Source organism: Lagopus muta, chromosome 2 (assembly GCF_023343835.1).
Source record: "Lagopus muta isolate bLagMut1 chromosome 2, bLagMut1 primary, whole genome shotgun sequence".
Lineage (NCBI taxonomy): Eukaryota > Metazoa > Chordata > Aves > Galliformes > Phasianidae > Lagopus > Lagopus muta.
Genome location: NC_064434.1, coordinates 41712033 through 41784121, shown reverse-complemented (window position 1 = coordinate 41784121; position 72089 = coordinate 41712033). Strand labels below are relative to the sequence as shown.

General features: G+C 37.7%; 1 protein-coding gene across 3 annotated transcripts; it reads left to right on the top strand.

Annotated features, from left to right (window-relative positions):
- Positions 1–15008: 15008 nt before the first annotated feature.
- Positions 15009–63171, top strand: HACE1 (HECT domain and ankyrin repeat containing E3 ubiquitin protein ligase 1). 3 transcript variants are annotated; one of them, XM_048936105.1, is made up of 24 exons: positions 15009–15202; positions 18598–18652; positions 20160–20249; positions 22099–22203; positions 23239–23314; positions 23585–23716; positions 24851–24933; positions 26009–26105; positions 29172–29273; positions 31117–31223; positions 34995–35145; positions 39465–39802; positions 42895–42963; positions 43626–43713; positions 44575–44686; positions 44765–44862; positions 45052–45139; positions 46787–46936; positions 50365–50561; positions 54843–54974; positions 55700–55798; positions 56080–56150; positions 61706–61819; positions 62275–63171. In XM_048936105.1, the coding sequence occupies exons 1-24, from the start codon at positions 15127–15129 to the stop codon at positions 62375–62377; spliced, it is 2733 nt and encodes a 910-aa protein (XP_048792062.1). In that variant the 5' UTR covers positions 15009–15126; the 3' UTR covers positions 62378–63171. The 3 variants fall into 3 exon arrangements, with proteins under 3 accessions (XP_048792062.1, XP_048792061.1, XP_048792063.1); XM_048936104.1 differs by having other exon boundaries at positions 34995–35241; XM_048936106.1 differs by lacking the exons at positions 15009–15202; positions 18598–18652 and having other exon boundaries at positions 20206–20317; positions 34995–35241.
- The last annotated feature ends 8918 nt before the right edge of the window (positions 63172–72089 follow it).

Sequence of the window (72089 nt, the reverse complement as noted above, 5' to 3'; positions counted from 1 at the left end):
TTAAAATGAACTGCAAGATTAAGAAACAGCTAGTGGAAAGTAATTATATAATAAGCAATGCAAATAATGGGCTGGCACTAATTAACAATGTTAGCTCTGTTGGAAAATAGAAAATAAGAATGATCTTATTGATAGAATGTAAAGTCTATCCAGCTGAATAACCTGGTCTCCAGCAATAGCCAGGGTGATTCATGACAGCATATAAAAGCATACAGTATGATCCCAGTATCTTCTCCTGGTTTTGTCCACTGATGTTTTAGAGTAAGACTTGTTTTCACGACTTTATGCTTCACTGTTCTGGATGAATTTTTTTCCAGGAACTTCTCTAGCAGCTTTTTGAACCCAGATATACCCTGGACTACTACAGTGTTCTATGACAATTAGATCCAGTTTCCTATCTTCCGTATGAAATAATCCTTCCTTTTATTCCTATTCAGCTTGCTGCCTGGAAATTTCACTTGATGCCTATTACTACCTTGTGTACACCTTTCCTCTGTTCTTCCTGACTGTGCAGAATTGTGTCTTCCTCCTCACCTCCAGCTTTATCTTTGGCTATTTAGAAACCCCTCACATGGTAGCCAGTAAAATAAAACACATTGCCTTCAGGTTTTGCTGATAGAGGGTCAGGAGCTAATGTGTCATGGGCACAGCTACTGTCCCTGGGGTGTGAGGCATGGTTGGGACAAACATGAATCCTGCAGCATGAGCAGAATGCAAGTGTGGACTCTAGGTCCTATGAAGCAAGCCTGTGGATTCTTGTGAAACCCATTAAACCACCCCTCCAAGCAGGCAGAGGTGTCCTGCAGCTCCTGTGCCCTGCTTGCCAACTCTGTGCAGACACCTAAAGTGGGTGCAACTGCATGAGGTGGTGGTGCATGGGCACCTACTAGCTCCTGCTGTGCTAAGCTGTTTATTAGCAAACCAGTAACTGCCTTGTGTTGACAAAACAGCTGGTATTGGTCCTTCCTTCCAAACCAGTACAGCTGCATGCAAGCTCCTTGTTGGGAGTGGCTCAAGACCTCAGCTAATTCCGAAGCTAACATTGGGAGTTACACAAGAAGAGCCTCCCTAGGATTGCTTTGGTGACTCAACCATGCAGACCCAGTGGTTCCAGCACCCAGCCCCAGCTGGCCTTATTTATTGGCATGGACCAAGAGGTCCTCAGAGGTCCTCATAACCTCAGAGGTATGCCAGCATGCTGAGAGGGCACAGCCCCCTGAGGCCTGTCCTGTTCTGCTCTTGCATTAGTGTGGCCACACATCAAGTGCTGTGTGCAGATTTGGATGCCACAAGAGAAGTCCTTGTGGTGGTTGCAGCTCCTCATAGAGAGCAGAAGGACAGCACTGAGCTCTGCTCTTTGGTGGCAGCAACGGGGCCTGAGGGAATGGCATGGAGGGAGAGGGGCAGCTGGGGGTTAGGGAAAGGTTCTGCACCAGAGGTCGGTGGGCATGGAATGGGATGCACAGTGCGGTGAGCATGGCCCCAAGTGCCATAGCTCAAGGAGTGTTTGAACACTCAGATATAAGGTTTGGTTTTGGGTAGTGCTGTGTGGAGCAAGGGGCTAGGCTTCTTGTGGGTCCCTTCCAGTTTGGGGTATTCTGTGATGCTTTGGTTCTCTGCTTTGCTTCCTTCAAGTGATGTGTTCTGTGTTTGGAACAGGAGAAAAGCATTCAGAATTTGGATGATTTCAAATTTTTTTTTTTTTTTTTTTTTTTTCCTAGAGTTTATCTAGAGAAATAACAGCATGAGAATAATGCTTAGGACTGAGGTAATGAAAGATAGGCTCTATTTATATAGAGTATATATTTAAAGAAGATGATTCATGTTCATGAACAATTAGGTATTTATAAGGTAATCCAGGAATCAAGATCAGGTGATGGCAGAGGGGAGGAAAGGATTTTCTCTGATTTAAGATTAGGAATAATCAGGATTAGGGACCTTCAACCATTGCAGTACATGAGTCCTGCAGAATTATCATATCCAGAAATATTTAACATACACATCCATATAGAAAACTGATCTGGTATAGGACAGATATCTCCCTAACTCTTTTTTCACATAAGGGCATAATTTGTATGTAAACAGACAGACATTAATTATGGCTGGGTGCCCTTACAATGAAGAATATTCTGCTAATTCATGATGAGGATCTTGCTATAAATAAAAAACTGACAAAAAATATTATTCAACTTGTGTTCCAGTTATACTGAGAAGACTTGTTAACAGACAGAAGCAATAGCACAACATCTTTCTTTTGTGTCTATCTGGCTGCAAGTACCTTTGCAAATTTATATATTTTAGGAACAATTTTATTGCTTTATTAATTATTTAGGTGTGGTACAAAAATCAAAGTTTTAGATTAAAATAACTTCTGTCTGCTTTTACAAATGGTCGGAAATCAGGTCATTGCAGGAACCAAAAAAAATCTCAGTGCTGTGTCACAGATCTGTCGTATTTCCTATTTTTCTGTGTCAGTATACAGTGAACTGTGAGTGTGTGATTTGATGTGCCATATTTTGGTTGTGACAGCTGTGAAACTTCTATTGGGAACATGGGAAGAGAACTGAAGCCAGGCACAGCCTGTGGGTCCTGGGGGTGCTGGGCTGCCACAGCATATTTCCCATGGCAGTTCAGCAGGTTCCTGTCCTCCAGACGGCACATTACATGCATTCCACTCCTGTGCAGCATGCATCTCCCCGCAATAGCTGCTGCTGCCTGCTGCATTCCTGCCCTACATCTAGGATGAGCTGCTAGTACTTAGCTTCATAGCTTACATAGCTTCATGTACTGTGAGTTAATCTTTTTATAAATCTTTTGTCTTCAGTAGATCTGGCCTATAAGTATGTTTTTTTTTTTTTCCCCCAAGTATAGATTACTCATCTCACACTCCTTCCTCCCTTCCCATGACCCACAACACCTCCTTGCTCTGAGGAGGCTCGTGAGATGGTGATATAATCATGAGTGACAAGAGTGGGTATTCCATACAGCTGTTTTTCCCAAGCATATCTTTTTTTTTTTTTTTTTTCTGGATGATTAACTCCTGATTTATGAAATTGTTTTTGATCATGAAGTTAAATTCTGTGGCATATTTCCCACAAAAAAGCCTCTCTGAATAACAATAGACATTATAAGAAATAAAAGAAAGAAGAAAGAAGAAATAATAAGGTTTTCATTTATTATTATTATTATTGTTTGTGTTGTAGTGCTCAGGGTTTATTAGACATTCAGAAAGTAACAGAGAATAAGTAAACTTTCCTCTCCAACCTAGATGTGTCAAATCATCTTTTATACATGATGTTCAACCAATCTACCCTTTCCCATGGTCCCACGCCATAGGACCAAACGACAACAGGCCTTCAGGACATTCCCAACCTGACTTGCATCCTTCTTCTGGCTTGAGGACTCCATGCTCTGGATGCAAGGCCACCTAGCCTAATGCACATAGCCAGGAGGATGAGGAGGCCCTGGCCTGGGGAGTGTCAGGTCCTGCAGGACGTGCTGGGAGATCTCTGGCTGCAGCTCAGCACTTCTGTGAAGCCCCTTCAAGCTGCTGCTTCAAGGAGGGAGTAAGCCACAGGAATGCGTCACACATCCAGATTCAGGAACAGAACAGCAGGTGACAAAGATGGTGAGGGGTCTGAAAACATCAGAAGCTGAATATGGACTATGTGTGGTACAGGAGAACAACAAAAAAAGAATTCTGCATAGAAAGTGTTTCACAACTGTTGGAAAGCTGAAGCCAGAATCATTCCAGGAATCCTATCCTTCTGTGGTCTCAAAAAGTGCACATACCTTCAAATGTATATCCTCCTGGGTCCCTGGCTAGCTCTTGAGAGCACGCTAATGAGCCACATCCTGACCTCTGGGAAGTACACTAGTGCATGGAGGAAAACGAGTCTGCAACAGAAAACTGTAAGTCCATGTGTCTTACTGGACTTGGATTTGTTTGCTTTCTGCCTGTAAATGCATGTTCTGAAAGCTTGAGGTGATACAGGAAGTGATATATAGGAGAAGGATGAGGGCAATGGTTGCGGGAAGGCATGTTTTAAAGGAAAAATAAAACGGTCGAGTAGGAAGGTAAAGAATGTGATGGGTGAGCTTAGGAATGCAGGGCAGGAAATGGGCTGGGAATTACTGTCCTAACCATTGGGGAAGGTATATCCCATCCATCATCATCACTGTCAATGGTTAAAACTGATCTTCTGAGCAACACTGACCTATAAATTTGTCTTAAAATGTTAAAGACAGAAAATCATATACTGAGAACAAGGGGACAAGTGAATAACACAGAAGTCAAATAGGCATCCGGCAAAGAAAGAGAATGCTTCTTAGTGGAACACAGTAACTCTACTATCTATGTTAAGTGAAACTTGAGCTGGGATTGTCCTGACTGATGTAAAGGTACCCATGAAACCAAGGACTCGAGGAGTTTCTGGTCTGAGAACCAGGTTGGCTACAGTAATCAATTTTGTGATGTGAATTTGCCTCTTAAAGGGCAAATTCTAATAGAATGCAATTAAAAATGTAGAGAAATATAAATACGATGAACTGACTGGTCTGAAAATTTGATTTCTGTACGTTGGAAGCATTGGGTTTTCTGCAGAATGTATCTATGTCAGATCTATTTTTAGATAGGTCCTGCTATTTCACTGTCTTGCTGACATTTCGTATTTCTTCAGCGGTACCAATTACAAAGTAATTGATGAGTACTAAATCGATGTGTGCTAACTCCTGAGTCTATGGTTCTATATCCCTGGTGACGGCAGCAGCAGTCAATATGTCTAGCTGCTTCTCAGGGAAGAAAGCAGGCAGAGAGGAAGTGATTTTGTAACGAAAAGGAGACAGCTTCCAGACAAATTACAAGATAGAAGCTGAGAGAACTGAGAAACACCATCCTTTTATTCTTTACCTTTATGATTTTGCTTTGCTATTTACAAGGGATTAGCATAAGTAAAAGATATTGTTACAGAAAGTGATGTATCAGAACATTTTCCAATAAAGTGGGTGGATCAAGAAGAGGCACGAATACCCTACAACATTTTCCATGTATGTCTGTCCCAAGTGTGTGGGCAGCATCGGGAAGCTGCAGGGTGCTGGATCTGCTCTCCACCACATCTTTACTCCTGGAAAGCCCAGAACCAAGGCTGCTGTGTCTAATTGCAAATCACAGTGCTCGCTCTTGTAAGCAAATATAAAAATAAGAGTATAAAGGGAGACTGATAACCATCAAACAAAGTCTCGTGAAACTCAAAGAAATGGCAGGGGAATTAAATTTTAAGGCCAAAGTAACTCTAGTAAAAGAGTTGGCAATGGAGCTAAGGATGGGACAGGGCTTAACTTCCTGGCAAGCTTCGGGGTGCCTTAGGGCATTTCAGCTGAGCTCTCAAGTTGATGTGTAACAATTTTAATGCTGTCCTGGGCAATTTACCTGTAGTGGCTGAGGGGCAGTGCTGCAGCTGGGCTCTGTATCTTGCAGCAAAGGAACTAAAGCACACCTGGATCATAGTATCTTTGAGTATTTTTTCTCTTTTTTTTTTTTTTTTTTCCAAAGCATGAGTGAGATCCCACTGGGAAATCTGCCCACTGCAGATTCTGGGTATCGCTTGAACTTTTTAAGCACAATTGAAAGTCTGTGTAGGCTGCAGAAAGGAGGAGCTGGGCAGAGGCACAGAAGCAGCCAGCAGCTCTGCTGTCAGGACAGAGCTGAGTGAAGAAGCTGCAGCAGGAACAACAGCAGGAGGCTGTGACCAGTGGCAGTGGCTAATGATAAATCTGGCTAATGTGTATTGCTGGTGGCAAACACAAGAGCACTGCTTGTGTAAGTGGCTAGAAGTAAGAAGAGCAACTGTTCTAAAAAGCCAAGGAGAGCAGAACTACTCAGTCAGCGTAAGAGGCGAGCTGAGGGGAGCAGATTGCAGAGCATTCCAGGAACAGCGATCAATGGAGCTGTCACTGAACGTCTCCAGAGCTGCACTGGAAATTGGAACTTTCTCATTATCTCACAGGAATTCAGAACTGCAGGACAGGATTGTGGCCAAGAATATTAAGAGAGTAAAAATAACTGTATAAGATGAAGGCAGAAGTCCATCTGCTTTGATACCTCTGGCAGCTCTGACAGCTGATGGTTGCTGCAGGGTGACAAATTCCTGTTCTGTCCTCCCTGTGAGCCTCCAGCAGGAGCACTACGACTTCAGTGCCTTTCTGGTAGAAACAACCACGCAGAGGGACTCTATTTGGAGTTGGTCAGTCTTTTTCTGAATGTGTGTATGACTAGCAATATTATTCTTAAATCATTTTCTTCACAAAGCCTCCAACATGATAAATACAGTTATTTCCTACCTAGTTACTTAACCAGGATGAAGCTGAGCGGAGCAACCTGCAGTAACTCATTAAGGCTGACATCTTGTGGTTGCTTCTTGTATGCTGCCTTCTGCTTACATTTCTTACGAAAGACTGAATTCTTTCCTTGGCTTAAGCAGCTGTTGTATGTGTTCTCACTGTCACCCATGGCACACTACCTACACGATTCTGAGAATTTTTCAGTATCCTCATTTGGCAGCTGAGAAAAGAAGTAGTGCTGCTATCAAAACTTATTTCCATTTGTCTTCAGAGATTTATGTTTTTGAATTGCCAGTGTAGCAAAGCCTTTCTACTCCTGGAGTCACAGCCCACCTTGACATGTCTCTTTTAACATGTGGACATTTAACAGCTTAAATATTTAAAATTTTTAGCAATCTTACTCTGGTACACCAAACAAACTTAAAGGAATTGGTCAAACTTAAAGGAATACATGGTATTTTTGGGTGATAATATATGCTATTCATTTATTTGTTTGCTTGTGAAAGGAATGGAGATTGCCTTCCTTTGAACTTCTCTGAATGACAGAACTGAATGGCAGTAACTAAAATCAGCCCAGTTTTAATTTATGTCCAGGAAGAAAATCAGGTGATGAGGAAAATGAATCCTTCAAAATGAAATAAATTCTAGAATGATAGAAAATAGTACAAACCTGAAGGTAATTTTTGCAGTTGCTGAATGCCTGAAAAAGAGATAGATAATGAAAATCTCAGTATACTGGAAGCTCTACATTTGTAGCAAATCTAACCAATTCATTTCACATTCATTTAAAACATTTAAGGTATTGTTCAGGATGTAATGTAGCATTTCAACATTGTTCACCTTGCAGGTTTTTTTATTGTGACCTCTGCTGAGTATAGAGATCATTAATTATCATTGAAGAGCTGCAAATCTGCATGTTCTTGAAAAAAAGAGAGTATAAAAAATTGCTATAATTATCTGGAGGAAGAAAATGTCACATCTGTAGACAGCTGCAGCTGCACAGAATAAAGACAGGAACAGAACTACCGAGGAAGGGGCAGGGAAAACAGGTCATTTGGCACAGCAGACTGCAAGATTGCATCACTTGGATGGTATGACTGAAGTCTGACAGACAAAGACTGAATAATTACACACTCGTATTGCCCAGGCATATATTTAAACGGGCTCTTAGCTGATTCCAGTCCTTGAGCTCTGCTGATTTTTGCCAAGGTGCAGTAAAACTTCCTTCCTATTAATTCCCAAATTAATAAAGGGAAATATGGTAGAGCTGGCAGAGTTGTTTCAGACCAGAAGCATGGATGTATTAGACAGAAAGAATTAAAAACATATCACTGACTCTAGGCTCTTCATTACTGAGAAATTTCAGCAACTCAGCCTTGAGGAAATGTAGGTAGAAGTCAAGTAGAAGTAACTGCTCCACAGAGAGCAGAAATGGATGCTGAGCAATTTGCAATTGATGGTCCTTTTGTTTAGAGATGTTGTTCAGGCTCAGCATAAATCACATGGGTCATCAAAATACAAAGCATTTTTTAACCCAAACTGTTCAAGTTAAAATTCAAACAAATCAAGAAAGATCTGTATGTATTTTCAAGAGCTGCTGTAAGTCTCAGAAAGGGAAACCACAAGTAAGGAAAGTTTGTATAGCACAATAGAAAAAAAAAAACGACAGAAAGAAAGAATTCAACAGATCAACAATGCAGCTAGGTAAAATAAAAACAAAAATGTGAGCAGGGTTTTGTTTGATGCCCTGACTCACGGCCGCTTGGCAGAACCAAAGCAACTGCAGTGCTTTCCTAACCTTCTTGGAGCAGGTTTGCACTTCTGGATGAAATCCCTTCACAGTAACATGAAACAAATTCCATTATATGTAAGATCTGTACTTTTTTAGAATGTGGATTTCAGTGTTATTTGGGGAACTTAGTTAATCCACTGAAAGAGAATATTAGAAGGGGTTTAAGCAATCTCATTATGTGAAATATAAAAACTTTTTATTTTTTGTAGGACAATATTCCTGAAAAAACAAGAAAAAATATCAAAATAACGTATTTTATTTTGTGGGATATGTAACATACTGTTCTTATTGTTATTATTATTATTACAGCTTTTGTTAATATTGCTTTGCCCCCTAAAACAGAAACAATGAGGCTCAGAACTCACATCTGAACACAGCCAAGTTCTTGTTTCATTTGGCAGCAGCCATAAATGTGCACAAAATACTTACTATTATTACTTTCTTATAAATCCCACTGACAACAAAATAAGGTTGCATTGATTGTTTTTAAGGTGGATATGCAAATGAAACAATTGATTTCCATTCAGGGTAACAGACAGGGGTGAAACAGCTCAATGCTGCATTTTCTTATCTTCAATACTATTGACAACAAAGTTAATAAAGATTTTTTGTGATAGAAGAGCATTTGGAAAAATGGAGGTCCATGTATATATGCATGAAGCCTCTCTATCCCATGATAAATGGCTGTTAGATTCTGCAAAGTCTAACTGCAGCCATATTTTAAATGGTCAGTTATACTAAAATACATCAGTATGAACTTGTGTACAGTACAGACACAGAGCTGCTTTAGCAGTGACATTTGCAGAGGTCCATATTGATTATTTGCCACCATTTTCACTGGGGTTTGGCACGGGTCTGTGTCTGAAGTGGATCAAGCTCATTTCCTCAGTCCTGACAGCATCTCTCCAGCAACGAGAACAGTGTTCTGGGGAGCACAGGGAAAGTGGCTACGGACTCATTTCACATGCATGTCTTATGGCAGCACCACTGGCCAGCAGGGACAGGGAGGTGATTGTCCCCTTTTGCTCAGCTCTTGTGAGGCCCCATCTACAGTACTGTGTCCAGGACTGGGGCCCCCAGCACAGGAAGGACGTGGAGCTCTTGGAGCGGGTCTAGAGTTGGGCCACTAAGATGATCAGAAGGCTGGAGCACCTGTACTACGAGGAAAGGTTGAGGGAACTGGGATTGTTTAGGTTGGAGAAGAGAAGGCTCCAGGAAGACCTCATTGCAACCTTCCAGTATTTGAAGGGAGCATATAAACAGGAGGGGGAATGGCTGTTTACAAGGGTGGATTGTGATAGGACAAGGGGGAATGGTTTTAAACTGAGACAAGAGACTTAGGTTGGATATTAGGAGGAAGTTTTTGACACAGAGGGTGGTGATGCACTGGAACAGGTTGCCCAAGGAAGGTTGTGGATGCCCCATCCCTGGAGGCATTCAAGGCCAGGCTGAATGTGGCTCTGGGCAGCCTGGTCTGGTGGTTGGTGACCCTGCACATAGCAGGGGGTTGGAACCAGAAGATCATTGTGGTCCTTTTCAACCCAGGCCATTCTATGATTCTATGATAGGAATGAAGAAGGTAAGGTAGCTTGTGTGGGTCCTTGAGTGAAGCCAGCTTCTTCTGCCACTCTGTGAATTCCCTGCTTGTGCACTCTTGTCTTTAACAGAAGACATGGTGGTTTCCATGTCTGCAATGAGTGGCTGCTGGGAGAAATGACTCCACACCATGCATGGAAGATGTGCTGACTGCCATCACTGCAGTGCAGAGGGAGGAGAATCCCTGTTGGCAGAGCTGGAAGCAAGTAAAAGTCAGTGCAGCTGCAGGGGGGGAGCACACCCAATTGTGCTTCTGTATTTGGAGTATCCCATAGAAATACCATACTCTTTTAGTTTATTCTTTGATGAAAAATGTGCAACCACACCATCTGCTCCTTCACAATGAGTAGTGGACAAACAATAAATCCAACTCTTTTACCTATTTATACATATTTAATGATATTTTTTCTCACTAACAAGTTCTGAGATTTCTCTCAAGTAGCCCTGCCTCATAGTTTGCCAAAATGTGAAAGGCATAAAATGAAGAATCTCCCCCCTTTATTTTTCTTTAAAAGAAGACAACAGAATATAACTGAAACACATTTTCCCACACATTAAATTTGCTCTAATGCTTTGTCATCCAGTGATGCCCAAAGGGTCTAATTTAGGCCTCAGTTCTTGGGCTTAGCATTGTGTGGAGAAGCAATGGTGTAAGGACCTGAGAACCCAGTGACAAGTCAGATGCAATAAAAAGGAGATGCAGAGTTCACATCAAAGTCACTGTGCCACAGATTGATTTGGGGATTTAAAACAAGAAGCATCAATAGCGTTTTCTCTCTTTCTTCTATGCTGTTGGCTAACCAGCTTAAAGATTTCATAACTTGGTATGGCTGTGTGAAGAATGGGCAGGGGAATTACAGACCTCTGAAGAGCTGAAGGTTTTTAAATTTATTTAGTTTTGCATTTTCTTTCTGACAACAATCCAGAAAAAAAAAAAAAAAAAAAGAAAAAAAAAAAGAACCAAATATCTGAAGAAATGTTTGTCAAGATAAATGCCATAACTTTCACAGTTTTAATTGTTTTGATGCTAGTATCTTTTGGAAAAGAAACAGTCCAGTTCTGCTTTCCCCAGGGAATGCTCAAGGCAATCAGCTTCCTGTAAAATCCAGAGACACTCCTTCTCTCACAGGAGGAATAATTGAATTGATTTAATTAACTGTGAAAGACAAATTTCTCCGACTGCTTTTATGCTTGAATGTGGCATTTTTGGATATGTGAGTGTAGTGGGCTGATAGGTTCATGCCTGTCATCTGGGTATTGATGGGAAGGAACTCTGCTGACTGTGTTCAGGGAGCAAGTGACCCAAAGGTTTTCTGCAAGTTGGGAATCTTAGTCTTTCTTTGGGAAGGCATATTTTCCTTAACAAGGAAGTTAATAAAATTGAGAAGAATTATAAGTTACATTTGTCACAAAGTAACAAATTTTAGCTATTTTTACTTCTTTTAGCTAATTTCAGCCAGTTAAAAGTTTTCAGTTTGGGACCTAGGCATATTCAAGACATAGACTCACACACCCTCAGAAGATGCTTCCTCCATATATAATACCAATTTCTAAAGCAGATGGAATTAATTGCCACTTGGAGATGCCTAATTGTGCCTTTCCAGGACAGTCAACATAGGCTGAATAGCAGGAATACCACTGGAAAAGCACACTGTTCAAATATCTACATCCCAGGATACACTAACAACTCACAGGGTTAAGCTGGGTTTCTTCTACTAAAGCAGTTCATTAATAAAAATAAATAAATAAAATAATAATAATAATAATAATAATAGAAAGGCCTCAGCTGAGGCCATTTATGCACCCTTCAAAGTACCTGGATGAATCTAGAATTTAAGACAGCCTCTGAAGGTGATACTGACACTTGTGATCACTGATGCTGAGCACTGAGATCATGTTACTGCTATCTGCTTTGCTCTGGATTTTCCTTCCTTGAGTTTTCATACAGTTCACAGCCAAAGCAGATGTTAACCGTCAGGGGATGCTTTTTCTTTTAGACTTCCTCCTGCTATGGTGTAAAAAGTAAGGCTTCAAAGCTGCAAATACCCATCAACATGTCCTCTATCGGTCTGGTAATGTGCTGGTAAGTAGAGTTTCCACAGGAAAACCTGAAAGAGGGACAAAAAATACAACAACAAAATTAAAGTCAGGGGGACTTGGCTGGCTAGGGAAAGAGGAATATTTTTCCTACCCTGATGAGGTCCAAGTTGTCTGGCTTGATAGCAAGTCTCACCAGATAGATAGTGGAAAACCTTGTGTTTAGGTTGAGAAAGATTAAATACAACAGTATTTAACAGTTGTTAAATACAACAGTATTTAAGTTGGGAGATTGTGGAACTTATTGCTAGGGAAATAAGACAGGGAGTGAATATCCTTCTCTCTCTTGAGCACTTTGTGATAATATGGAAGATAAAAATCATCAGTCCTAACTAGTCTGTGTCTCAAGAATAACTGAAAAATATCTTCAAATATTATGTTGCTAGCTCTTTGTTGTCTACCTGTCCTCTAGTACTCTTTCTGCCCTACTGCCTCCAGATCACAGCGCATCTAGTGTGTGACTGTAAAATATTCTCCATTTAAAACAAAATCCACTAATGGTTTTGCACAACTGCTGTAACAATCGTTTAATTTTGGAGACTTTGCATTTAGCACTGCACTAAAAGCTAGGAATTTCTAGCATAAACCTCTAACAGCCCATATTGATTGCACATCCTTAATGCTCTGGTTTTGTTACAGCCATTTTTGATGAACTTAAAGTATGCTTCTAAATGTGTTCTATTATAAATATGGTGGTGGTGCAGCCTTAAAACATCACTGTAGCCAATGAGGGTCTCATAAAAGGATCTTATATTTAGAAATTTTCAAGTTTCTTTGCTTCAGTTCCTAGAAGAGCAATGATTGTTCACACATGTTGTAGTTCTGTAATTAGGTGTATCCACAATCACATACACACACAAGGAACCCTCACATTTTCACAGCCTTGAGCCCTGGAGTTTTACTGTATCTTATATAAGAAAGCATTACTATCTTATTGTGTAAATGTAGACAAAGTTAATTCTTTAATTCTTATTTTTTATATTTTGACAGCATTCCATTATTCTTAGCTCCAACATTAAAACTCATTAGATAATTTCATTCCTCCTTGACAACTTTGGATTTTCGTTTGGATTTTTGTTTTGTATTATTTAAATTGATTATTTTTGTAACATGATTTTGGGATTCTTGTTCAAAATGCATTGATTTTGCTATGATAAAGTAATGGATATTGAGTATTTATTGCCTTCATCAACAAAAAAAGTACATTATGACAATATTCCAGACTACAAAGACAGGTTGAGTACATCAGAAAACCATACATTATCCGTCAAGAATGCAAGAATCAGTGATGAAAAGAGATTTGTATGCATGCATGCTAGCAACAGAATATGATATTCCAAGGAGCAAGCAATAGTCAAAGTCTTCAGTAAGTAATCTCGTTGTTACTACTATTAGCATTCCTCAGTCTCTGAATCTTCAACTAAGGAACCTTTTGTTTAAGAAAAGATTAAAGCCCAGAAAATAAGCTTGGCTGAATACATTACTAGTAATAAATATCTAATATTTTCCACGGAACTTTAGGAAGGGACCCCAGGGTAGTTGTCCAGTCATCTCTTTATCCCTAAGAAAAATCAATGGATGGTCAGGCCTTGACACAGGCTCCCAAGGGCAGTGCTCATGGCCCTAAGTTGCCAGAGTTCAAGAAGAATTTGGACAGTGTTCTCAGATATGTGGCTTGAATTTTGCGTGGTCCTGTGCGGAGAATTAGACTTGATGATCATTGTGGGTCTGTTCTGGATTGGCATATTCCATGATTCTATTATATGCTCCCTTCACAAAATATCTAATTGTATGCCTCCTTAAACATTTTCTACTAGTAGTATGGCTATTAGGCAATACTCTGACCTAAAAGCTAAATCTAGGCTTCAAACTTTTTTGGGACTGTTAGGGCCTTCCTGAGCAGGTATGGCTTTTACATATTCAGTTTTCTTTCATTGTTCGTGAACTTCTGAGGAGTCACTACATCAATTTCCAGCAGCCCTCCCTCTGTTTGGCAAGAACTGCAACTGTACTCCCTATTTTTGTTTCCTTTTTCAATTAACAAGCTTCACTCAATGAATGTCCCTTTATCCAACGGTAGAGAAGAGAGAGTGAACAATAGATCCTCATTTCCTTTATCACAGAATCATGGAGTGGCTTGGAAGGGACCTCAGGGATCCATGCTTGGTCATCATTTTTCATCTTCTGTTGTATATTCTCTATTTTTTTATTTTATTTTATTTATATTTTACCCAGACAGCAGAATTCTGCCTCAGTTATCACTATGGAAGCCAATCCATGTCTTTGATTACTACCTCTTCTGAACCTCTTTCAATCAACTGAGGTTTTTTTCTCCAAGGCATGCTTCTAAGTTGGAGCCCCTGGAACATGTAACACATTAATTTTGCTCCACTATCTCAATGAAATGTCATACGTTTCATAGCTGTTGTGTGTGGATCAGATGATGGATCCACGTGGATTCTCACTCACTCGCATTTGGTTGTCATTAACAATGCATGGGTTATGATTTTTCCACCTTTTTTACAAGATGCATGTTAGTTCACTGTATTTTCATGCAACCCAGACTTTCTTTGCTTGTCAAGATAACATTAAGTAGCACCTGAAGTATTACAAAGGACAAAATACACAGCATTTGTTACTTTTTGCCATTTGGCAACAGGTAATTTCCTGCCAGGAATAAAGTACTAACAACGAATGAACAAACATCACCTGCCGGACAAGGGGAAATGGTTGCAGGACAAGGGAAATGTTTTTAAGTTTAGGGAGGGAAGATTTAGGTTGGATTTTAGGGAAAGTTCATTACAGAGAGAGTGGTGAGGTGCTGGAACAGGCTGCCCAGAGAGGTTGTGGATGCCCCATCCCTGAAGGTGTTCAAGGCCAGGTTGGATGGGGCCCTGGGCAGCCTGGTCTAGTATTAAATGGGGAGGTTGGTGTCCCTGCTTGTGGCAGGAGGGTTGGAGATTCATGATCCTTGAGGTCCCTTCCAACCCTGGCCATTCTGTGTGATTCTGTGTTCGTGACATTCATGCTGCCAGCTGTTTCCACGTGGACGTACAGCCACCCGCAAACAGGACCGACACTGCCTCAACCACAGCGCACCACCGCACCCCCATTCCATCTCCACGCCCACTTCACTTCCGGCCGCCGCCCCGCGCATGCGCACTGCCACCCCCGCCGCCGAGCATGCGCACAGCGCCGGGTGCCGACGGCGGCCCGGGCAGCTTCGGCGCCGGTGCCACCGCCATGGGTTGAAGGGTGCTGTGCGAGGGCTGCCAGTGGCTGTCGGGCGGGCTGTCCTGAGGATGGAGAGAGCCATGGAGCAGCTCAACCGCCTCACCAGGTCCCTGCGCCGCGCCCGCACCGTGGAGCTGCCGGACGGTAGGAGCCGAGGGGCGGCCGCGGTCTCGGGAATCGGAGAGCGGGGTTAAGAGGGTTGTGTCGGCTCCCACCGCCCGACCCGGCACCGCCGGGGTAAGCGGGTTCCGCCCTGGGAGGTGACTCGGGGAACGGGAGCCGGCTCCCCTCCCTGCTCCGGGCACTTGTTTTTTCTTCACCCTCTTCCTTTCCCCGGCGTCCAACAGTGCCCGTCTGCCTGTCGGGCAGTGGCGGCTCCCACGCCTGTGACCTCCCTCTGCGTGTGCCGGCGTCCCGCTGCCGGGAGCGCTGCCCGCGGAGCAGCTGCGGGAAACCCGAGGGCTCTAGTGCCGTCAGTCATGCGCTGTCACCGCGCTTCCTTCGGGGAGTTGTTTTTACAGCTGAGCCTGACTGCGTGGCTGCCAGCTCTCGTTTCCTGCGTTGTGGGGAAGGAATAGCTCTCTTTGCTGCATGTTTTTTCTGTTGGGACTTCTATGGGGCTTTCTGCTGCTCCCGGCTCCTTGTCCCCACAAATGGCTTCAGTGCTGCGGTGCGGTTATTGATAATGTCACAGTGGACAGCTGCTTCAGAGGGACTTTCCTACTTCTCAGCAAGCTCTTGAATAGTTGCAGTGAGAATTGATTTGATATTGCCAACACAAGATCAAACTTAGGGGAATAATGAAGTTACACTTCAACCAATCATGATGACAATATCATGGAATCACCAAGGTTGGCAAAGATCTCCAAGATCATCCAATCCAACCATCCACCAATCACCCATATTTCTCACTAAACCATGTTTCTCAGTGCAACGTTTAAACATTTCTTGAACACCTCCAGGGATGGTGATTCCACCACCTCCCTGGGCAGCCTGTTCCACTGCCTCACCATTCATTCAGTTTTCCCTAACATCCAACTTGAATCTCCCCTGGTGCAATTTGAGGCTGTTACCTCTGGTTCTGCCACTGGATACAATGTGAATTATATTCCAAGATAAACTCTGTTCAATGACTGTCTTGCACTGGTACATCTAATGTCTTATCCCTGGACCTGGCCATTCATTGGCCTGCTCAAACTTTTCTTGAGGAGCAGCTCTTGTGTAAGCAGTTTGGGATTTAGTGTTTCACTCCAAACATGTACTGACAGGATCAGCTTAGAATATGCCACTCCCAGTCTGGTATGACATGTGGTTCGATGGCTTCCCAAGTGCCACAAATAGCTTTAATTGTAAAGGTGTGGAGTTCAACTCTGCTCTCCGTCCTTGCTTACCTGGCAGTTACAGTATTCACAGGAAAGAATGAAGGGGTGGGGAGAGTGCACCGTCACAAGAGTACTGCAGCAGAGGGTCTAGAGATGTTCAGGAACATGTAGATGTGGCACTTAGGGACGTGGTTTAGTGGGCAAGGACTTATAAGTTGATGGTTGGACAAGATGATCTTAGGTGTCTTTTCCAACCTTAATGATTCAATGAATCTATGAAATGGCGTGTTTGAACTTCCTGGTGCTGATGAAATTGAATCTACATGTTTGTCTTTCAAACATGAAAGTGACTGAAGGAACTGGGGCTGTTTAGTCTGGGGAAGAAGAGACTGAGGGGAGACCTTATTGCTTTCTTCCAGCATCTGAAAGATGCTTACAGTGACAGCAGGGCTGGTCTCTTCTTACTGGTGACAGGTGACAGGACGAGGGAAATGGCCTCAAGTTGTGCCAGGGTAAGTTTAGGTTGGATATCAGGAAACACTTTTTTACAGAAAGGGTTGTGAAGCACTCTAGGGAGGTGGTTGAGTCACCATCCCTGAATGTGTTTAAAAAACATTTGGTTGTGGTGCTCAGGGACACGATTTAGCGGCGGGTTGTTGGAGTTAGAGTAGTATGGTTAGATTGTGGTTGGACTCAATGATCTTGAGGGTCTTTTTCAACCTGAGCAATTCTATGATTCTCTAAGTGGGCTGTAGCCATTGGGGTACTATATAGGTGCTGCTCATGCTTCATTAAGGTGGTGATCTCTGTTAAATTCAAGCCTGTTAGGAAATAAAATATGTGTATCTTGTCAGATCAAGATTCTGAATGATGAATTTTAAGTGTATTTGTTTGTTTTTGAAGCAAGCATTACTTCTTAAGTCCAGTGCCAGTGAGTACAGTGAACTGGCCTTACCAACACAAAAATATTTGTGTGTGTGTGTGTGTGTGTGTGTGTGTGTGTGTGTGTGTTTGTTTGTTTTAAATCACTATTGAGTAGGCATTTTCTGGGCACGTAAGAGCTCAACACAAATATCTGGATTCTACTCTAAAGGCTCAGTGCCTGAAAGCCAGGCCTTGTAGCCTGAAGCTACAACTTTTAGGCCCTTAATGTTCATGACTTGAAATAGAAGTAAGTTAGATAATGGGGCATATAACTCTTTTCTCCCTTGTATTATGTATTTTTACTTTGAGTCAATAGGAGCTTGTTTATGAATAGGGATAATATTTACAAAAAATAAGAAGAAAAGCTCCTTAGTTAATTAGCTCTGTACAGAAAAATTCGGGTAAAATCTGTGTGTCACACAGTATACATGTCCTTAATGGAATAGGAAAGGGCTCAGGTGAATAACTATGTCATAAACACCCTTTGTGGCCTTGCTACGTTCATATTTAACTACTATTTAGGTTTATTTGATCCTCTCATGTTCTGCTGTTGCTGTTATTTTTAAGCAGACTTTTATCTTCCTTCTAAGAGACGTTCTGAACAGAGCTCAAGCAAGAGGTTTTCTGTATTATTTTCTTTTTGTCGATGTATTTGTGAGATAATCACATACATTTTTCAACAGCTCTTCCCTCAGGGCTGTTTTAGTACATTAAAGTCATTTTTAAGTTTTGTCAAATTAATTTTTTCTTCTTACAATAATACTTCATTCCAGAAAGTCAGTAAGTGATCAGGCAGGCACATCTAAACACACGTAGTTCTAATATGTGAAGTGGTAATACTGACAGAGAATATCATTGCATATCAGGCTATTTTCAGTCGATCATCGATCTGCATCTTTGTGTTGCAGCCTTTTTTTTCAGTGCAGTCAGATATGAAATATGAAACATTACAAATAAAATATACTGTATTCAAGTTTTCAAGTCGGGTTTAAAAGAAATGATTGTAGTGTATCTTTCACTTTCACAAACTCATAGCTGTGAGGATTATAGAATGCTTTGATGTAGCAGTGTTAAAATAAATTGATAGAGAGAAAAAAGCTATGTTGAAGTTTTACCTCTTTGTGAGTGTGGTAGATCTTTCTTTATGATGTAACTCTAGGTACCCATAACCTATGTAATAAGAGTGATCTGTTGAACAGTAGGCACTTTAAAAGGTGAATATCTCCTGCTAGATGAACTTATTTTAGGTAAAATATTACATTTTGATAATGGAGTCATTTAATTTCTTTACAGATAATGAAACTGCTGTTTATACACTAATGCCAATGGTGATGGCTGACCAGCACAGGTGAGAGATTATTTACATTTCCTATTTTTATTTTAAGGTCATAAAAAGCAGCATGTTTGCCGTGACTACAGATGCTAGTGTGTTCTCAATAGTTCCAGTGCTGAATTGAGATTTCTTCAATAGCTGAAGTTAGTAGTTGACTGTGACTGGCTGAGAGATCTGATTCATTTTGTACTTTAAACTGGAACTGCATCATTCCCTTGGTGCACAGAGAGGAATTTGCTCTAGAGTAAGGAAAACATAGTTTTATAACCGGGTTGTAGCTCTAAGTGTGTATTTTTTATGACATAAAAGCCGTTAGTCTTACGTAGATGTCTTCAAAAAAACATAGAATGAGTGCTGGACAATGAGACTGACACTTCTGTGATTCCTCAGATAAGCAGCTGTTTCCTCTTACTCAGTTGCCCTCAGTATGTTTGTGCTTGGGACTTGTGAGCTGTACAGTGCCAACAACGCAGTGCTGCCTTCCACTAAGTTCTGTAGGCATGCAGGTAGTAGCTCCTGCTGAAAATAGAAATTGCTTATCTAATCAGTATAAACATGTTACATGTAATATCTTGTTGATACTGTGTGCGAAGGTTTTACATTACATGATCAGCTCATTACTGGAGGTTGAAATGACCAGTTCACTTGTAGTCTGACCTACTTTGAGATATCATATCTTAATCAGTTCGTTAGAACTCAAAGGGTTGTATTTAAGTTTGTCTTACTATTGTGGTATGTCTTCCTACGTAGCGGTCTCCTGTACTAGTCTTCTTTCTGATCTTTGTTTATATTTAGGAAAGCTGGTAGATATCTCAGCATAGACTATTCTAGTTGAGGAAAATAAGAGTGTGTAGTTTTCTCAAACGTAAGCTAATGATATACTTGTTTTTTGTCTGTAAAGATGTCATTTGGCCATCTGGTCTAATGCCAACTAATGCACATCAGTGGCCCGCTGTCACAGTTCCTTTTCATGTTGTAATGCTATAATAATGTGATGGAAAACACAGCAATGACAGTGAGGTAGCAGAGTCCCAGGCTGCAGCAAGTGATGATAAGCCCAAGTGCAGCAGCTGCATATGCAGAAACAAAGGAAAAGAGCTGCTTACCTTCAGAAGGCCCTCAGATAGGCAGGGACCTCAAGTAAGATACCCTCCCCTCATTGCCAACCCTTAAATGAGGTCTGGGAAGGGGTGGATTCTGGCTCCACCCCTTCTGGTCACTCATATGCACCTGCATGCACCTGAGCTCCCCTGGGTTGGCCCTGTCTTCCTACCAGGTGCTCAATCACTGATTCAGGACATGACTTAGCATTTCCACTGCATATGTGTAAGTCGGAATGAAAGAACGGAAGTAGGTGTTAATATACAGATGCTTGAATATTGTTGGAACTCTTGTTCAGAAGTTGGTTGTGGGGGAAAAAAGTTGTGATCAAGTAAGAAATAGAGTACTTTTGTACTAGTTATGGTATATACTTGGATATTGTCAGCTATTTTTTGTTAACATCTGGTATTTCTGTTTGAAGGTCTGTCTCAGAGCTGCTGTCAAATTCAAAATTTGATGTGAATTATGCGTTTGGACGTGTGAAGAGAAGTTTGCTTCATATTGCAGCAAAGTAAGACTTATTTGAGTCCGGTCCAGAAGTTAACAATGAAAATAATACCACAAATCTAAGGCATCAATGTAAGCTGGAAAACTCTGTAGTATCAGTTACATTTGTTTTCATACTTCCTCTGTATTTTGTTTGCTTTTTTTTTTTTTTTTAAATCAATGTGCCTGTCTCTCTATTGAGTGACAGGTGTTATATGTGGTGTCAAATAGTTTTCCAAGTTCTGGTGAATTCTAGTATCTTGGTGGATACTTTTTCTCCTTTCTGGGAAGAAAATTAGCCATTATGTATTTCCTTAATAAGTGGGCAACCCTTGCCTCTAGATTCAGAGAAGTATCTGCCTGTTGTGTGTAGGTGCTGCTTGCTTTTTTTGAAACAGTGAGAATCATTTGGGTGCTCTTTGGGAAGCAGCTATTTGAGCTTCTTTGTGATCATAATGGAAGGGGTCATTCACTTCTGATTTGTTTTTAAATAATAAATGTCTGTCCTGGATAAAACACTTGCATGCAAATTTCAGATTTGTGACCTAGATTTTTTATTTATGTTGCTTTTCTGTGGGATAAATCTGCATTGCCCAAGAACAATCAGATTCATTTCCTTACCGAAATGAACCAGATAGTTTTTGCAACAGCCTTTTAGGAAACTAAGCTTTAAATTAATAAAAGAATGGGGTGCCTTCTTAAATATCTTGGAAGTTCTTACATTTAAACCAGATGGAAAAAAAAAGTAGTAATACTGTACATGAATACCAGATGCATATAGATAACTACACATAAGCAGCAGATATTTGGACACAACAAAGGTAGAAGATTCAGCTTTCTGAGTGGATGGCTTAAGTAATGTGTTACATGAGCATTGCATGTCTGGATTGTATGCTTCTTATATGAAGTTTGCCTAAGGAAGTACTTAAAAAATGCAAGCAAATTTTTGCATTTGTCTTAGAAGCTTCTTTGAAATGCTAGATTTTTTTATTGCAGCACACAAGCAATTATGTTGCAGAGTTTGTGGATTCTGTTTTAACTTGGCTATTTGTTGGATCCTTAAGAGGTCATCAAGGTGCCATTTTTACAACTTACTTATTGAACAGCTAAGCTTCAGTTTCTTTGGGTTGTTGTATAGTAGTTTTGTCATTGAGAACACTGGTAATAAAAGGTAAACTAGTCAGGATGAATACAAAAATACTGTTTTTTTTTTTTTTTTTTTTTTTCCCCCTTCCTTCAAATCAGTGCTTTCTGGAGAGTTCAGAAGCAGAATAAGCGTTTATTACAAAGTATCTTGGTGACATCAATTACTCTAATGAGCTGCCCTATTATGAAAAGTAAAGAGGACTTCCAGACTGAAACCAAATAGCAAAGAAGCATTTGCACGAGTTCTAGCATTTTCCTAACATTTTATATTTTTTCTGATGTTAGAACTTCTAAATGTAACTTCCAGACTCTGAAGTACAAAGAAAGAATCATATTGGAATTAGGGAAAATTCAGTCCTGCGAATAGATGAAAGATGAGGTGAGAGGAAATAATAAACAAAGCACTGAAAGGGAAAAGCACATTATAGATGGTTTATGCTTTAAACCATTGGCTGTCTTAAAGATTTACTGTTGGGTTTTAAAGTCACTAAAATCGTATGCAAGCCTGGCATCTATTTATTAGTACAAGCTATGATCAGTCATTTCTCATCATATTTAAGTGTTCTTCCTTTTAGCTGTATGTGACTTGAAATATAAAGATGTAAAAGCTATTTAGTTTTAAAAGTTTATGTTAACTGCAATCTGCACATAGTACTGCTGTTGTCTTTATGTCAGTGTGAATTTGGTTTGTAAATATCCTTGTTACAGTTTTTCCCTTTTCTTCTTAGCTGTGGATCAGTTGAATGCCTTGTTCTATTATTAAAAAAAGGAGCAAATCCAAACTATCAGGACATCTCAGGATGCACACCTCTCCATTTAGCAGCAAGGAATGGGTAAGAAAAATGTTATAAAAACTTTAAGAGGTGTTGCACGTAATGCACTTCAGCTGCCGTGATGTTGGAGCATGCCTTCTAGTTGCTGTTTGAGAAAATGTCAGGTCTTATGTTGGCCTTTGAAAGATTTTCTCCTTCCTTGTAGAAAAATAACTTTAGCCTGAATAGTCTGTGTCTCCCAGTTATGTAGTTGTTATTTTGAAGGTAAAGCTTTGCAGTGCTAAAGATAAAGCTGTTCCAACTCTGATGCTAATGTTGGCTTTCTCTCTTCAGTTGTTACTGACATTTCTGAAAGTCTGCTTTAGGTAGCACATGCCGTTCTTTTTCAGTAAAACTTCTCAAACTTACCAAGCTTTTAAAGTATTTCTTAATCTTTTATTGTCTTATTTCTCAAACTGTATCACATGAAAGCACACAGCTGATTATGGTAATAGTTTTTTTTAAGAAAGAGAAACGTGAGAAAAGGTGCAAGAAGTACTAAATAAAAAGAAATGAGAATAAACGGTTGTGGCTAAAGCACTTAGAGTATTAGAGAGCAGTAAAAGACCAGCAAAACATGAAGGAGGAAAAACACTCCTGCTTTGATTAAGGCTTTTTTTTTTTTGTACTTGCAAAAAATGCATGCGGTGTTACAATGAGCATCTTATTAAATAATGATTTAAAGTGATTTACTATAAATATGTTCACTGAAGTGTACAGATGATGACTGGCTTTATGGATTTCCATTAGCTCCAGCATCTTGTCTTGAGAATGTAATTCGTGCTGAATGGAAGCTGTTAGAGTGATAGTTATTTGTAGCTTTCCGACAAAAACATTCAGCTACACAGTTGCTTTTTGTCCCTTGTTGCCGTGTCACACTTACTATGTGAATCTCTGGTGCTGTTAATGATGATTTCTCTCTTTCAGGTGCTCAGTACCGTACTCTTTGTGAATTAAAACTTTCTGCTATTGTTTTTTAAATTGTTAACTAGAGTGAGTGGAGCTTAAGAAGATGACTTTGCCCTGCTTAATTTTAATGTATTGTCTTGTTTATAGCCAGAAAAAATGCATGAGCAAGCTGCTGGAATACAGCGCAGATGTCAACATTTGTAATAACGAAGGTTTGACTGCAGTAAGTGCTGTTAATTCTCATGGTGAACTTAAAATAAATGCAGACTTTGAAGATCCTGATTTCTTATGCTTCTGCCATCTAACTTGTAACTAGATTAAACCGCTGTGTCCAGTGCTCTTAAAAATCAAAGATGTAACTGAAATACTGAAGTATTTGATATTCAGAGCTTCTTCTGTGAAAATGTTGTCAATTATGCAGTTAGATTTAAAATTTTACTTATCAAATATTCACATAGTTGCTTAAGGAAATCTATCATTGTTTTGTACTTAGATTCATTGGTTGGCTGTCAATGGGCGGACAGAATTGCTTCATGATCTTGTGCAGCATGTCAGTAACGTAGATGTTGAAGATGCAATGGGACAGACAGCCCTTCATGTAGCTTGTCAAAATGGGCACAAGACAGTAAGTTTTTAAACTTCAGTAAGTTGTTACAGGCATGAAGAATTGCATAATGCTGAAGTGTTATTGCATGTTTTTTTTTTTTTTTTTTTAAGCTTCAGGCCAGTCGTGCATGAAATGATGGTGAAATGTGACAAACTCTCTGGTTTGTCTTAATATTGACTCCATGCTCTTCTCATAGAGATATCTGGTGTTGCTGTTTTTGAGATTTCAAGTGACTTCCTCTATATACTCACTTATGTTCTGTATTATTGTTGCCCTGTTGATAGCAGGTTTTGATGTGATTTTAAAACAAGGAAGGTGTTCTTTCTTGTTACTTTGTAACAATTCATAATTGTATCAGCTAATGGCTATTAAAAACTTTTGACATCTGAAATGGTCTTAATTTACCCTGAATAAAACGTGCATGAAGTTGAATCAGATATATGTTTAAAATTAGGAGTAAGCATTTATGGACTCTTCATATGTTGACCTACATGAATGTAATTTTAGGCATGGTCTTGCATTACGTCTGAATATGTGCTCTTAGAGTACAAGTCTACATGCTGTTTGTGCTTGAAGTGCATCACAGTAGTAGTAGAGGAGTGATCTTGAGTTATGCAGATAGTCTTCAAGACTACTTATGGTTTGAAAAATTATCTTCCTACGCAGCTCCTTCCTGTTGTCATTGTCAGATCTTGACTTTGGAGATGAAATTTTGCAGAACTAGTATCTATGGATTTGTTTACTCACGTGAACAGAATACAGTAAAAGTTGTTTGAATATCAACTCAGTATCTTAACATTTTAAATTATGCCTACATATATACATTTACTTTTGTGTGTGCTTAAAACTTAACCTTGTGATAAGCAGTCCTCAAATTGAGGTTTGCTTCTGTATTAAAACAAGCCCAAAAACATCTGTTTGTAATTCCAGGGGTCTGAAGTTCAGTAAGAAGTGTTGTTATTAAATCAGGAAGATCTATGACTTCCGACAAGCATGGTTCTCTATCTAGTATTCAGAAATTTTGTTTTTGAGATTCATTACTGGAAATTAAATCCTTCAGTGTAATTAGATATGTATGATGCTGACTAGTTCTAAGCCATTAGACTTCTCTGCTGCTGTCTCTCTAATGTTGGTATTTTTTTTCTGTTACAGACAGTACAGTGTTTGCTGGACAGTGGTGCAGATATAAATAGGCCCAATGTGTCAGGGGCAACTCCGCTCTATTTTGCTTGCAGGTATATATTCCTATGGTTTAAACATCATGCTAAAAGGTTTTTTTTTTTTTCTTTTTTTTTTTTTTTTTTTTTCCCTCTAATCAGTAACAGTGATGGGAAGGCACAAAAATTAGGAAACATAAAAGCTGACTTACATTTAATCTTTCCTCATGTTTGAATGTAGTTTGGTGTCTTATCTAAATGTTTGCCCTAGTTCTTCAGACTTTTATACCTCTTTGTAACAGACATATTAAACAAATAGTTGTGCATGTTACGGTGAGAATCAATGACTTATGAAGACATCCATCAACATAGTTTATTTTGATGAATATTTTTCTCTTTCCTGTGACTATTTAAAATGTCTGTATTTTATTCTTATAATTCCAGTAGCTTTTTGTACTGGGTCAGTATTCTGTGCTTCTGGCTCTTGTGGATAGCTAAGATGGTGTGCAAGATGGCTAGTTTGTGACCTGAAACTTCATTGGACAACCTGTATATGTAGCCTTAGTTACTACATCTTTTGTTATGGTCATTAAATACTTCTGTATAACATTTTTGTCAGTATATGCACTGGATATTCTTGAAGGCAGCTGTCAGTTGGGCTTCCAGTGTTTTTAATTAAGTCAGCATGTAATCACTGGTACTCAATTTTTCATTTTTTTTCAGGGAAAACAGTTTTGGTGCAACTAGATAATATATTAGTTCAATAACTTTTGTTTTTTTTTCCCTGTCTATCAGGAGTAAGCGAAGAACTAATTTAGCAAAAAGACTTTCTCTATGAAGTTGTCCAGGGTGCAGGAAATGCAGCTCATAAATACTTACCGGGCTAGACAAGGATGGTTCATTTCTGAATGATGAGGATGAATCTGGTTGTGTAAATGGGCCATACCTAATTTTTCTCTGGGCTTCTATAGTGATTTGGAAGGGTAGTGGTGGGGCGTGTGAGTGTTATCTTCTGTCTCATGTTTCTTCTTAGTTTCTTATTACGTAGTATTATTTCCCTCCTAATTTGTTGTTGACTGTGTTTGTTAGGTATAATAAAACTCAACTCATAATAAAGCATAACTGCTGTGTAACTCTTTCTTCTTTTGGATAGCCATGGTCAGAGAGACACTGCACAGATTCTTTTGATGAGAGGAGCCAAGTATTTACCAGACAAAAATGGCATTACTCCGCTGGATCTCTGCGTACAGGTATTGTTGCCAATACCTTTTTTTTTTTTCCCCTAAGAACTGTCACTTGCTAACAATATTAATTGCTCAGTGTTGCTCAGTCTTTTTCATTTCTAGGCCAAAGCAGAATGGTAGTTCTTCAGCAAAACAGAATTGCAACATATACGTGCGTGTGTGTATGTGTGTGTATATATGTGTGTGTATATATATATATATATATGTATGTATGTATATATATATATATGTATATATATGTATGTATATATATGTATGTATATTCAATGAAGCTGAAGGTTTTGTTTGCAAATTTCCAGTTTGTACCCTATGCAAATGTTTGTAATGGGGATCTCATTACCATCTTTGCAAGGTAGGAGCTCACAAGAACCATAAGAGTTTGCAGAAATCCATTTGACTAGAAAGTTTGGAATCTTTGTCTAATGGTAATAGACTGCTTTGGTTTTTGTGTGCTCAACTCTTAACAAATAAGAGGTCAAGGCACTCAGAAGTTATGCTGACTCTCAAAGGCTTTCCAAATGCAATATCTGGATCATGAGCAAAGAACAAAGCTTTAAAGTCTCATGTATTTTCAACCGCTGTACAATTTGTGTTTGGTAAAGTATTATTTATTCTGCTTGCTGGTGTGTCTTTTCTTGATCTGTGAATACTTACATAATTTTCTGTAGGATCAAGCTGAGGATACTGTGTAAATAAATGAAGGGAAGGAAGATTTTGAACCCTTTGCCTATAATCAGAAGACTGGAAAACTATCAACTGGAAAATAAAATTTACTGAACTTAGGGGAGACACCATTATTACCGTTGTGAATGTAATTATTTTGGTGGGATCAAGTTTTAAGATCAGAATTTTATGCTGTACTATAGAAGATGAAAATCAATCTCAAATTATTCTGAAGAGTCCTCATGTGCTGAAGACCTGCAGTTGAAGTAGCTACGTCCACATGGTGATGACTGTTGTCTTCAGCATCTGTGGGATATTTTTGGAATAGCTAATCCTGCAAAACTTATTTCGTAGATGATCTGTAAAAAGTCTTAAGCAAGTTAGGCTATTTATAGCATTTCTTTTTGGACAGGAGAAATTCTAATCAGTCCTCAGTTCTGCTCTACTGTTTTGTGAGATTTTTCTTAAAAAAAGAAATTTTTTTTTAGCCTTCCCTTAGAAAAATAAAAATAATGTACCTTTGTTAAAGACTTTGGATTAATTTAGAGTCTTAGTTATGCTGTCGTGTAAGGAAATTAATTGCATGTTGATGGTGGTACTTTATACGTTTGTGTCTGTTTTCAAGGCTTAAGGAATTTTGGCATTGAACTGTTCTGTAAATTCTCTGATTTGAGTGTGATGTGTGAGTCAACTGTAGGTATCTCTGATTCATATTACCATTGGGAAGGCTTAAGTTGGAAGTAAAGAAGTGGGAAGTCAGCAAATCCTCAAAAAGTGTGTTGTAGACAAAGATATCTGATGAGCAGGAAGTAGATCCAATTGTATTTCATTTTAAAGCGATCTTTTTCTAATGGGGTCTCTAGAAAATAGTAAGGGTTGTTTTGGAGGAGATCACTTGCTCATGCCTTCTGTAACCTGAAGCTTTAAAAGCAATGCAAGACATCAAAAATAAATGAAGTATATTGAATGTGCCTGAAAACTGCTCAGGAGTAATAGTTCACTATACTGTCTTACTGCTGTCTTTTCTGTGAAGCTCAGAAGTAGGTATTTTCATCGTTATGGCAGAATGACTTACTGTAAAACCACAGTCTACTTGATTTTGAGGCTTCTTACATCCACAAACCTGTAAGAAAGTGTAGCAGTATATACTTAATAATACTATTCTTATTTCTTTTTTTTGATTAGAGTTTCAAATTTCTGCTTTAGTTTTCAGATTTACAATCCTTAAGGAAGTAGAGGGATGAACACTGCTTCAAAATCGTTTTTTTTTTTCTTCTTAAGTTGTGAGTAGTGACACCTGGTGTTTGCTATTTTGTAGGGATGATAATACTGCATTTGAGATCCTCTAGACAAGACAAGCTGCTGAGTAAAAAAGGAGAAAACAAAATATATTCTTTCCTTTTGCATTAATAGTTTTATTCTTTGATTACGGATTAGATTTTCAAAGTAGGTTTGTGCTTTAGGAGGGCTGAGATTATGAATATTTATATTTCTTGCTAGTGTGGTATAACCTTGCTTTTAAAGAGATGATGTTCATTAATACTTGAGGATTAAGAATGGTTTTGATTTTAATACTTAAGTTCTTGGCAGTAGGAGCAATTAGTCAATCTGTTAAATGAATCTCCTATCACTGAAGTGCATTCTAAACTGTCGTGTACAGAGAAGGATCCTCTGGAGTTATAGCTTTTAATAAAGTACATCTTTCCAGTTTGTGATATCTATTCAGCTACTAGGTGTCCTTTTAAAGTTGCAGCTGTGTTGAATAAGATTTGATAGAAACAAACCACAAATTCAAGTTCTGTACTTTTCTAGTAACAAAGCTGAGAAAAATGTTAAGCTGGTTAACGCTGTTGATCTGGGGCACACGTGGAATCATACATGTGAATTCATTTTGAAGTTAAATAATCTTTCTGTGTGTTTATCCTATTTTTTTAGTTTAGCAAATCAGATCTGTACCTTATGAATCTCTGGGGAAAGATTTGTTTCAAAGGATTAAATTCTGGGTGTTCTTAGGTGAATTGGTATCATCGGTCAGCAGGGAAGTTAAGTATTGCACTGTATTTAATATCTTTGGGGAATTGGTGGGAAAGAGTTGTTTAAGTGTAAGCTAATTTTGATTTTCCAGGTTGGAGAACTTATCCACACTTAAAAAACAAACAAACAAACCAAAAAAAAGAAATGTTTGATCTAATATACTGAAATAACTTGATTCTGTCTTCTCCCAAACATTTAGTGATGTCTGATGTTGATGCTTTATTGACTTTGAGTTTATTTTAGGACTGGATTTCTGTAGTCGGTGTTTCTTTCAATATTTGTAATTCTCAGTACGTCTTATTGCCTATATTAGGGTAAGGGCCCAATTTGAGTACTACTTTTAATTAAAAATTGTTTTGAACTATTTCTTTTTAGGGTGGATATGGAGAGACTTGTGAAGTCTTAATACAGTACCATCCTCGACTTTTCCAGACAATAATTCAAATGACTCAGAATGAAGATCTACGGGAAAACATGGTAATATGGTCTTATGTTTTGTAGATCTAGCAGGGGAGTGTTAGTATGGGTTATTTTTCTTCTCTCCCAACTTAGATAATTATGTTTTAATATTTTGTTTACTTGAAAGTAACTGCAAACAATCTTGCAGATTTTAAGACTAAAAAGAAAAATAGTTTTAGTAAAGTATTGGCTGCCGCTTCACTGAACTTGGTTTACTAGATTTTGGAAGTTTTTGTTATTTTCTGTAATCCCATACTTCCACTACAAGGTTGAGGACGTTGACGTCTAAGTCTCTATAGAAACAGTGCTCAAATTTCTGAAACAGTGTAGAGTTTTATAAAGTAAAATGATACAGAGATGAGAATTCTCAGGGTGCATTTTAGAAACATGGGGAGATGGAGTAGATGACTTCAAATAAAAGAGAATGTTAAAGGATTAAAACCATGGAACAAAAATGACTCCACAGAAAGGTAAATGACAAAGCACAGTATCATGTATTGCAGAAGTGAAGACGATAAGCAAGGAAAATGGGTGTTTCATCCAAGCAATCGTGGCAATGTGTGTGAAGTCAGATCTGAATGGAAGTCCATGTAAAATATATTAGATTGATTCATTGTATAGTTATATTTCTTGTAAAAAAAAAAAAAAAAAAAAAAAAAATGAAGCCTTAGGTATGGTTTTCTACAACCAAGTTCAAACTATTCTGCCCAGGGACTTGGATAATGACCAGTTCATATTATCTGAAAGTGATGACGTGAAGAGTTAGAAGTCAAGACTCACATTTTAAACATTCTTCACGAACTGGAAAAAATATTGATAAGCTGCAGGGTGAAAGAATGGATTTCACTAGGGATAAGTACTGTGCTCCTGTGCTTACGTAGGAACAATCAGTGCTGAAATAGATTATGGGAAGCTGCTGCCTGTGGAGCAGCTCTGTAGGAAAGGATCTGATGTTTGTTGTAGGCTACAAGTTGTGCTGACACATTGGCATCATGTTTTTCAGTTTGTGAGAGTGAGGAAGAAGGAAGGAACTTCTGTTTCCTTTAAGATGCACAAAGAAAGCAGTCCTGCTGCACAAGTTGTCTTTTGCTGAAATATTGCATCCAGCTTTGGAAACTGTGTTCAGAGAAAGATGAAGACTCCTAAGAATTTAAAGAAAATAATAAACACAAGAAATGACTGCTATAAAAAGATTGAAAGAGTTACAGTTATGTAGCATAAAGAAGTTTGGGATAGGAAGAGGCTTGCTGACTGTCTTAAATTTGTAGAAGGCTGCTGAATAATTTTTTTACAGTAAGAAATATTTTGACTTAGATATTTGTAGCTAGTGATTTAACTTAGCACTGAGAAAAGCTTTCACATAGTTAAGGTTAGTGCAGTATTAGAAAAGAAGTTGATGAAGCTGCCTCCAGACATGTAAGTTTAAAAACAAACCAGGCAAATTAAACAAACTATTTTGGATCACAGATTCAACAAGTAGCTCTTATCATGGGATCAGAGTGTTGGGCTAGATTGCCTTTGTGAGGTTCCTTTTCTTTTTGCCTTCCTGCAGTTCTGTGAGAAGGATTACTGAACTTTCTGAAAGTGGGAGTGACAGAAGTGAAGTAAATGTGAAGATTGTAGGAATGCATGATGAATGGAGAGTCACTGGAGAGTTAATTCCTCTGTGAGAAAATGCCTAGGATAGAGAGGTGTACAACAGAGGAGGTAATAGAATGTTAACTAAGGTTAGATTAATTGTTCAACAACAGAGGCATGTATGTTAATGTTTCTAGGAATTAGAGTTAGACGGTGTAATAGTATTCTAAATTAAACTTTGGTCTGATACTCTATGCAATCTCTTTTGTTTTAATGAACCCAGTTGCGACAAGTTCTGGAACATTTGTCTCAGCAGAGTGAAAGCCAGTATCTTAAAATCCTGACAAGTCTTGCTGAAGTTGCTACAACTAATGGTCACAAACTACTTAGGTAAGTGTGAGAGGATTATAAATTGGTTGATAAGCTGCCAGGTAGTTCTTGCCACTTAATAGACTTGATAATCTAAACCATCTGATGTTGGGCACATGCTGGAGTAAATGGATCTCATATCTAATTCTGTATAACAGGACCAACTTAGATCACTGTCTTCACAAGGATTTAATTAGAAAAATGTATAGCTGTTAGGACCAGGAAGGTTGAGTTGCAGAGAGGTGAAATTTTTTTAAAAAATAAGTTTGACACAGCTATGTCAGCTTTAGAAAGGGAAACTTTTTAGTCGGCCATCATTATTACTTTCCAGCCACTCTTCTTTTTTCCTCACAACTTTACTTTCTGCATGCTTTCCTGGGATGCCTGAGAAGAATTTTGTTTTTTTCAGGCACTTGGATCATGCCTGCTGGCTCTGGTTGTCTTCCATGGTTACTAATATATGTATGAAAGCACCTGTACTGCACCAAAGCAAAACTAGCTTCAACAGTGTGGTATCTCAGCAGTGCAAGTAGCAGTTAGTTGAAGAATCATGTAAAATAGGCAAGTGTGTTTTCCCAGTATGCTTTACTAATTTTTGTGGCATCTGTTAAAGGCAGTTTGTGCAAAACACCTCATCTGTAATGTGTTGGAACTTCAAATGTGTTTAATGTAAATTAAACTGACAATTTTGCATTTCTATTTGATTTATTACTGTTATTGCTCCATTATATTGAGCAACATTTTCTCAGTATGGCTGTAGAAACAGACTGTAGGAACAGCTTGTACACGTCACAGAATATGAGCTGCTATGTGCTTCTGTAGTTGCTGAATGTGAATTGTCTAGCTCAGGCTGAAGACAAATTAGAAGCATTCTGCTGCATGGGCTGGCATTTCTGGATATGCCTGTACTGAGGTGTCCTGCAGGCTCTTACTGACCCACTTTTTTTTTGGTATATCGTCACAAGCAATATGGAATTATTTTTCTATTACAAGATATAAATTTCAAAAACTGGATTCAATTTGTGCTTCAACTAAGCATTTCTCAGTTGCTCTTAGCATTAACATAATGAAGCTGGAGGTACTACTTGGTGCAGGTAGCCTTCTGAGCTAGGGCCTCTCTCTTTTCTCTCTTCCTTCTATCAAACTGTATGGAAAATGCAATCCATGTATTTAAACTTGTGTGTCTGAGCCAGTAACATTGGAGTGTTAGTTTCCTGGGCAGTAACCTGCAGACTATTGCTGTTGGGTTTGTTCATTGTTTAGTCTGGAATAATGTGAAGTAAATTTTTGTAATGCTTCTAGCAGGTAGCCTGGAGTGACCGTGGATATGGACTTCTGCCTTTAAACACCCACAGTGATCTTGTTAAAATAGCTTTCCCTCCATTGCCCATTTCCTCTTTCCAAGAAATAACTGGAATGATTTGGTCTTGCTGGTGTAGATTGAGCTTAGAAAAATGTTTACAAATATGCTAGTAAACTATCGAAAGCACTTAAAGATTTTTCTGCTTCAGTGAGTCCTCTTTCTAAAGACAGAGAGATTTAAAATGAAATTTTCACCAAGAAAACACCATTGCTGATGATAAACCTGAATTTACACGTTTATTTTTGCCCTACTTCTTGAATTAGCCTATTGTATTCAGCAATTCTTTTGGTCTGTAAGTAAAGATTTTCTAAATACTGATTTTCAGCTGTGACCAAAACCTTTGGTAATGGTCCAAATAAGGCCAATTAGTCAGGAAATTTATGTTACCAAGTTGAAAATTAAACTTTCTCATTCTTGCCATGTTTACCGTTGTATTCCTTTCTTATCTTTATTGAAAGATAATTGATTTATTGAAAGTTTAAATCAGAATCATGGCAGGAAAGTTGTGCTTTCTGTACTAGTTGTGTAGTAGTTTCCTTAAGTAGGTGTGTGGGTGTATTTTTTTTTTTCTTAATAACGCCTAACTGGTAGTCATTAAAATGTTACGCTGTAAACAGTGTCTTCTTATTTTTCTTATTTTTGATTTTTTTTTTAAAACCCATACTGTAGGAGGGAGCAAAGTCATAGTGAAGGTACTGTGATGCTACAGTTGTCCTCAGCACTGTTCCAACAATATTATGTATAACTAATGTTAAAAATTCTTAATACCGTTTAAACTTGAGTGCTACGTTATATGTCTAATTCTGTTGTGCATGTTTCAGTGGGATTTTTTTCATTTTTAAAGTTTGAATTGCTTTAAAACATTTCCCTGCAGAGCACTGAGGAAAGAGCTTTATTCAGAAGTATAATTCGTTGCTTAAGTTTAGATAGATTGGAACCAGCTGTGAATTAGCAGATTAGTAATTGCATCAGATATATGCATCCTCTAAGGGTGTCAGGGTTCTGGTGCATATTGATCTTATAGTTAGAAAACAAGTACTTCAAGGATAAAACTGAATATATACCTCCTTATAAATATGCATGTGTATCATAGAGTGGTTTAGGTTGGAAAGGACCTTTTAGAGTATCTAGTTCCAACCCCCTGTTGTAGGCAGGGACATTTCCCACTGAATCATGTTGCCCATGGTCCATCCAACCTGGCTCTGAACACTTACGGGGGTGGAACATCCACAACTTCTCTGGGCACCATGTTCCAATGCCTCACTGCCCTCTTCCAAGTATTTAACTTAAATCTCCCCTCTTTTAGTTTAAAGTATTACCCCTTGCCCAGTTGGTACACTCCCCAATAAAGAGTCCCTCCCTGTCTTCCCAGTAGGTCCTTTTTAAGTACTGGAAGGCTGTAATGAGGAGCCTTCTCTTCTCCAGGCTGAACATCACCCTTCTTCTTATGAGAGGGGCTTTGGCCCTCTGAGCATCTTTGTTGGAGTGAGTCCAGAGTAGGGCTACAAGTCCATGTCCAGCTGATGTTGGGGCCAGGCCTGGATGCAGTACTTCAGGTGGGTCTCACAAGGTCATGCTGGGGGGACAGTCGCCTCCCTTGTCTTGCTGACTACCCCTCTTTTGATGAAACCCAGGCTACAGCTGGCTTTCTAGGCTGCAAGCACATATTGCTGGCTCATGTCAAGCTTTTCATCCACTAGCACCACCAAATCCTTTTCTAAAGTGCTGCTCTCCGAACTGTGTAGATTTCAGTAGAAGAAATTTTAATTTCTTGCAGTTTTGTGTGTGTGCGTGTTCAGGATTAACAAATTCTTACCTCTTGGAATTTTAAACAAAAGTTAAAAAAAAAAAAAAAAAAGTTTGAGTATTCCACTTGTGCACAAACTCATGAGTGTCTGTAATTCACACTGTGTTCGTGGTGAAGGAGTTCTTATTGATTTCAGTGTTGGCCAGTTAATAAGGCATAAAACTTATATATATTAAATAAATAAGTGAAAACCCAATGCTCTTATGTTGTATCTTCTAGGTCACTTGTTTTCCCTTTAAAAAACAGTGACATTTATCATCCTGACCCCTTAGCTGATTAAGATAATTAATTCACATTTAGGATAGGACTTAGGTTATGGCTGACCTGTGATGGTAAATCTGATTAATTATTACAATTTTACCATTATATGTGATTCTCTTTTGGAATGAAAAATGTTTTCAACTGATTAACCCAATTTGTTTCATACACTGAGATCTTTACTGTAGTAAGCTGGATTTCTTACCTGGGACCTGTGCAGGAAATAGAAGTTCAAATATAAGACAAGGACTTTTTTTTTTTTTTTCAGTGTGTGTCAGACCTTAACATTAGATTGCTTACTCCTTAATATACTACTTTGTTTCATCTAGGAAAAGAAACTTAAATATTCCATTTTTTCCCTCAGCTTGTCAAGTAATTATGAAGCTCAAATGAAGAGTCTCTTGAGGATCGTGAGAATATTTTGCCATGTCTTTCGCATTGGCCCATCCTCTCCCAGTAATGGAAATGACATGGGCTACAATGGAAATAAAACTCCAAGAAGTCAGGTGTTCAAGGTCAGAAAAGTATATGATGTTGTTAGGAAGATAGACGTTAAAGAGATGAATTTCACAAAGCATGCATTCATTAATCAGACATCTCATGAACAGGAAGTAAGTTTGGTTGATGTCCCTATCCCTTCTTAAGTTAATCCTGACTCTTTCCTTTTCTTTAGTTGTTTTTTTTCACTGAATTCATTTAAACACTAATGCACATTTCACTTTATTATTTATGTTTATTTCTTGTTTGATTTTGATGTTTTATTTATTAGATGTTAAATATTTAATTCTTAACTGGTCTTGGTAAACTTGGTTTTATTATAAACATTTTATTTAAGAATGTAGTGATCTCAAAATGTGGTAATATTAAGCACTGTAAAAGAGATTGTATTAATGTTGCTTCAAAATTAGGATTTCTTAATTTCTAATCTGTGTATTGTTTTCACTCTGATCATGATTTTTTTTTACCCAAGTTATTCTTGAATGTTATTATTATATGCTTTATAATGTACAGCTTACTATTTCCCTGGAAAGGTTCTTGATTTATAGCTGCTTTTAGAAATGTGCTTTAGGCTCTGGCCATTTAGGTGTTTAATTTCTAAAGTTTTTTTTTTTTGAATACTTGTTTGTGGGGAATCCTGTCAAAGATTGTATCTTTACTTTCTGTAAAGCAGTCTCAGTTTCCTGCATGCCACTGCATTGGGAGTATAACTGATGAGCTGTTCAGAGCACCTAAAGAATAACAGCTGAAAGATAGTCTTTTTTTTTTTCTTTTCTAATTTCTCCTTCCATCCTCTTGATGGCACAGTTCATATCACCAGATTTAGAAGCCAATGATTAAATGATGAGAATATTCCTTAACCTTCACATTTCTATCAGGTGTTCTAAAAGTGGGGTATTTTGAAATTACTGCTTTTTCTTTTGTGATCTGATATGTTTTTTAGATTACTTCTAGTGAATTTTAAAGAGCTATGCTAATAAGTTCATGAAAGATGATACTAATTACAGCTATGTTTAGTTATTTAGCTTAATTTTTGATTGTTTTCTTTCCTCAGAACGAAGATTAACATTAGAATATTTGAAAAAAAACGGTACTTTTTCAATAGGAAAATAGTTTTAATAACAAATTCATTTGTATCATTAATATAAGACTAGAGCTTGAGTGAAAAGTACTTGTGCAAAATGTAATGCATCATACTGTATGCAGTGTAATATTGGTCCTTTAGGGTTATTCGTTAAAACATGTTGAACTAAATTGGCACTTTGTGAATTTAACCACGTGTTCATTCCATTTCAAAAAATCAAAGCATTACCCAAATCACAAGAATAATTTTATTAAAGACACCATTTTTTAATTCTTTCATTGAAAGCTTGTTTAAATGTACCAGATCAAACAACAAGCAGATGATGCTAAACACAGTTAATACAGAAATACTTGTGGTGAGAAGGTTGGACAGATACTGTTATCTTTCTTCTTTTTTTTCTTGGGAGTAGCTTAACTTTACATTTTGTTCTGGCTTATAGACTGCAATAGAAAGAACTTTCTCTTCAACTGGAGATCATTTCAAAACTCATTATTAAAAAAAATAAAAATAAAATTAAAATACCACAATTTGTGAAGGAAGCTGTATTTCAGCAAAGTTACTTACCTGTGTGGCCATACCAATTTATGTGCTGGAGGAATTGTTTCTCCATTTGGCTTGTAGATTAGTCTTATGCAGTAGACAAATACTACACAACTGGCACAGCTGTCCCAGAAAATACCAGTAATTCTGACTTCTGTAAAAAAAATAAAAAATAAATTAAATATATATATATATATGTGTGATATATGTATATATAATATAATAATTTAATGTTGTTTTAATGAAAGAGAAGAATATGTACTATTGTTGCATGAACTAACAAAGCAAAACATTCATGAGGATTTAAAATTTATGATTGTTACTTTTTAATTTATTTTAGAAGTTTTAAAACTTGGGCAGCCCTTCCTTAGAGCCAGTGCTTTCTTTCTCCATGATATTAAATTTTAGAGTAAAAAATGTAAAAATAATTGATGAGAGTTTGTTCTGGTTTAGGAATGGAGTACGGTGGTCTGGCAGTGCAATTTTAATCTTAGTTGCAGTTGGATTAGACTTTTCTGGATGTACAATAACTGGATAGTTACTACAAGATAATTCTAAGTCAGTTGATTGACTTCCCTTTCTCTTCTATTATTATGTTCCCTTTCTATCTTTTTTTGTTATTACTTTGAAAACGTGATGGGACACAACTTTGAAAAGTTGGGGACTGTTTACTCCTTTTCAGGAGAGGGGAAAGCCCCTTGTTATATCTCTATATTATTAGATTGGTAATTGTGGTAGTGATACTGGAAGAGACCAGGGAGTTGTCTGCCTTGATTGGTACTAGCATCACCAGCACTTTCTTTGAATGCTGTTCATTTGAACAAGACCTATAGATATTGTCTTATTTTACTGTATAGGATGCTAGTTATTTGTCCAGCACTGTCTCAATTTGAGAATGGATTGGGGAACTTCCATTTGGAGAATATTGTTGCGGTAGCAGTGGCAGCAGTTCTGTCTTATGGCACCCTTGTGAGATACACGGAGAAACAATTTCGGGTGTTGCTGGCTTCTTTTTTTCCTTTCTTCTGAGCACATTCTCTTTATGTTCAAATAGGTCTGTGCATGATGACTTTTAAAAAGCTGATGCAAAAATATGCTTTATCCAATACAACAAGTTAAGAAAAACTTTTTTCTCTTTTTTTCAACGCTGTGTTACAGTTTTCTTATATTAGTGTACTGTTTGAACAGACTTTGAAGCATGTCAGAAATTCTTCGTAATTTTGCCACCTGTCATGAATTTTGGATTTTTTTTGTTTTTGAAGAGTTCTTATAATCTAGAGTGAAATTGAAAAGGTGAATGTATCTTGATCTGAGGCTGCTGAGGATTGTTATTTCTTGGCAAGAATAAGAAAACCACAGGGCCATCTCTGCTTTACTGAAGTTCCTTTTATGTAATTCACCGCAGGCCATCTAGAGAGGATTGTGGTCGCTAGGTGCAAGAAGTTAGTTTCATATGGTACGTAGAACAGTACCAGTACCAGATATGGAGAGCAGACTGGCTTTCTTTCCTTAAATATCTTATTGGAGAAAATGGAAACATTGGAGTTTTTTTAACAGTAAGCTTCAACAGGAGTTGTTAATACACAGCTTTCATATGGGAGTTAATTTGTTTTGAGAGCATATGATTATTAGGTATAGTGACAGTGTTCCAAATAATCTAGACTCCTGATACTCTCTGCTGCAAATAGCCCTTAATATTTAAAGGTAGGGTTAGATGTTGAGAATGTACTTTTCAGTACCTGCTAAGTCCTTAAATTCCAAAGTTGGTTAAAAATGTTGATTCAACAGTAATATATGGAAAAGAGAATGTGTGCACCTTTGATTTTTGGAACATTATGGATAGCTTCAGTCAGAAATATCTCCCCGTACTCAGAAAATGTACACTTGTGAAGTGCCCACATAAGCAGCATTAAGGAGTGGCACAGTTGGGTCTTATGTTTTTGAAATGCCTGTAAGGGAGCCACAAGTGTCTCAGCTCTTCCCATTCTTTTCTGTAGGCCTGCACCTGAGCAGATGCGTAACAATACGATTGTGCCGGGTTTTCATTACATTCCTAGTGAGCAAAGAGTGACTTTGTTCAAATGAAATGCATAGCTTTACAAATCGCTGTGATATCCTACTAATATTATTTTTATTTCAGAAGGGTATTAGTGACCCCTGATCTGAGATATCTTGGATAACTATCAAAATGAGCTGTATGATCTCATGCTGTGCATAAAACTCAATTTATTAGATGCATGTATCAGTCTGAATCTTTGGCTCTGTTTAGGGCTTGCTCTATCCACCTGTGGGGAGCTTTTTTGACCAGGACCTTAAGAAAGCACTAATAAGCTCTTAGTCTGAAAACTAGAGGTGTTCTTTAGTGTCTTTGGATGCAGCTGTTGGGCAGAGCTGTGCTGTGTAAGAACAATGAAGCCAAACTGTGTTAAACAGTTCAGTGTTTGACCCTTCCTTAAATTATTTTACCTTTGTTTCTGTCTCCTCCTTGATTGTTTCCATTCCATATGAAATTTTCTCTTAGTGCTTGTGGCTACAAGTAGAGAATTTTTAGGAATATTTTAGTTTTATGTCTAACATGACTTCTGAAGTATTATTTAGAACTTTTAAATGTGAATGATGTTTATTTGCCTTAATATTAATGATGTGATCATCATATTATCTAAGGTGACCATGTTCTTTTTTTTTTTTTTTTTTTTGCATATTTTATTGCAGCCACTGGAACTGCTCTGGCACTCATTAGACGAATGGCTAGTTCTTATAGCCACAGAGCTGATGAAAAACAAAAGGGACTCTGCCAACATTACTTCTATTTTGCTGAAGCAAAAAGGACCAGATCACCAGGATGCTACTCCTACGCCTTCCTTTGCTGCTGCAGGAACAGAGAGCAGAAAAGAGCTGTCTGCTGACACAGGGGACTCGAAAACATATGAAGTTGCGGGGAAGCAGGAAGCTTATGCTGATGGCCAGGATGTTATCTCCATGACAGCAAACAGGCTAAGTGCTGTCATTCAAGCATTTTATATGTGCTGCTCCTGTCAGATGCCTCAGGGGTAAGGAGGATACTTTTCATTAACTGAGTTATTACATTTTCAAAATCATATATGCTTTCTTGGAAGAGTGTTGGTGCTGACCAGATGGTATTAGTGGCAGTCAAGGGCATACTTCCTGATGCTTTCATTAGTTCAATTATTTGATTTTTTTTTTTTTCCTGCTTTAATGATGCATTTAATGGCACAGCAAATTTTACTTAATGCTTTTGGTAACTTTATCAGAGTGGGTTTCATATTGACTGTCTCTTTTTAATCATGTGGGATACATGCAGGCAATGTAGTTTTGATCTCTTGAAATTTAGCTGTTTCTGCTGTTGGTTCTTAGTGTGAAAATATCTTTAAGTTTAATGTGATTATCCTGCAACAACTATAATTGATCTCAGAAGAAATGCAGACTGTGTATGAAAATGACAGCTGAGGCAGAAGTTTTCAAAAGAAGCCTTTTATCTCAAAATAACACTCACTTGGAATTCTGCCCCAGGTTAGCAAGTATTATTTTGTGTGGAACAGATGTGACATAACTTATGTAAATTAGATACCATCAGTGTCTGGTTTAAAACAAAGTGTGTCCTCTGTAGTTGAGTTCTTAGTCTGTCCAGGCTTGCTTATATCTGTCAAGTAAACTTGCAAGGAAAAAATCCTTTGACTCTCCTGAGTGGAGAGTTAAGAAAGTACGGAGATTTGATCCAGGTCCCCGAGAAGTCTTGAAGTGAGGTTCTTTCTAAACTGGAGCATAGGAAGTTCTGCACCAATATGCAAGGGAACTTCTTTACAGTAAGGGTGTCAGAGCACTGGAACAGGCTGTCAAGGGAGGTTGTGGATTCTCCTTCTCTGGAGATATTTGAGACCCACCTGGATGCCTACCTGTGCAGCCTGCTGTAGGGGGGCTGCTTTGCAAGGGGGCTGGACCAATGATATCTGAAGGTTCTTTCCAGTCCTTGTGATTCTGTGATAGCTCCTGATTATTCCCTGCTACTGCAAGGATTTTCCTTTCTCTAAATGTAGTGGATCAAAAACTACCAAGTCAGCCAGTACTTTTTGTCTGGTGTCTCCCCTCTGGGCATTCTGGAAGATGCTCTGAGGATCAACACTTTCAACAAATGCTTTGTACTCTACCTTTTAATTTTACTTAAGAAACTGCTTATAAGCTATTCCCATTAAAATCTCCATTAAAACTTGCTAAGATGCAGTTGTAATAAAGTCTATTTATGACAGCCAAATGAAGAGTAGAAATACTTCTAGAAATAAGTGTATCTTTTTCCCCTTTGATTTATGCCTATAGCAATATTAAGTTTGAGGCTGTCTGTATCCTGCTGAGTTGCCTGTGGACCTTGCCCAGTGGTTCTGTTCTTCCACATGTTTTATGCTGGGATTGGGGAAAAACCTTGTGGATACTGTGTAGAATTGAAAGCTGTCATAGAAGCTAGGAGAATCGGAACTGTTTCAGTGATTTATTGGTAACTTGAAGAACTTGGGATGCAGAAAAATAAGGCAGTTTATGCCTGAATTCTGCTTTTTTTTTTTTTTTTTTTTTTTTTTTTTTTTAAGAATTTCTCAGATCTACGTAGATAAATGTAAAAATGTGATATTTATTCTACTTTACTAAAATTTTCATGGCAATGGGAATAAATGGTATGTCAATTTTGCTTGCTGATTCCAACAAATGATGTTTTCAGACAGAAAATAATTTTAAATGGCTCTAATTTTAGATTTGAGTGTCTTTTATGTTTAATGAAGGAGAGTAAACAGAGCTCATAGTTTTCCATTGTTTTTAATGCTCATACGATAAAAGATGGCATTTCATGCTTTAATGGAAAATTATCTAGTAATGAATTACTGAGTGGAAACAGGGTTAGCACTTGAGCTCTGAAAACATTTGAAGCATTAAGGTTATTTTCATTTGCTCATCACGATTACTTTTCTTCTGTGAATGCTCTTATTGAATCTAGCTGTTCTTTGTCAAAATACTGAAATACAATGTGACAAGTTTTCAGCATCAAAACTGAAGAGTTGAGAGAGTTTTTGTAAGTTACATCTCAATGTGTAAATTGCCATAGAATCTGTGAAGAAAAGACTGTCTTATAGTTGTTCAATAGTCTCAGACCATATCTCAGGCCTAAAATAGTGTTTTTAAAATGTTCATACTTAGCATGGAAGATTTTGTTCACTAGTTTAAATTCTGTAAGAATAAGGGAGAGAATATGGTAAAATTTAGTGAGGGAAGGAAAATAGCTCAGTTTACATAAAAGAGCTGCTCATTTTTATATAAAATTGATGTTGGGGGCATTGTTATATTCAGACTTTTATTGCTGGAAATCTGTAGTTTTTGACTTGATTGTGGTAGTTAATTTTCTTAAGAAATCGGAGTTCTAGTAATTTTTCAGAGATCTTTTAGGATTATTGTCCTTTTTGAAAGCACTATTTTTCAGTGCCTTTCTCAGATACTGCCTGTGTTAAGATGATTTTATCCTCAATTGCAAATATTGCTCTTGGAGAAACTAAAGGACTCAGTAAGTAGTTCTCTCTTCTTGAGAAGCGCGCAACACAGATGTAAACAAGTTTGCACCCACATAAATCCCATGTAAATTCCTCCCACGTTCTCTGAACGTATGCAGGAGAAAAAATAAAATTCCATGCTAATGTAGAAGATGATTGCATGGCAAGTAATTTGGTCTCTTCAAGAACCTATTAAGTTTCACCTTCTCCCCTGTAATTAACGAGTTCATTGTTTGTAGTATTATTTCTTCCTAATTCTTTTCCTCACTTTGCACAGTTTATGAAGTGTGTTCTGGGACTTCTAGCTAATGAACAGGCATATGGAACAATGTGCATTTATGGTGTATATAATAATAGTCTTTTTGTACGTGCGTTTCCATTGCACTGAAAGTTGGGAGAATTCAACAGAGAAATGTGCATCTTCATATTCTTGAATGCTGCTGAGTGTTTGGTTCAATGATTGAGTAGTTAGGAACCAACAGTTTTTATTTGTGTAACATTGTATTAAAAAATAGAATGCAGTAACATACATAATTCAAATTCTTTTCTGTTTCCTTAAATAATTCCATTAATATCTTATGGTTTTCTTTGAACAGGATGACGTCACCTCGTTTTATAGAATTTGTTTGTAAACATGATGATGTCCTTAAGTGTTTTGTTAACCGGTAAGTTTCGAGGAAAGTGCAGTTCCTAATTTGTTTGTTTATTTTTATATCCAATATGGTCCAACCTCATATACTTTTTCTTCCTAAAGAATTGTGTTTTGAGGTTATTGTTTTGACATATGCAGCATGCACACTCTTGGTCTTTTCAAACACGCTTTAGTCCTTCCAAATATGAGAGAATGAATATTAATTATTCAGAGTTCAGGCTTAGATGAATTCTTCTGCATTTGTAAACAAACCTGTAAGATTTGGTGAGATTTTGTGAACAAAATATTTTTCACACAGCAACAGTAATTTTTTTAACAGGCTATTGCCTCCTCTGTTTTTCCAATCCTACTCTTCTGAGGTGAATGCCAACTTTCATGCTTACTCAAATGTGTTGTATGTAGTGACTTCTGGACACTATCTTAGTGCATTTGGTTGCTCTCAGTGTTTCTCAGGCACTGCCCAGCTCATGAGTGTGTCTTCTATTTGTATAAAGGATGAGGTAGCTTAAGTCATTTGGAAACAAGCAGTAATGAAAATGTTACAAAAAAGAAAGGTCTGTTGGAACTGTTCTATAGGAGTAATTGCACTGGCTCTTTGAGTAGCCTTAATGTGTCATGAAGTTTTATTAGATCTCTGACTAGTAGACTTCTAACTCAAAGTATTTTTTCTTTCAGGAATCCCAAAATCATTTTTGATCACTTTCATTTCCTTCTTGAGTGTCCTGAACTAATGTCCAGATTTATGCACATCATAAAAGCTCAGGTAAACACCAAGAGATGTTTTGCTACAATTTCTATGAGTATAAGAGAGTTGTTTTTTTTTTTTTTTGCTTGTTTGTTTTTAAAACCCACTGGGAGGGGATAGAAGAATTATGTCCTCCAGTGCTTCTGAATGTGAGGTACTCTAAATTAAACAGAAAAAAACAGAGGGTGAATGCACCACTATTAAACACATTATTAGTTGATTTTTTGCCATAGTTACTTAGTGGGAGCTCCTTCAGTGAAACATTGTTTCCTCCTGTTTGATTACTTGTGGGTGAGTGTTGTGTGTTTTTTTTTTTTTTTTTTCCTGCCAAGTAGGAGCCTGATGTCTTGTATAACCTAAACACATTTAATGGTTTTATGTGGGATGTGAATTCTAGACTAAAAAGCTACTCTTCAGAAGGCTATTTGCAGCTAAGTGGAAAAAATAGCAGGCAAACTTCATTATGAAAGTCTGATTTATGCAATGCTTGCCCATTTTGACATTGTTGCCCTTTCTTCATCCCAAAATAATTCCTACCTTATTAAGATAGTACTGAGTAACTCAGCGCATCTCAAAATGAATCTGTAGTGTGCATAATCATTTTCACAGAATTGCACAACAGTTGAAATTTGACAGAACCTCTGGGTCCATCTGTCCAAAGCCCAGCTCAAGCAGGGACACCCCAAGCAGAGTGCCCAGATTCATTTTGAAGGAAAATCCACAACCTCCCTGGGCAACCTATGCCAGTGCTCCATCACCTGCACAGTAAAGAAGTGCTCCCTGATGTTAGATGGAACGGTGTTTCCTCACCATGCTTGCGAAGAAGGAATTATCTAGTTGAATGCATCCATGTAATGTTGTTTACCTTTTGTTTTGTAGCCATTTAAAGATCGTTGCGAATGGTTCTATGAACATCTGCATTCCGGGCAACCAGATTCAGACATGGTGCACAGACCTGTCAATGAAAATGACATCCTTCTAGTTCACAGAGGTATTATTTTAAACAGAATTGGATGTCTCTGAAGTAAAATGAATTGATGCTTAAAATTAATTGATGCTTTATATTCAGATTCTATTTTTAGGAGTAGCTGTGAAGTTGTCTCTAAAGCAAATTGTGCAAAACTAAAGCAAGGGATTGCTGTGCGATTTCATGGAGAAGAAGGCATGGTGGGTAAAATTGCTTGGTTTTCCTTTATGCTTTATATAGAAAAACTAATCCTGTCTTTCATGAATAATGTTTGAATGAAATCCAAAATTTAAAATAACTTGTGCTTTTATTAAGAAATAGGTAGTTACCTACCTTAACTGGCAGTAAAAGCTCTAGGTACTAATATGTTTTGTTCTTTTGACATGCAGGGACAGGGTGTGGTGCGTGAGTGGTTTGATATCTTATCCAGTGAAATAGTTAACCCAGATTATGCCTTATTTACCCAGTCAGCTGATGGTATGTCTCTGCTTTTTTTTTTTTTGTTGTTGTTGTTGTTGCCTAATTTTAGGGTAATGAAAACATTTTTATCATCTGAAATTCACTTAATTGATTGCAGATTGTAAGATTGTTACTTACTAAAAATGAAACCGACAGAGTTATATTTGTGTGTAGAGAAGTGATTTGTTCAACATGTAGTTTTAAAACTACAAGTGAATTCTTTTTAATGTGAAACTTCCTTAAATTTTTTTGTCTTTTGTAAGAGGAGAATGAATTGTTGGTTTAAATGAATCTATTCTATTTAACGTTTCCATTCTGTTTCTATCTGGTATTAGTGGAACATAATGCTTTGACAGCAGTATAGAAAGTGTTTGCCTTTCTTCTGCGGCTTTAAGGAAGCTGTAGAGATAAGATATTGTGTCCAGGTCTGGAGCCCCCAGTACAAGAAAGACAGAGAGCTATTGGAGAGGGTCCAGAGGAGAGCCACAAAGATGATCGGGGGACTGGAGCAGCTCTCCTACGAAGACAGGCTGAGGGAGCTGGGCTTGTTCAGCCTGGAGAAAAGAAGGATGTGAGGTGACCTCACTGCAGCCTATCAATACCTAAAGGGAGCCTACAAACAGGAGGGGAATCAACTCTTTGAAAGGGTAGATAACAGCAGGACAAGGGGAAATGGTTTGAAGTTGAGGGAGTGGAGATTTAGGTTGGATGTCAGGGGGAAGTTCTTACAGAGAGTGGTGAGGTGCTGGAACAGGCTGCCCAGAGAGGCTGTGGACGCCCTGCTGCTGGAGTGTTCAAGGCCAGATTGGATGGGGCCCTGGGCAGCCTGGTTTAGCATTAAACATGGAGGTTGGTGGCCCTGCCTGTGGCAGGGGGGTTGGAGATTCATGATCCTTGGGGTCCCTTCCAACCCTGACCATTCTGTGATTCTGTGATATTCATTCATTTCTCTTTAGAAAACCACAAAGTCAAGCAGTTCACTTTTGTGGTAAAATGATCTGTTGGTCTCCATGGGTCTACCTTGTATTTGACTTTTTGTCTTTTAGGTACTTCATACACAGCAAATCTTTATCAATGAAAGATTTCATACCAGCAGCAGTAATAAATGTTTTGCCCTCTGGCTTAAAAAGTCTTAGGGAGTGACAAGGATATCAGTCAACAGCAGAAGCATAGATCAGTTTCTGAAAGTTAAAAGGACAAGTGCAGGGATGTCTGTGTGAGATGGTCTCTTCCAAGAGGACCAAGACTGGATGGTCTGCTGTCTGTATGTGGCTGGATCCAGACAAAAGGAAGTGAATGTATTCTGATCTTTCCTGTGAGCTAGTTCACAAGTTTATAGAAGCATGGCCCATGAGAGTGAGCAAAGGTGCAGGTAGAAATGGAAGACCAAGTTCAGCAGATCATGCTTACCCTTTTGTTGATGATAATTATTTCAGGGTGTTGTCTTGGAGAGTGGTTATGCAGTATCATTGTAGTAATATGATGTCATTACACTGTAATATATTTTTCTTCTGTCTTTCTGACATGAACAGAAAAAAAAACAAAACCAGCCATCCAGAACTCCAAAATAAAACTTTGTTTTCAAATAGCATGTTTTGACAAATATGAACTTCACTTAAAGTAGACATATAGATAAAGAAATCCTATTATGTTCTTATTTTATAGGAACGACCTTCCAGCCAAACAGCAACTCTTCTGTAAACCCAGATCATTTGAACTACTTCCGCTTTGCAGGCCAGATCCTGGGATTAGCTCTCAATCACAGGCAGCTGGTGAACATTTACTTCACAAGATCATTCTACAAGCATATTCTTGGTATGGCTTTATTAAAATCCTATTTATTACTCACAACAATTGTCTGAGCAGTAAATTTTCTCCTTTTTACTTTTGTATGTGTGTTGAAAGTGCAAAGAATCTTGCTAATCTTTTGAGTATATCAAAATACAGCATAGTATGACAGTGATTACTGTTCCGTACCGAGTCTCTCTCTTATGAACTGCCACATCACACAGAACGTCCTTTCTTCTGAAGTGCTATTCCTTAGTTGTCTTTGGAGGTGTAAGATAGCTTGTTGTTTTACTTTTCCTCAAGAACATGGATAAAAAAGTTTTACTTTTCCTCAAGAACCATACCTTACTTTAAGCCCTATCAAGATGTTCAAGGGATTGTTTAGATCTCATTCTGATTTTCTACAATCAGCTTGTTTATCTGCAGTCTTTTTGTGATGATTGCTGAATCTGGAATAGATTGTCTCTTAACTTCAGATTTGCTGTTTCTTTTTCCTAAAAGAGTTTGGGGAGAACTGTTGCACGCTGATGATGCAGCAATCTTTCTCAAGATCTTCTTGCATGGGAATAGAGTTAACTTTTACTTCTCTCTCTTAGATCTGCTTTATGCTGTGTGACTGTGTACTAGGTAAGAAGTGAAGGCACCAGTCTGAAGCAGCACCAAATTGGCAATGATCCATTAGACTTCCATAGTAATTGTTCCTTCACATGATAACAGGGTTCTGAAATAGACATTGCTTTGTATGGTACAATTTGACTCTGACTTAAGGATTGGCCTCTCAGCAAGATATTCCTCTGTATGAGGAGAATAATGACGCTTACAGGATAATCTCCATGTGTTGTATTCAGTAACGGGAATCATTTTAATGCTGTTTGCTCACATGCTTTGAGAATAGTCAGGTATTGATCTTGTGACCTCTGTTGGAGATGACTACTGATTAATTTGGTTCTTTTCTAGTTTGAATTGAATTGTAATTATGTACTAGGTTTGCTGGTTTCTAAATTGACAGGATGACCTGGTGGTTTGTTTCTTCTTTCCTTTCTCCCTCTATTTTGCAATAGTATCCCATTCTTGTAGTCTGAATTTAAAGATGTCTGCCACTTCTGAAATATAAGTATGTCTCAGGTTACCAGATTTGTTCTTTTGCTTCTTACTCTTGCTGCAGGATATTTTTCCAGAGGTGAGAAATTAGCACAGTATGTAAATCAGCTGTTGGTAGCATCTCTTCTAACAAAGCATCTCTCTATTTGAAAACTGAACAGCAGCGCATAGCCTCTGTAAGATCTCGTCAGTACCTCTTAATAAGGTCTTACCATCCTGTTGAGCTGACACCCTGTAACTCCTCAGAGGTTTGAAGCTTAAGTTCAAAAGGTTCACAGGTTTTTGTCACTCTTGTTACTTTCTGAACACAGTAAAATGGAAAAATTATCTCTGTTTCCCAAAGTAATTGTTTTTCCTACATTAGAGTGGCTTATTCAAAACAGATTCCTAAGGCCACTTCCTTCAGCTTTGTGAGTCTCCTCTCATTTCAGGAACCTGAGATGCACACCAGCAGGTACTTCTGAGGGCTTTTTAAAATTTATTTTATTTTTGTTTCAAGTTTAGCTATGGGTTATGTACACTGTTGTTCATGCCAAATACAAGTTTCCAGGTTACAGACACGGTAGAAGTTCCTTTCAGCTTCTTGGGGGCCATAAGCAATGGAGTATTAAATATCCTATTGAAACCTGAGACCAGTTTCAATTTTCTGGTTTCTCACCGTGCACTAGGATCCTTCATTTTACTTGCCTCTCCCAATGATGGTACACTGTTGTGTGCCAAGAACTCCTGTGTCTGAGGAATAGTGTGAACCTCTTTCAAAGGAACTCTTCTGTTTAGTCAGCAGACATGAAGTGGAAGTGCCCTAAGTAGAAGCTGAAACCTGTGAAAACAAGTGAGGCCAGTTTCTTTCAGGTTCAGGTGGCCTTGTCACCTTTTTACACTGTGCTGGGATCTTTTTGCACCAGTAACTGGTAGGCAAGGAGTGATCTCCTACTCTGGTGACAACACAGTTAAAACATGGTTTATAATGTGTTAAATTTCTGGATGACATTACTTTTATTTGTGCTCTTAAACTTTATTTCATTTTTCTTTTTGTTTATCAGTGTACTCTATTACAGAAGTAGAACTCGGGCAAGAATACAGTTAGAAATTACTAAGGTCTCTTTTTTTTTTTTTTTTATTGTCACTTTTTTTCCTTCAAACTGTCTTCTGCTTAAACAGGGGAAGAGAACATACATTCTCTTTTGCTGTTATCCAGTTATTTTGTAGTTTTTCTAAAGAGATAGTTTTCTGTTTGGATCAGGAAACTTCCAGTTCCAGCCTACAAAGCCTCAAGCACTATTCAGACCATCCAGTGAAATACTATATAGAGATTTTTTGTATTTACATGTTTGTACAAGCTGTTAACCTGTTAATTGTCATATTGTCTGGGGTGCTGCTCCTGCAATCCATAGCATGTTAAAACCTCTACTAACAGAACATTCATGTGACATCCTAAGAATGCACAAGACGACTGTGAAGAAAAAGACATACTTCCCAGTAATTAGTTTTCCTCTCTAAAGCCATTAACACTTATACCCTCTTCCTCTTTTCCAAGTATTTATTTTGACAGTTATCTAAATTATCTGTCTTCATAAAGTCACTCAGGTTTGCTTTCTTGTGCAGTGAAGAGGTAGTTTTTCTGTGCAAACTCAGTCACCTTGTTCTTGACATGTTTGCTCAAACTTGTTCTCAAGTGCCATGTCTGTGAAGGGGATAATAAATAAGAAGTTTCCATACTTGGCTGGAATCCAAACTTCTGGCACCTCAGTGTGTGTCTCAGTGCTTCTGAGTGACCTGAAGTTCAGTTTGAAAATGTGAAATTTCTATAAATCATTTTTTTCAACTGAGTAGTAGAACTCATAACAAAAGATGAAAAAGAAAACTGAAGAGTGAAGGAATTTTGCAAAATACAGAGAAGTATTTATGTTTTTCCAGCTATAAATCTTTTTCTGGGGAGAAGAGATATTATACAGGAAGAAAAAAATAAATAAATTTGGGTTCCTAGAAGTTATACAAAAACTTTTTAGAAGAGCTTATTTTTTTTTTAAATCACTTATTTAACCTTGTACATTCATTGTTAGATGCTTCTGCTGAAATCCACAAGCCATCTAAAATTGTGCAAGCTGTTGTTGCTCAAGAGGTGTGCCATTTGCTTCTCTGTGGGGGAAAAAAAAACATCCAGTGGAAACTTTAATGCTTTTAAAATGTTATAAGTACAGTTCTGCTGTAGTTTAATAATAGTGAATCCCTTTTCCCACTTTTCTGTTACTGCATTATTCTGTTTCCTCTCTAGAGGGCAATCTTATACTATATATTAAATTAGAACCCTTTTTCCCTTCTTGTGTTTATTTTATCTTTATTTTTCTTTTTAGGTATACCTGTAAATTATCAGGATGTAGCATCTATTGATCCAGAGTATGCAAAGAACTTGCAGTGGATTTTAGATAATGATATCAGTGATCTGGGTTTAGAGCTGACTTTTTCTGTTGAGACTGACGTATTTGGAGCAATGGAAGAAGTGCCATTAAAGCCTGGGGGTGCAAGTATACTTGTTACACAGGAAAACAAGGTGAGTGTACAGATTTATTCAGGGGCTGGCAATACAAGAAAAAATGATTGTACTCTTTTTTTGAAAACCTCATTTTTTTTGAAGACAGTCTACAAAATAAAAACTTACTGGCTCCTTTTTTTTTCTAGCTTGATGTGTTACTGAAGTAGTACTGTTAAATGTATCTCTTAAGTGTTCAGGGTTGTTCTTCTTTCTCTCAGAACTTCTGGAAGAAAAATGCAGTATTTATTTTAAATGTTACAGACATTGATACTGTTGAGTCGTGACTGAATACCAGGAGGGTAGAACAGTAGCAATTGATAAAAAGTAAAATTGTAGCAGGGCAATCCTAGATTGCCAGTAGTATACAGTACAATTGGTAACGTAAAAAGCTGCAGGAAGCTTTTCAGCCATTTCCAGTTCACTCACTATGTGGTTGTATCAGCAGGTGTAGTTTACTTTGTGTATGCAGTATTCATTCGGTTTTGCTGCTAGCACAGATAGCTGTTGTAATAGTAAAGACCACTTGGTGTCAGCATTTGCTCTCACAAAATTTTAGTTCCTCTTGGCGCAGTTGGCACCAAATTCTTGTATGCTTAATCCTCATTTTCATTAAGGCAGAGTGCCATTGCAATAACTGGGATATGTGTTATTAGCCAGATTCTGCCTGTTTCCTGCAATACAGTCATTCATGAAAGAATACGGACGATAAAACAAGTCTGATTGTGAAGTGAGTGGGTGATTAATTTCTTTATTAGCTATCAGAGAATGCAAAGATGTTGATTCTTGTTTCTAGGTGGTCTTGATTTCAGTGTATAAAACAGATCTGAAGATGAAACGAATAGCGTTCTTTTTAACAACCATTTAAAAAGTATTTGGCAGTTATCAGTTAGCATGAAATTAGAAGTTTGCCCACATGAGGATTTCCTCAGCCGTTAATAGCTCACATTGTTCCATTAACTTGTGACTTGCGGCGCAGTCTGAAAAAGGTGCTTGAATGTGCACAGAACATTTGCATCCCTGCCAGCTCATCTGCCTTCCTCAGTGCTGTCAGGAGGGTTTGGGCAGCTTTTATTTGAAGGGTGGAAAGAAACAGCTGTTATAGTAGCTTTAGAACTGCTATTCTTCATTGATTTTTGAATTTGAAGGCTGCAAAATATAAAGTCAACATACATCTATAAGATGGCAATGTCTCCTGTTTATTTCTGATTTTGACATCAGTGAGCCAGGCTGTTGAGAATTGTAGAACTGTGTTTTAGTGTGATTTAGTATTGTTTGAGTATTTTTTCCAGTTTCTTTAACATGGCATGATTTTTACAGTATGTTTTAGCTTAACGGCTCAAACAGGTTAAACAAAAGAGCATACTTTTATACAGCACCTTTTTTTTTTTTTTTTTCCTGCAACAGATATATATATATATTTTTTTTTTCTGCCTTTACCTGAAGAATAAAAGATTTTTGCTTAAAAATCTTTGTATTTGCCATACCTCTGGCAGAAGGAAAACCAGCTTCTAAAAGAATTTGCTGTGTCTGCACACTAGCTGATTACCTGCTTGAAGATAACGTATATTGAATCCTTATTCCTTAAAAACCAAACCAACAAACCCTCCAAAACCCAAACAAACAAAAACAAACAAGCCCACAGAAACCATCCAAACAATCTATTTTCCTCTTACAGAAAAGCAGAAAGGAAAAAAAGAAAAGTATATTATCGAGGAATAGAAGTAATAGCTGCATAGCTATTTGTAAAAAGGTGTTTTCTTGAGCAAATTCTCTTTTTACCTCAATTGTATAATAGGTGAATGGTTGTGGGATCGTATGATGTAAATGTACCAGTCTTGCAATTGGACAGTCTGCATAGTTCCAACTAAAGTTTCTGTTACAGTAGTGGTTCAACTACCTTTTATGATGATAATGGAGAGACATCAAAGGGAGAGATCTTGCTTTTTCCCATTTCCTTGCTGTGCAGTTTTCTTTATTCTTTGCTGTGTATTTTCTTATAGATTTCTGCTTTTAGGAAAAACGAGAGACAAAGTTTGACCATATGCTGTTTCAAAAAGTAGTCCAGATTTTCTCTAAGCCATATTTGAGACATGTCTGTCTGTGACCTGGCTGTGCTGTCTGGCAATAGGAAACCACACAAATTTTTCAAACAGCTTTAGAATGTGGCTTCCCCCTAAACCTGTACATCATAATGGATGTTGATCCTTGTCTCACCCCAGTGCATGGGGTTGTGAAATCACAAAAGTACTATCTTTGCTTGCTTTACCACAAAGGAAAATGCAGTACAAGCCCGTACTCCAGCTTAGACTTCTTCATTAGGTTTGTGATGAGCAACACACTGAATGAAGAATGTGTTAGTTGCACCTTTTATGCACTATGTAGGACTGCATACAAAATTATGAAGATATATATATTTTGTAATGTGCTCCTGAGGCTTTGGAGAGGGAATAAAATGCAAATGAAGTGAACAGAGGCAAAAACAGATTGACCATTTTTTGCTGGCACACATTATGTAAATGTAGTGGTCTCAGAGTGCACCAGTTCTTGTAGTCAATATGCTACGCTGTTCCAGGCTGTTTAAAGATTTCTTGTTATACCTAAAGCAAAGTAACTATTTTCTTTCATAATGGATGTGTTTAATGTAAATATGTTTTAATACAGAAAATGAGCACTTATGTACATCATATTCATTCTAATGGATTTTTTAAAATAGGATTGTGAAATTTTCTCTCTATTTCCCTGTTTTCTGAGTAGCCTAACAAGTAACAGACTTAAAAACAAATATTTTTGCTCGTGGAAGAACAATGTTAACATTACTTCTAATCCTGTTACTGCTAAAGTTTCTTATTTCTACCCAGAGCTCATGAACGTAGTTGCAGAGGCTGAGTCTACTGCAGTTAATCTCCTTTGGCTACTCATCTAATTCATTAGAAAAAAGAGATGTCTTCAGTTTCACTGATACTAAAAACAACCTAGGGAGATTACTAGATTGAAACTAGATTTTTGTTAACAGCTCTGCAGCTGAAGACATGCTTAGGTATGTCTTTAGATCTCTTTACAAATTAATTGTCCTTTCCCCCTGTTACGATGGTAGCAATGCATTTAAGAATATCTTCTGGCTGTGATGCAAGTAACTAAAGGATGTACTTCTGTGCTCATAAGGAACTGCTTTTGAAAAAATACTTTGTTTCACGCTTCATTTTGTTTGGCTTTCTTTTCTTTTTTAAGAGAAGGAGAGACAGATTACTTAATTGTTTTTGTGCAGGTTCAAAACCTCAGTGTTACATTAATGATTTTTTTTTTTAATTAAAAATCTGCGTTGCGTTTTTGTAAGGTTGTTGTCTTGAAGCAAGGTGATGGTTGAGATGGTTAAATTGGGAGGTATGTTTTATGATTTCCTTCCTAGAAATCACAATTAGGAAATAAAAGCATTACTTTGAAACCATATACTTAAAAAAAAAAATATCCAGAAGTAGATTTCTATTTGAGGACAAATTTTCTGTTCTTGAATACTTTATTAGACTTGCACTGTTTTGTCAGATTAAATGAGAGGTGTTTGCACAGCTTTAATGCAGGCACTCTTAAATCTGTCTCTTTCTTAAAAACCTTCCTTTAGTTGCCTGCTAGGCTTTTGTGTTTTCAACAAAAGCAGAGTTCTGGAGAATTCCTTTTCTAAGGGAAATCTTTTAAAGCCGACAGAGCCCTCAAATCTCTAAAGCATGCAAAATATTGCATTGTCTGTTTGCGTATTATGGTATAAATACTGTTGTTTTTCGTCCCTCTAAAAATTGAGGTGGCTTTTGAGACTTTAGTTAAAAAACGTTATTAATACAGCAAAGTTTGCAGGGATTAGACTCCCAGAGGCGCAAGCAAAGCAAGCAAGCTTTTTTGACTAGCAAATACTGCTTCAGGATGTTACCTTTTTTTCTGAGTTATGTCACTTGGCTTAACTGTGCAACAACATGCATCAGAGGTGGCTGTATTAGATGCTAACATGACAAAACAATTTTATTCACGTATGTGATCTTGATCTAGGTCCATCTTGACTGGCTTCTGCTATGATTTGAACTCTTGTGTTGGGTGTTGTCTTTGGAAGGAAGGAAGGAATAAAACAAAAAACTTTGGACTCTAAAGGATCATCTGAGTTATCTTGTTGCTTAACTTTGTGGAAAGTGCATAGGGGACTCAGTGCCTCAAGAGGAGATGAAATTTGTAATATTTGGAGGACTGCATTTGTGTATGCATTGTTAGTATGTATATTTGCTATTGTATGTCTTAACATCATTTTCTTTTTTTCAGGCTGAGTATGTCCAGCTTGTCACTGAACTTAGAATGACAAGAGCCATTCAACCTCAGATAAATGCCTTTTTACAAGGTTTCCATATGTTCATTCCACCATCTTTGATTCAACTTTTTGATGAATACGAACTGGTAAGCAGAAAAGCCTGTACTGTTGGTCAGAGACTTTGTACAGCACCACCCTTCCTTGGTAATGGTGTAGAAGCAGAGCCCAGAGAATACATACTTTGTATCTTTCATTTCAGTCCTTTCATTTGCACCTATCAGTGAAGACCTCAATATGAGTATTCCTGCTTATCCTTCTTAGTGTCACAGCAAAATGCTGGTGATAAATCCTTTAAACTGTACCTTGAGAACTGTTGTCCACGTGTATGTGTGTATATTTTTTTTTAATTATTTTTTTCTTTTCTGGAGGACAGAATTGGAGGACAGAATTTCTTCAGAAAATTATGAGATGCTGTGTACTGTCTTCACTTTTTTTGTTTGTTTGTTTCAGAATCAAATTGGAATAAGTTTTTTAGGGTAGTTTGTTATTCTGCAACTAAGGCATCTCAAGTTTTGTTTCAAGTCATGGTAAAACTTGGAGCTTTTATTTTTAGGTTCCTTCATTATAATTTCCATCTCTTGTTGTAGTGTGCTTAAATTAGAGAGATCATGTACAGTTGGCTGATTTCAAGAATCTTTTGATAGTAAAACTTAGTAGTAACACAAGATTCTGTAAGGGTGAAACTAAGCAGAAAAAGAACTGTAATCTTTTTTTGAATTATTACTTAAAAGCATTACCTTTTCAAATAGCACAAACATTTGAAATTAGTGGGTAGTCAAGACTAACGAAAAGCTGTGTGCTTCTTTTGAAGGAGCTTTTGTTGTCTGGTATGCCGGAAATTGATGTGAATGATTGGTTAAAAAATACAGAGTATACCAGTGGCTATGAGAGAGGAGACCAAGTAATCCAGGTAAAATATTTTTTTTGAATAATAATGATTGTTGCCTTTTAATCCACAAGAAAGATGTTTTTTCTGTTTCTGTGTGTGTGTGTTTTCGTGGAAGCTTATTTTGGTTAAAATTTGTGGAGCTTTTTTATACTGTGTTCCTATATTAAGTGACTTAGTTATGTATAAATTTGATGTGAAAATTGCTGTAATTTAAGATACAGACAATTCATTGTTTTACCATGATCTTCTCCAATACTGTAAGTATTTGATGGAAAATACAAACTAACTTATTTCTTCTTTAGTGGTTCTGGGATGTTGTGGAAGAACTAACTCAGGAAGAGAGAGTGCTACTATTACAGTTTGTTACTGGCAGGTGAGAAACTCTAACAAGAAATATGTTGTTTGGATACTCTTGAAATATGTCAACAGACTTCAGATTATATACCTAGAAACTGCTGTGAATATTTTGGTGTTCAGTGTGTTTATCAAAATAGACAAAATGTGAGTTAGTACTTCTGATACTTTATATTTATTCTCATTTATTATACTTGACTACTTTGCAGGAGACCTCACAGAATCATACAATTGCTCAGGTTGGAAAACACCTTAAAGATCATGTCCAACCACAGCCTAACTATACCACTGTAATAACCCTCTGCTAAATCATGTCCCTGAGCACCACGTCCAAATGATTTTTAAACACATCCAGGGATAATGACTCAACCATATCCGTGGAGAGCCTATTCCAGTGCTTAACAACCCTTTCTGTAAAAAAGTGTCTCCTGATATCCAGTCTTCCCATGCCTCAATTTCAGGCCATTTCCTCTCGTCCTGTCACCAGCAAAGAGACCAACCCTGCTCTCACTATAAGCACCTTTCAGATATTGGAAGAGAGCAATAAAGTCTCCCCTCAGTCTTTTCTTCCCCAAACTAAACAGCCCCAATTCCTTTAGTTGCTCCTTGTAGGGCATATTCTCCAAGGCCTTTCACAAGCCTTGTTACCCTTCTTTGGACCTCCTTCAGCACCTCAATGTCCTTTCTGTACTGAGGTGCCCAAAACTGAACACAATACTTTAGGTGAGGCCTCACCAGTGCTGAGTATAGGGGCAGGATTGCTTCCCTAGTCCTGCTCACCACACCATTCCTGATACAAGCCAGGATGCCATTGGTCTTCTTGGCCACCCAGGCATGCTGCAGGCTCATGTACAGCAGACTGTCCATCAATACACCAAGGTCCCTTTCTGTCAGGTTGCTTTCCAGCCACTCCTCCTCAAGTCTGTAGGGTTGCCTGGGGTGGTTGTGACCAAAATGCAGGACCCGACACTGGGCCCTGTTGAAACTCATGCAGTTTACCTTGGCCCATCAATCCAGTCCATCCAGGTCCCTCTGTAGTGCCTTTCTCCCCTCAGGCAGATCAACACTCCCTCCCAACTTCTTGTCTTCTGCAAACTTACTGAGTGTGCACTCAATCCCCTCATCAAGATCATTGATAAAGATGTTGAAGAGGAGTGGTCCCAGTACCAAGCTTCTGTATAGCTAATTTGCTGCCTCAGGCAATTTTAAAGCAAGGAGGTAATGAATTTAATGACACTTCATGTTTGCCTTCCTGTTGCGTATTTATGTGTCTGTTGGCTTCTCCAGTGAGTACTGGATAGAATCATTAAGTGGCTTGAGTTGGAAGAAACCTTCCAAATCATCTAGTTCCAACCCCTTTGCCATGGGAAGGAACACATGCCACTGTAAGTTTTGAATAAATAGAAGTTTTACTATTAGAGACAACTAGGTATGATTTTAATCGGTGTAAACAGAACTTCTTTCTCCTAAAGCTCAGTTGGATTTGATGTTAGTACAGCATGACAAGATCAAGTGAAAGTGTAACCATAAGGAAGACTGTTTGCTTTTTTAGTATTTCTGTATTCCAGTTGTTCTTCAGGAAAGCCACTTTTGCTTCCTTTTATGGTGTGAGCAATAAATTTCACTTGGATCTGGGTGTGTTGCCAAGGCTGTGTATACAGATAGTTTGCAAAGTGACATATGTTGGCTGAATTTTGTAGTTACTTCTTGCTTTGTTTCTTTTTCTGTAGTAGGTATAGACTCCACCATCTTTTTAACGTAGTGTTCCCTTCATACTTGAGGATCAGCAGAGCAGTTGACCTTTCCTTTGTTTATAAATTTTGTGATTAAGTGGTGGTAAAATACAAATTTAGATCATTAAACCGTGTCTTTTATAGGAAGAAATTTCACAGTCACAGACATATCATCAAATGGAACAGTCTTCAAAAATTATATTAGTTTCACTTGATTTATTATGAATTTGATTGGTTTTAGGGATCACAGGCAATTTAAGAAGATAGTTCTGTGCACACTAATCTTTCTTTATCCTCTACAGAAATGAGTCCTGTGATTCTTACTGCACATCTGCTGCCTGTCAGCTGGTGGTCTTCTATATTTTTAATGAGCTAATCCATTTCTAAATCTAGATGGCAAATAAGGATCTTTAAGATGTAGGGTCATGTTTAAAATGTTTAAAATACTGCTTAAAACATTCCCAATGGTAATGAACATACTGAATGCCACTTCACAGACATTTGGGATAATAACCTGGATTCTCGGAGATACTTTCTACTGATTAAACAATTGTGTTGCCTGATTAATACATGCTTGAGCACTGTTCATCCAATCGTGTCCTAGAAAGTTCTAGTTCTAGGACATAGAATATTTAAATGCCAAGCTCTGAATTGGTGTACAGGCCAGTATTTCAAGTAAAATTTTACGTTAAAGTTATATGTGATTTCAAACGATTTTTTTTTTCTAGCTGGATGCTCCACATTTTTTTTTAATGAGGAATTTATTTTAAGATTCTGTGTGCGCTGGTTTGCTGTCTGTATTCTAAATTTCCATTATTTTTCCCATTTCCCTTTAGTCTCTTCTGCGTATTCACTTAATTGATTTTTTTTTTTGTGAAGTAGTACTATTCTTACTTTCCAGTTAAAGGCTATAAAATTAATTTTGTGAGTTGAATAACATTAATTACTTTTATGACAGTATCTTCAGTGTTTCTCTGACATCTCTAAATATTTCTGTAACCTTTCATCTTCTCTAGTCCTAAAGCTTTTTCTCTTCCATGTAGTAAAGGTTCACTTTAGTAGTTTCAGTACTTCTAGCATTGAATTCATCAGTAATATTAATTTTGAGACATTTTCTTTTGACAGTGCGCTTTCCATCTCACCTAATGTTTCAGTGCTTGTGTTTTGGAGGAGCACTCTGAAGAAAAAGCCTAAATATTCTTGTGCCAGATATTCATGTTGGGGACCCAAATGTTTTCTTAATAACCACCTAGTTTATAACTGTATTTGGCTACATATTTGTTAATTAACCATTGGCAAATTTTGATCAGCTTTTTAGTTAACAGTTGAAAGAAGGTGTTGAGTGCTTACTGTGATAAATGTTTACTAGTATTCTTTTGGCTGCAGAGTTTTTAGGTTATTATACTGTGGATGTCTGCTCTTCTGATTTAACTTAGAAGACTGCAGTTTCTGTTAAGTAACAAATAAGGTATATGCTATTTTAAGGGAAACTCAATGTATTTGGTAAATGTGATAGATGTGATTATTCTTAAAACATAAAGTGAGTTCTTTCTATGCTTTTTTTTTTTTTTTAATAGGATTATGCAAAATCTGTTAATAAAAAATAGATAGTAATATTATGATTCAGATGCAAGTTTAAACATTTCAATAGCTCTGGAGTTTCCAAAGCTATAGAATTGTATTGTTGCTTTTGCTGAAGGCTATTTGTACATGCAGTATGAAAAGTAGGATCTTGTGATCTTATTTACACATCTTTGAAAGGCTTTCTTTATAACATTGGCAGTGTTTTGTTGAGATGAAAACACATACTTGGAAGTTTAAGCCAGCTATTTTGTGCACTGAAAGCCATGATTTTAATCTACTGTATGAAAAGCATTTTAATGAGTTAAATTATTAAAAAAAAAAACAACCAAAAAACAGTTAGCTAATAGTGGGCTGTTGACAAAATGAAGTCTGTATTTTATTGCTTATTTCAATGTAGAATTCTCCTGGCTCACAGAACAAAAGATCACTGCAGGGGATGCAGCACTGTGTTAGAAATGCAAGCCAAAAACATGATACAAAAGAGTGTACTGCTGTAAAATCTTTACAGCTCTTTTGAACTGTGGCTACAAACACAATTGCATTTGTACACCAGGAATGGTATGCTGCAAATAATCAGTACTTCTCTTCGTGGTGAGAAGTCATCAGTACTTCTCCTCACCAATGCTGGGAATGATGTGTTGAATTGTGCTGCCGTTAATCTAGGTGATTGAATCGTATACTTGTGTTGGATACCAAAGTTGGTTCTTACTGCAGGGTCTGATATAGCTCCTTAGCATCTGGCAATAGCAACTTCCCCTTTTCTGCATTTTTACCATGTAAGTTTACTTAGTGGAACCTTTGCTTCATTTTCCCTTCTTATTCTTGTTTTTTAGTCACTTTTTTTTTTTTTAATTTATTTTCATTATCTTTAATGTGTTTTCCTCTAATCCTGAATCCTGACAATTGTTTTCTATTTTATGGAAGGTTTATCTTATTTTATCAGATTCTTTCTTTGCTAGTTACAGAATCATAGAATAGATGAAGTTGGAAGGGACCTCATCCAACTGCAAAGCAGGGTCAGTTAGAACTGGATGCTCATAGTCTCATCTGGTCTCCAAGGACCCCACAGCTTCTCTGGGCAACTTGTTCCAGTGTTTGACCACCCTCAGAGTGAGAGAGGAAAACAACACAAAGCCCCCCTCAGGTTTAAATGCAATTTCCCAAGCTCTACTTTATTTATTCCCCCCCTTTGGAAATTCAAACACACTGATCAGATTTCTCTGAGTTTCCTTGCTGAACAGCTCTCCCTCCTCACATGGCAGGTGCTCTGGTCCCTTTGTGTCACTTGGCTCATCTTGCTGCAGCACATCCTTCTCTCTTCTTCCAGAGAGCATTTCCAAGTGTTTCCCACCAGGGCTGAACACAGGCAGGATCACCTCTTGGCACTGTTCTTGATGCAGCCAAAGAGTCTGCTGTCCTTTGATATGAGAATGCATTGCTGGCTCACATTCAACTTCATTAGTTCTTATCCTTTTGTTGCACTTGTTAGACTTTTAAAAGACATTTGTAATGAGGACTGTAATAAAAACAGGTTTTACATTGTAATGCATACCAACTTCAGCTGATACAATTATCTGAACTTTACTGTATTTGTCTCTGTTAGTTTAAAATCTGGAAAGGATGCTGAAGACTTCATGTCTGTTATCTATTTACACTTTAATCCTGAAAAATATATTGAAAAGGAAGGGGAAAAAAAAAAGAATAAAATGATTAGTGAGAATGCATTCCTGATGATGATAGTGATTTTTTTTAATATTGTTTTGCCATGGATTATCACCAGGTGAGAGTGTATATGATGTGATGGTTTTATTAGTTAAGATCTGAGATATTAAATCTGAAGTACTAAATGAAAGGATGTATCAAAACACTTGGGTCAGTTGTTTCACAGGCGGTAACTGGAGAATAAACTTTTTAATGCTGTACTTTAAAAACTGTAAATGTAAAAAAAATGTAAATAAGGTGTGATAAATGTAATAATGTAATAAACTGAGGTAATGGTCTTATAAAAACTGGTTGAAGTGAACTTGCTTTGCAAACAGGATTCTCCTAAATATCATTCAAGGAATTTGATGTATAATGCAAATAAATGTAAATATGTGTGAGTGTTGTAATTATAAGTATTTAGACAATGTGAATTTTGATACTGATGTGAGAAAGGGAGAAAAGTATTGGTAACTTAAGAGATATTTGCAGTGTTACTAATGTATTTTTGGCTTAACTCTTCTTACAATGATCTAATTTCTGTGAGTATTCTCAGTTCCAGAGTGCCTCACGGTGGCTTTGCCCATATCATGGGTGGGAGTGGATTGCAAAATTTTACAATTGCTGCTGTGCCATATACTGCGAATCTTTTACCAACATCTAGCACATGGTATGTCAGCCACTCATTACAACACCTGAAAAATAAAGGGTTTTTTTTCTTATCAATGCCAGTCAAAATACCAGCATTTTGAATATTTTCATTAAAAGGCCCCAAATCCTTGACAGTTGCTGGAGTATTCTCTCACCATCATCCAGGTGGTAGTTGTATTTTTTTTTTGGCTCATTTTTCTCCACTTCAGTCAAATGAAATCAATAAAGGAATTTAAAAGTAAAATTATTGTATTAACTACTGTGAAGAAAAAAAACCCTTTTCTGCAATATATATGAATGCTTCTCACTGGGACTGTAATGCAGAACTGGCTTCCTTTGCTCCTTGTTCACTGAATGTGACATCTTTGGAATTTTCAATTAGAAAACAAAACTTTACTCTTGCATTTCTTGCTCTGATGAGTTTTCCTTTCCTTTTTTCTATTCTTGTTTATTTTTTTTTTTTCCCCTTTTCAGTATCAACATGCTCAAGTTACCTGAATACCCAAGTAAAGAAATCCTGAAGGACAGGCTTCTTGTGGCATTGCACTGTGGAAGCTATGGTTACACGATGGCGTAATGAAGTCCAGAAAACTCCTCTGACTACTGATGTGAAATTCAGACTGGCAGAAGTTTTTTTGGAAGCCGTTAGTGGAATAGAAACTCGGATGCTGCAGTAAGGCTGAGTAACTCATACAGGACCATCAGGTTTCTTTCTCCATTAGATATTGTCAAAGGAACTTTGAAATTGTCACATAACTTACTTTTCTCAGTACAATGTGTTTTCATTTTTTCAAATGGCAGGTCTGTATGGAAATTGGTTTACATGCTTTTCATTATCACTTCAGTCTGAATGGGGAAGTTTGTTAGAATCTCTTTCTACTGTCTTATTTTTGATTTTCAACTAGATGGTTGAATGGCATTTGTTTATTTTGCATTCAGCTAGCATACTGGCAATGGACAGGCTTGTACTTTATGCCTTGTTGCATGTGAAAGTGCCGTTTATTTTTTTTTCAGAGAACACCAGGGAAAGTTCAATTTGGATATTGTACAGTAAGACAGATCTGATGTATTTTCCATTTCTTTGCATAGTAACAGAAATAAAATTTTATAACTTTTTAGTATTTTAATGTATATAGTATGTAAAGATTAGACTTATCACTGGAAAAATATCAGATGAAATTAATAGCTAATTTGTATTAGAATTTACACTATATTCTACTAAATATTTAAAGTATTTGTGACTTTATAGTTAACTTACAGTTTAGAATTTGTAAATATTATTTAAGTTCTATATTCATTTGTTTGAATGCCTTTGCTCTTTCCTTGACATAACTGTATGTTTAAAAGTTATTATTAAATTTTAATATTTTTACCAGAATCTGAATGTGACAAGTTTGTATGGTTTTGTATATTTGGGTTGTTTTTTGGTGGTTTTTTTTTTTTTTTTTTTTTTTTTTTTTTTTTTTTTTAGGACTTTGTTCATCTTGTGTATAATTTTAAATTGTCGTGGAAGTAGCTTTTGAGAAGGCATTATTAAAGTTTATGGATAGACATTATCAAATGCACAGGGAAGGAACCTGAGCTTACTGAGAGGTTAACTGTCAAGGCTATCATAATTAGAATCTCATGTCAAAATTTATATAGAATTAGGGCATGTTACTCAAGTCACATGCAAAAATGCACACCTGAATGTTTTTCTAGTAAGTGAGGATAGATTATGTATTTTTATAGCAGTTTTAAAAAGATTTTATGGTAGGTCTACATTAGCATTTTGGTTCAGGCTAGGAGTGCATTTAAAATTTCATTCAATGATTCTGATCATCCCTACTTGCCATGAAGAATGTGGTATGGATTATTTCCAGCTGAAACTAAACAGAGAAAAGCTGTCCATGAATGTACCAAATGCTGTCAGATCAACATCTGATTATGAATGCAGGACAGCATTGGTCCAAAGAGATGATATGACAAGTTAGTAAATGAGTGCAAGCTTAGCAAACACTCCAGAGAGAGAAATTTTAGAGTTCAGGTCCTTAGCACAAACAGTTTATTACTGATTTGCTCACATTCTTCTACACTAAGTGCTAATACTAGTATAGCCTCTATAATACAGTTCACCAGCTGATCTGTATAGGATGCTTACTTGATGATCCATGGTTTTTTGGGGGGGAGAGGGAGAGGGGTTGTTTTTAATGAGTTTAATTTGTTTAATTCTTTTAATCTAAAGCACTCATAGCCTCTTAGGAGTGGGAGATAGAAATTCATGGGTCACCTGATTCAGTGGTGCCACAGTAATTTTTCTTAAGGGGAAGCTTTATACGTAAACTTCCCCCCAAGTTCTGTTTGTGCACCAAAACTAACATTTTTTTTTGCAGTGCTTGTGGACGTCCATCTGACACCTTAAAGATTGCAATTTAAGAAGAATACTGCTTTTTAGTTGGTAGAAAGAAGCCAGTCTTCTAGCTTGGCATTTCACTGAACCCTCATGGTGGTTCAGTCAGAAGAGCCCTGTCTGTTGGTTTAGTCAGCAGAGAGACATGCTGTTCCTCTGTGGCATCCTTTAGGAAGCTCAGGGAGATTATTAGAGAGGTTTGAAGTTGGAAGATATGTGGGGTTTTAGTGCTAAATTCCAGTTATCTCGGATCTGTCAGCAGAAGTACTTCACTTTTCTGCACAGCTGGGCAGTGCCTGATTCCCCGGCTGTGCAGCTCTCATGTCTTTGTCTGCCTCTGCTAGGTGGACTGACACAAGGAAAGCATTCTGTGTAACACACAATATTTCTCAGGGATTAAGTATTTGCTTTCTTTGGGTAAACTGGAAATGTATCCGTGTGTTTTACTGTAAGTACAGCTGTCTGTGTATTATGCAACTACTTAGTTTTTCCTTTCACGTGGGAGATAAATCACCAGTTACCGTGATGGGCAAAACAGACTCAGCGTAGGGATATTAATATACTTTATTGCCTATCACTTACAGCCTAGAGCAGTGAGAACCAAAAGAAAAATAAAAACACTTCGCTTTCTCCAAATGCTCTTCTGCCTCCCCTCAGGCAGTGCAAAGGAACGGCGGGCTTACGGTTCAACCACTGCATTTCCTTTCAGCCGCGTTTCCACGGTCGCTCTCCATCCCCGCTGCACGTGTGTGTGTCCCTCCCGCGATGCCGTGTTCCCCAACTGATCCCACATGGCCGCCTCTCCCGGGCCGCAGGGAGCCGCTGCCCCGTGCCCGGAGCTTCTGCAGCGCCGACCCTTCTCTCCCATGTCGGCTCCCCTCTCCCGGCTGCTGTCGCACGGCGGTTCGTCCCTTCCTTCCGTCCACTCTCGCAGAGCGCACCCGGCGTCGCTCACGGCTCAGCTCTGGCAGCGGCGGTCCCTCTGGAGCAGCTGGAGCTGGCTCTGCTCTCACATGGGCAGCGCTGAGCTCTGCTCACTGAGCCCAACCCTGCAGTCCCTCCGCTGCCTTATAAACCCAATACGGAAAGCATGATGAAAATAAGTAGAAAATCGGAATAGAGCTCTTCCTGCCGTTATACCATAAATCCAGTCTCTTTGTTATTATCATTACTATTATTTTTTAAGCACTATATGGGACTGTCTGATACAGCTGACCACATGAAGTTACCGGAATTTAATTGCTGCCTTGAAAGACTGTTTTTAGGACACCTGTGCCCTATTAGCAACAGGATATGACAAGCCTGTTGAAAAACTACAACTTAATATAGCTTATAGTTTAGAATGATTAATTGGTTTATATTTGTTCTTTCCCACTGTGCCAGAAGAAGGCGGGGGTGAGTGTTTTATCTAGGAAAGAAAAGAACAGATGTCTTGTCACATCATAGATCATGAGCGCTCATTAACTTTTATTATCTTTATAAAATGTTAGATAGCAAAGCCTAGTTTTTGATGCTTGAAAATGTGTTATGCATCTAATGTTACAAAACCATTAAAACCATAAACTGTGAAATGTAGTATAATGACTACTACTGTACGTTCCATATGAATTACTATAGTCAATAAGATTGAAAATGGAATGAAAGAGAGAAGGTGGTTGGCCTGAATTTTCAAGAGACTTGGAGACTTCTGTGCATACAGTAAAAAAAGTTTGTTAAGACCACATCTGCTTTGGAAGGCTGTAAACTCTCTATTTAAAAGACTAAACTCAAAATTGTAGTTTTATTGTGGTTGGACTGTTTTTGAAGTCTAATGAGCTGATTCAGCTCTGCAAGTACAGCTCAATAATGCCTAATAAAAGCATTGCTGTTGACCTTCCAGAAACTGAACAGGAACAGAAGCCCTCTTTAGTGACATCCAGCCTGGAGGTATGTGGCATAGAAGATTGCTTTTCTAAACCTTTTGAATAAGTAAATCAATAACCTTTTTGCCCCTCATGAAGGCAGGCAAGCAGTACTCCTTAGGTGTTCCTCCAGGTCTTAATATATTGATGGTTTTCCAGTTAAACTTCCTTGCTATTAGACAGGAGGCAGTCACAGAAATTAAACCAGGCTTTCATAGTTCATTTTGTATACGTCATAGATTGATTTTTCACTCCGAGCAAAATTATTCTTTGCAGTTCTGCTGCCTGAACACGAGGGGTCCTTGCTGTTCAGGCAATGGAAGTCCATTGCTGACACTGTCCTGCTTTTGTTCCCCTGGTGCCCTCCTTCATCCAGAGCCCTCAATGATTAAGACCAGTTTAATAGCTTGAGATTAACCAGTGCAGTTGCTGAATGCTTAACAGTTTTTGTAACAACATTATTATTATTTTTTTAATGGGAATTATTCTTGATATTATTTAAATACATTTTCTGAGTCCTTATTTCTTGGCTCAGAAATAGCCTTGGTTTGGTTATCTTCAGTTATTATCGGGGGTAATTCTGAATTCCTTGCAGTGTACTGTGGCTGATTATGCATCAGCAAATATGAACAAATAGACCAATTTGTCAGTTCTCAAATTTTTCCCATTTCTTTCTTTGCAACGTAGTTCCAAATTTAGTATTTTTTTTCTAGAAAAAAAAGTCCGTAATCAGAAGTCTTGCTGTAAAGCCATCCACTCATCATTTTAAAGACCTTGTAAACAATAGCTTACAATAAAGTATTCCAAGCAATTATTAAAACATTAACAGATACTGAACAAGTACTTTAGCATGTCAATTTTTCTAATGCAATCTTGTATTAATACATTCAAAAAGAGCAGTGAATAGAAAAAGGAAAAAAAAAAGTACCTTTATGAAGAAAGACGGCAGCTTGTGAATTGAAGAGTTCTTTAACTTCTTATTTCTGTTGTGAGAAAGCAGTCTTGAGACATCCAAAATGGAGATAATCTTTACATGGAAGGACCTATTATCTACAAAGATGAGGGTTCTTTCCTGCTAATGTTTTCCCCTTCCCAAGTTGTCTTTTCACTTCTGTATGTAGGGAATAGTTTTCATTCAGTGGCGGGAGGATAAAGGAGTTCTTCTTGTCCTATTGATGAGGGAAACAGATGAGAAACGTGAGATCAGATACAGTAATGATGGTTGTTTCAGAAGGAGAGCATCTTCCATAAGGTGTGTTGGATGTCTTCCTAATGCTGGCAGGTCAGAGTGGAAAGCAAGTCTTACCTCTTTGAGTTTTCTCCGTGTTACGTACTTTTAATGTATATTAAAATAAGGTTTTGTGTTCTGATTGATGCCAACGTTATGCATCTTGATTATTCAGCAGAGATGTGCTGGGGAAAGAGACCTGTTAGCTTCTCAAACTCTGAGTCTGTGTCAGCTGTTTGCCTGGGATTCTTTACACCAGTCAACCCCCATAAACTCCTGCAATACAAGATTATAAAGGAGATTAGAAAGAGGTGCTCTTTCTACAGAAAATCTTTCTGGAGTGGGTACTTTAGAAAGCCAAACAGACTCAGTGTTAAATTGAACATGCAACTTATTGATGGCTGTTCTGTTTTTTTCTTTTCCAGATAAGAAATAATGAGTTCTTTTTGCAGAACTTGGGAAAAACAAAAATCAAAGGTGATGCTATCGGTATGGGAATTCTCCTCGTGCATTAGAAAGTCTGCTCGAGTAAAACCACTTGATTAATTAATAGACTGGTAAATGTGAACTGTGGTAGGAGGAAGTAGATGACCCTGTCTTAACATATCAGGAAGGCATATTGATGCTTTGTTTAGTACCTTCTTGTTTCCACCAAAGGCTTTTGAAGTATGAGGCAGATCTTGAAAAGTGGGAGTGAAAGAAGGTGTTTTCCCAAGACAGAATAACTTTTCAGAGTTTAAGACTAGTTTCTATTTTTCTATAATTTTTATAATATGCAGCAATGAATATTCAGTATATGCTTTAAATGTACACTTTAAGTATAAAACAATAATATAGAAAAATAAAACGTTTTAATTATGTATAATATATACATAGGTCTCTCTGAAAGTAATGCTTCCTCTTTATTTTCATGGAAGCTAGAACAGATACAAAGAGCACAAGAACACTATTTGGTAGTGCAAATTCTCAGCTACACAGCACTCTTTTTCATGATAGTTACCACCACTATCTGCATTTTTGCCAGTGATGAACAAGACCCTGCATGCTGTGCTTGTAAAAATCTGCACCAGGATTTACCTGGTGATTGGAATATAAAATAATATTCCTATATGCATGCCAGGCTTTTTTTTTTTTTTTTTTTTTTTTTTTGTGAGAAATTGTGCATTAAAAAGAAAAAGAAAAGAAAAGCTACGCTAATATAGTTAGAAACTGATTATTACCAATAGATGTAGAATTTCAGTAGGAGTGCAAATACAGTTAAGACCTGCATGGCTAGGCTACTGTTTGCAGCTGTGTGTTCTTGCTGCATTAAGTGCTTGTGACAATCTATGCCAAGAGTTCAACTATTGAGTTTCATACGGAGCTGAGTGATTCATTGAGATTATTAGGATTCTCATGGGATTGTTCCACCGTACCGATTGCCTCTGACAGATCGGTTTGCTTAGATTAAAAAGCAATTGTTGCTGCCTAGTCAAATTTAAAAGCTGTGGTAAAAGGAAACAGGACCCCTAGGGCTGTCCAGTACGTAAAAGCACCTTGATCTGTGAATTACGTAGCTTAGAAAGAAAACTGAATGCTGAAGAGTGATACTAATATACAAACAAACGGGCAAACATTTCAGAGGTGTCTGGTAGATGGCTTCTCTGTGCTGCTTAGCTTATTGTGACATATTTAAGTGGGTCTGTGCATAACCATTATTTTAGACTTGTTAAGTCTCATTTAGCCTTTTGGATATAAAGATATAAAGATGCAGCTATTGCTTAGTCTTTGGACTCCTGTGCTGCATTATGGTGCTATGGCTTTTAGATGTGTGTTATCAGGTAGGATTGCTCTACAGGAAATATAAATTCTGTGACAGATTAGGGCTGGTAAACTAAGCTAGAGATGACTACTGCACTTACCCCTGTTTTATGACACATATTAACAGTACTCTAGATTCAAGACATAAGCAAGAGAAAAGAGGAAATAAGTGGTAGAAGCACACTTCTGAAAGTGAAGATTGTCTTCAGGAAATAGGTGCATAGTGTCTCATGTGTAATAACAGTAATGTTTCCAATAACAGGCATGTCGTTCAGCTAGCAGGTGGGAAAAGAGCCTGGGCCTCTTTGAGGTGTGATAATTTTTCCTTCCCCACCTGGTTTCAAGGTTGCTGCCTGTTTGCTGCCGCAAGTGTGGGAAAATTAGTGGGGCTTGACAGGTCTGTAGGAGGGTTGGTGGACACGATGAATTCTCTCCATCACATCTGGTGCTAGTCCAAAATAAGTCTTCTGTAGACTCTTCAGTTTGATGATTTTTCTCCCTATGCCTCAAGGTAGATTTTCTTGGCAGTATTTGCTAAAGCACGTTAAGGACTCCCTTCTGTAAAGACAAGATGCTTCCCATTAAACATAACAGCACTCATAACTTTGCTAGAATGTGTCTCTAATTTAAGAAAAACACTAAATTTAAAATCTGTGGGCAGTACACATGGGATTTAATTACTGTATCTTTGCTTTTAGTCCTTCGCTTTTTGACATATTAAATTGAACCTTATTTATACTGCCTGCATATGTCTTGGAAAAATCTGTGTGTATGTTTTTAAGGAAGATACTTTGAATGCTGATATTGCCTTCGTTGCCAGTAAAGGTTCTCCTAACTTTAAAGAAATTCACACATACAAAGGTTGGAAATGCAGTTGGATGAAATTCAAGTAGCTGTCACTTTCTTTGTTTAGGTTCAGTGTTCTTGTGGAAGTGTTTTTATTTTAGTATAATACAAATCTTTGTTTCCTTGTAGTAATTTAAGAGCTGCATTAGAAGGACCAGACAAACATACTTGGTCTTTGCTCTTCTCTGAAATTTCTTTCCCAGAATTTACTGATGTCCAGTATCTCTGATAGTTTCCAGAGAAATGGTCTGAAGTAATGGAGATGCATGGGTAACTTTCATAACCTTTAATGTCAAGCTATGCTTTCTGTAAGTACTCTTAAATGCTTTGATTACAGCTGTTCAGGGGATCAGTGTTGAGTTAATTATAGCTCATACCTGTGTATTTTTGTGTGGGAAAAAGCCTGATAAAAACATTTTCCTTAATGTCTTTCACAGAAAAAAAGTCTTGTGATAATGTCTTGCGCTGGTGGACTGTAGATTTTGTTTCTGTGTCTGTTTTGTCTCCAGTATCAGGCTTTTCCAATACTCATTCTTGACTGATCTGATGCAAGTTCACTGAGGGCTTTTGCACTGTCATGTATCTTTGTGCTTAACAGCCAGCAAAGTTCAATGGACAGACTGATTATACAGAGATTGCTGAGGCTTGTGTTTGATGTCTACCTCTGCCGCTGACCTCCCTTGTAAGCTTAGTAAATCATGCTATGTAATAGCACAGGCTTATGTACAGTAAAGGTAGACCATAAACTTCTGAGGGAAGGAGACACCCTTTGTATATCTGTGTGATGCCTCAAAGAAGAGATGAGTTTGATAGCAGCATCTGGTATTATCCAGATGTAGTATTTGTATCTTTATTCAGGGTTTAATTTTGGTGACCGTTCCTTCAAGACATTACCTGGATTCTTGGGAATCTCCTCACTCTTGTCAGGTCTTGCCATCCCATCAAGTCTGTCTGGCAGCTATCCTGTGCTCTCACCTTGGCTACGTGCTTGACAGAGTGTGGGGGAATAGAATAAGTTCCTGTGATATGTCTGCTAAATGCTCGTGTTCAAGAGCCAGTGAACTGGTGGGGACACTGCATAAGAATATATCTCAGGTGGCTTAACTTGCCCTGAAGGAATCATCCTCTCAGAAGGATTCATTGCTTTGTTATAGGGGCCTTTACAGCCAGAAATGGATCTCCAGAACAGAGAGGCTCTTTTGATAAAGCTGGGAAATCCCTACTGTTTAATGTTGACTCCTTGACTTTCAGATAAGTGTTGCTAGTTGTTGCTCTCCATCTTCTGATGAAGTTGCTTTGGAGTAGGTATTTTATGAGGACCTCTCAGTGGCCTTGGCATTTTCAGAGTAGCAGGTATCACACTTTTTTTGTTGTTTTGGTGTTTCTCTGTGTAAGACCATTCAACATCACCTGGCAGCTTCTGTACCAAGCAAACAACCTAACAGTAAACTCAGTCCATCTTGTATTTCTTCTGCCTTTTTAAATGCTTACAAACTCTTGTAAATACAACCTATTCTTATGAAAATCCACGTTTTTTTCTGTTACATAGTGAATGTGAAATGGAATCTTATGTTAATAAGTTCATTGTAGTTCACCTACTCCACTTAAAACTAAAACAAAGCAGAAAATCCAGCCCCATGACAAACATCCTCTGACAGCTTTCTGTATATGTGTTCAATATATATTTGCTACAAATATAAATTTTTGAGCTTAAGAGAATAAAGCACAATGCCTGTATTTTAGCAGGTTTGATCTCACTCAAACTCCTGAGATGTTTTCTCTCAGTACTGCATTGACATTATGCCTTAAAGCCTACTGTTAGTGTGAATTGTGTATGTACGTGCTGCTTGCTTCAGTTAATAAAGCAGCCTGTCCTGTCAATATTTTATACAAAGCCAAAAGCAATTTTTGGATAGTGTAAAGGTAAAAGTCAGTATTGTTTGTTCAGTTTTGCTGTGTGTTGTTTCTCTTTCTCTGTAAAATGAATGGCTACGTGTATGAAAAGAAATCAAGTCAGTATTCAAAGCAGGCAGCATTTAAAACCAAAGATGGTGAGGGATTTCTTGGTTTCCTAAAAATGTGCCAGTCTCATCATCCAGACTGCCATCCTGCAGCTCTACACAGA

What these genes read in the sequence shown, in the direction of transcription:
- HACE1 (XM_048936104.1), top strand. Translation starts at nt 15,127, where the DNA reads ATGGAGAGAGCCATGGAGCAGCTCAACCGCCTCACCAGGTCCCTGCGC. An exon ending in ATAACGAAGGTTTGACTGCA is followed by an intron (nt 23,315 to 23,584) that starts GTAAGTGCTGTT and finishes TTTTGTACTTAG; the next exon opens with ATTCATTGGTTGGCTGTCAA. An exon ending in TTACAGTTTGTTACTGGCAG is followed by an intron (nt 56,151 to 61,705) that starts GTGAGAAACTCT and finishes GAGTATTCTCAG; the next exon opens with TTCCAGAGTGCCTCACGGTG.